The 71,345-nt window shown below is 48.7% G+C and overlaps 1 protein-coding gene across 1 annotated transcript; it reads left to right on the forward strand.

Annotated features, from left to right (window-relative positions):
• The first annotated feature begins 7,487 nt into the window (after positions 1-7,487).
• SPP2 (secreted phosphoprotein 2) lies at positions 7,488-29,988 on the forward strand. The gene is made up of 8 exons (XM_003991272.6): positions 7,488-7,659; positions 7,789-7,913; positions 14,212-14,334; positions 15,503-15,610; positions 19,850-19,904; positions 21,064-21,111; positions 23,295-23,390; positions 29,928-29,988. Exons 1-7 carry the CDS (start codon positions 7,602-7,604, stop codon positions 23,378-23,380), a joined length of 603 nt encoding a protein of 200 aa, XP_003991321.3. The 5' UTR covers positions 7,488-7,601; the 3' UTR covers positions 23,381-23,390; positions 29,928-29,988.
• Positions 29,989-71,345: the final 41,357 nt, after the last annotated feature.

A 71,345-nucleotide genomic window follows, 5' to 3' on the forward strand; every position in this document is an offset into this window, starting at 1 on the left:
AACGTTTATTTATTTTGAGAGACAGACACAGAGCGCAAGCAGGGGAGGGGCAGAGAGAGAGGGAGACGCAGAATCTGAAGCAGGCTCCGGGCTCCGAGCTGTCGGCACAGAGCCCGACGTGGGGCTCGAACCCACGAGCCGTGAGATCATGACCTGAGTCAAAACCAAGAGCTGATGTCAAACATTTGCTCCATCAGTCTGGGTCCTTTTGTGACTATGATGAGGACAGTCCCTTTCTTTTTCAACTGGCGGTGCGCGTGTAGCCATAAGCAAAAGATAAAATCTGGTTGTTTTAAGCTCCTGTGGTTTGGGGGACCATGTTGGTTAGCACACTGTAACCAAAGTTTTCCTAACTGAATTCTTTCCTGAGCAAATGTTTATTTTTCCTGGAAATAGCAATGCGTCATTTTCAAAGGTTTGCTTAATTTTCTCTGTGCCAGTCAGAAATTCAACTCCAAAGTCTACACTAAGGGTATAAATCTCTTCTCAGTATTCTTTGTCAGAGACTCTATTAATTCCATCTTTTCTTTGGGGCTCTCTATTCAGGGGTGGCCTTCTAGCCTCCTGCACAATGGTCTTCCTGGAGACCGCCTTCACCTCTCTCCTGTGGGGCATAAATCCCCTGCTAACTTTTTTTGGCCAATGAGTTGTGAGCAGCAATGTTGTGCGTGACCTTTGGAAAATGTCCTTAAAGAGAGGAGGCTCACGGCACCTGGGTGGCTTAGTTGATTAAGCACCCAGCGCTCTTAGTTTTGGCTCAGGTCATGATCTCACAGTACGTGAGTTCAAGCCCCGAATCGGGCTCTGCCCTGACACTGTGGAGCCTGCCTGGGATTCTCTCACTCTGCCTCTCTTTCTGCCCTTCCTGCGTTTTCTTTTTCTCTCTCAAAATAAATAAATAAGCTTAAAAAAAAAAAAAGAAGAAGAAGAGGCCCATCTTTTTCTTTCCTTCTTCAAGATGCATGGGATAGAATGTGATGGTTGGAGCTCTGGCAGCCTTTTTGGACCATAGTGACAAGATGTCTTGAAGGAATCCAGATCCCTGGTAATTGTGGAGCCTCCAAACAAGCACTGGCCTGCCTATCACACTTTTATTGATGGATGGATGGATGGATGGATGGATTGATTTTAACATTTATTTATTTTTGAGAGACAGAGACAGAGCACGAATGGGGGAGGGGCAGAGAGAGAGGGAGACACAGAATCCAAAGCAGGTTCTGGGCTCCTAGCTGTGAGCACAGAGCCCGATGTGGGGCTCGAAATCACAAATTGTGAGATCATCACCTGAGTGGAAGTCGGATGCTTAACCGACTGAGCCACCCAGACGCCCCACACTTATTTTTTTAAATGTGAAACATAAACATATTTTATTTAATCTGGTTTTGAATTTTTGGTCACATGAAGGTGAAGCCGATTCCGAATAAACCGTCCTTACGCTTAGCTAGCTCTTTTGTCGTGGTGAAGCACATCCTCTTCTCTATCATGGTTTGGTTAGGAAATAGAAGAAGTTGTTAAATCATTACTTCACAACTTTCATCAAAATTCATTCCAAGAGGATTGAATAAGTACAATGTAAAATGGAAAATTGAAACATCTAGGTAAACAATCATGACTTCGACCTGGAGGCTTTCAAAAGATGACCATGGTAGAAACCAAAAACAAGTTTAACAAAAATGTAAACACAAAAATAAAATCTTTCCTAGGACATATCACACTAAAAACAAAATGAGTGAAAACTAATAGGAAGCCGTAATTAGGGGCGCCTGGGGGGCTCAGTCGGTTGAGCGTCCGACTTCAGCTCAGGTCATGATCTCACGGCTCGTGGGTTCGAGCCCCGTGTCGGGCTCTGGGCTGACAGCTCGGAGCCCGGAGCCTGCTTCCGATTCTGTGTCCCCCCCTCTTTCTCTGCCCCACCCCTGCTTGCACTCTGTCTCTCTCTCTCTCTCAAAAGTAAATAAACATTAAAACATTTTAATAGGAAGCCATTATTAAAACTCAGGGCTGCCGGTCAAAAAGGTTCTTTCCTTTACCCAGGGTTTCTCAGCGTTGGCACTCTTGACATATTGGACTGGATAATTCTTTGTTACGGGGGTCTGCACATTGCAGGAAGTTCAGCAGCAGCTCTGGCTTCGAGATGCCCAGTGGCATCCTGTGCCCTAGTTATTGACAACCCAAATATCTCCAGACACTGCCGCACGTCCTTGAGGAGCAGAGTCAGCCGGGGGTTGCGAGCCACTGCTCTGCGCGGGGGTCTCACATTTGAGTGTGCATCAGAACCACCTAGAGCGTCTGTCAAACACAGATGGCTGGGTCTTCTCCCTGGAATTTCTGACATAATTGGCCCCGGGTGGGGTTTGAGAATTTGCATTTCTAGTAAGTTCCCAGGTGGTGCTGAAGCTGCTGGCCTGGGGACCACACCTGGAGAATCTCTGATCTGTAAGCTTTGGCTGGCAAAAACACATCACCCCTAGAATATAACAGTAACAGTAATATTGACATTTCCAGAACGTGGAAAGGCTGTGACCGTAGGCAATTGAGGGACATCTTGACAGTGGAGTTCAGGAGTTTAACATTTTTTTTTAACGTTTATTTTTGAGACAGAGAGACAGAGCATGAACAGGGGAGGGTCAGAGAGAGAGGGAGACACAGAATCTGAAGCAGGCTCCAGGCTCCGAGCTGTCAGCACAGAGCCCGACGCGGGGCTCGAACTCACAGACTATAAGATCACGACCTGAGCCGAAGTTGGATGCTCAACCGACTGAGCCACCCAGGACCCCCCCCCCCAAAAAAATTTTTTTTAACGTATTTATTTTTGAGACAGAGAGAGACAGAGCATGAACAGGGGAGGGTCAGAGAGAGAGAGGGAGACACAGAATCCGAAGCAGGCTCCAGGCTCTGAGCCATCAGCACAGAGCCTGACACGGGGCTTGAACTCACGGACTGTGAGATCATGACCTGGGCCGAAGTCGGATGCTCAACCGACTGAGCCACCCAGGACCCCCCCCAAATTTTTTTTTTTAACGTATTTATTTTTGAGACAGAGAGAGACAGAGCATGAACAGGGGAGGGTCAGAGAGAGAGGGAGACACAGAATCTGAAACAAGCTCCAGGCTCTGAGCCGTCAGCACAGAGCCTGACGCGGGGCTTGAACTCACGGACCGTGAGATCATGACCTGAGCCGAAGTCGTTCACTCAACCAACGGAGCCACCCAGGCGCCCCCAGGAGTTTAGAAACTGTGTCGTTACAAGAGACTGCATGATAGAGGCAAAATTTGTGATTTCTGGTTCAAAGACTTGGTTTACATTTGCTCTAAACTTAGCAATTTTTCTCAAGTAATATTACTGTAGACGTGACCAAAAGAAAAAGAAACACTCCCAAGAGAAATGATGGCGATGTCAGCAATGACCCTTATTAGAGTGTGTTATGGACGACCACCGTCTTTATTCAAACTTTTTCCAATTGCTTGTTAAGCTTCCCGTGATAAACGTTATGTAGACGTCCAGGAGCTATGTAAGAAAAAAGTTCTAAGGCCTTCTTCACTTACTGCCATGTAACTTTTAAGAGCTTAACTAAATAATTTTTGTGGGAAGGGCAGAAAATTGCTGGAATTAATGCTGTATACCTTGCTGAAGACAGGCAAAAAAAAAAAAAAGTAATAATGAAATAAATCATGACGGCCTGAATTTCATTGGCTGGCTTATATATATATATCTTCTAGGTTTACCAGAAATGGTGCATTTTTAGATCATCACTTCTTCTAAAAAAATGTTTATTCATTTTGGGGAGAGCTCAAGTGGGGAAGGGGTGGGGGGGCGGAGGACAGAGGATCTGAAGCGGGCTTTGCACTGAGGGGCTGACAGCCGCGAGCCCGGTGCGGGGCTTGAACTCATGAACCATGAGATCATGACCTGAGCGGAATTCAGATGTTCAACCCACTGAGCCTCCCAGGCGCCCCCGGATCATCCCTTCGTAGCACCAACCAGCCCCTGCTCTCCACTGTTGATTGTAGCCAAGCGAATCCAGCCCTGGAATGATGTCTCTGGTGCCAGCAAACTACAAACAAAACGAATCGCCCTGTGCCGGCAACCTTGTTTCACTGTTACCTCCTTCATCTCCTCTATTCTTTTGCAATTACTTTAATTAGCACTGCTCGCTTAATGGGACCTTGGAGGTTGGAGCCAGGTGGTGCCATTAGTTAAATCTGGAAGACTCTAATGGAATTGAGTTCAAACCAGGTTAAGAGTAAGAGAATTATAGATCTCGCGGCTCGCTGCTTTGTGTGACCTTTGGCGCCTCGGAAGTTCCTGCTGGCTCGAATCGGAAAGAGCTTGGATGAAGGTTCCGAGAGACCACGTGTGCGCCTGTCTGGATGCTGCAGTTCGGCACGGACAGGACAGGCGTGTCCCTGCCTCATGGAGCGTGTAGTCTAGCGATGAAACACGATATCAAACAAGCAAGCAAGACCGCCAGGCTTTGCGATGAGGGCTCGGAAGGGAGGAAGGGGAGAGCTGATGTGGAGGGGTGAGGGGTGCGCGAACTTTAGGGGTGCTCGGGAAAGCTCTCCGGGGAGATGCTACCTAACGCTGCTACCCGAATGATGGGAAGGAGCTGACCTGGGGAAAACACGAGGAAGGAAGGCCCTCACTGTCAGATAGAAGGAATCGGGCACAGAAGGGCTCTGGAATGGAGGTTGTTTTGTGTCCCCAAGGAACTGCGAGGGCCCCTGCATGACCGGGACCCGTCCAGGAAGGCCGGTGGCCCGAGGGGAGGCCAAAAGCTGCTGGGTCCAGTGGTGTCGCATGGGGCAGACAGACATTTAGACCCTGAGATTATCAGGGATTTTTAAAAGTCTTTATTTATTTGTTTATAATTTCTTTATTTACTTACTACTTTTTTTTTTTAACATTTGTTTATTTTTGAGAGACAGAAGGAGACAGAGCATGAGCAGGGGAGGGGCAGAGAGAGAGAGAGAGAGGGAGACACAGAATCCGAAGCAGGCTCCAGGCTCTGAGCCGTCAGCACAGAGCCCGACGCGGGGCTCGAACCGACGAACTGCGAGATGGTGACCTGAGCCGAAGTCGGACGCTTGACCGACTGAGCCACCCGGGCGCCCCCAAAATTTTTATTTTTTTAACTCAAATCCAAGTTTAGTGCCCTAGTGTTTTCAGGAGTCGAGTGTAGCGATTCATCACTTACAGGCAACACCCAGCGCTCATCCCAGCAAGTGCCCTCCCCATTGCCCTCCAGCCATTTAGCCCATCCCCCCAGCCAACATCCCCCCACCCCCCTCAGTGTGTTCACTGGATGTAAGTCTCTTATAGTTTTCCTCCCTCTCTGATGTTTCCTTTCTCCCCTCTGTTCATCTGTTGTGTTTCCCAGATTCCACACGTGAGTGAAATCACTTGCCGTTTGTCTTTCTCTGACTCATTTTGCCTAGTGGGATCCGCTCTAGTTCCATTCAGGTCGTTGCAAACGGCAAGATTTCATTCTTTTTGATGGACCTTTGGGCTCTTTCCATGGCTTGGCTGTTGTTGATAGCGTTGCCGCGAGCACTGGTGTGCATGTGCCCCTATGAATCAGCGTATTTGTGTCTTTTGCACACGAAACTGGCCGTGCGATTGCCGGGCCGTAAGGCAGTTCGAGTTTTCATTTTTCGAGGAACCTCCGCACTGTTCTCCAGAGCGGCTGCACCAGTTGGCATTGCCACCGGCAGTGCAGGAGGGTTCCCGTTTCTCCGTTTCTCCACGGCGTCCTCGCCGACACCTGTTGTCTCCTGAGTTGTGAACAACCCTTGTGGCAATGTGCTGATGAACGGGATGTGTGCAAAGAGCACCCTCGGGCTCGGGGCGGTAGATGTTTGTGCACCGGCCGGTAGGCGAAGTCATGAGATGCACGATTTTGACCCTTTGTGCAGAGGGCAGGCAAAACAGAGGCAATATTTTGATGGATCACGTTGCCTCCTGTGGTAGCGTCCATTTAACGCTTGCCCACCCCACTTCCGCTAGGGCACAGCGGCGGTGGTCAATGGACCCCGTGTCTCCTCCTCCTCCTCCTTCCTGTCGGTAACAACGGGCCTGCCTCTGACCAGCATCCCTCCCCGCACCGCGTCCTTGGTAAACGGCCGCAGTCTCACTGAGTACAGGAGATTCGTCTCTATAACGTGGGTGGGCCTCATCCGATCAGTTGAAGGCACCAATCGACAAAAAATGACCTCCTCGGAGCAGAAAGGAATTGGGCCAGCAGATTGCCTTTGAATTCAACTGCAACTCTCTTTGGGTCTCCAGCCTGCTGGCCCACCTGGCAGATTTTGGACTCTCTAGCCTCCACCGTTAGGTGAGCCAATTCTTTAAAACAAATCTCTCTGTCTCTCTCTTTTTCTGCTTCTGTCTCTCTCTGTCTGTCTGCCTGCCTCTCTAAACACCCTGTTGGTTCTGTTTCTCTGTAGAACTCTGATTAATAACACACTGCAGGGGTGCCTGGGTGGCTCAGTCAGTGAAGCATCTGACTTCTTCAGCTCAGGTCACGGTCTTGAGGTTTCAAAGTTTGAGCCCTGCATCAGGCTCTGTGCTGACAGCTCCGAGTCTGGAGCCTGTTTTGGATTCTGTGTCTCTTTCCCTCTTCCCCTCTCTGCTCCAGTCTCTCTCTCTCTCAAAAATTAGCCTTAAAAATTTTTTAAAAGTAGCTCACTTTATATTTTACTATTTATGCCCGTTTCACAGACGACAAAGTTGAGGTTCAGAGGCATCGAGTGCTGTGCACAAGGGTAGACGCTTGATGCGTGTGGAGCCGAGATTCCGGGCTAGGTCTTCCTGAGCCACAGCACAACGCTGTTTCTCATGCACGAACATGCACGAACATGGCACGAACCATTTACTATAAAGTATCTCTCGCTTTTAAGACGCACCAGCGACGTTGGGCTCTTACGCCACGTGAAGATCATCAGCACGCGCACACCTTTTGGTCTAGGTGGTGTGCACAAAGGTCCGTTAGCAGAGAAGCCCGGTCACCAGGAAGCTTCCTGCTGCACGTGTACTTGCCCGACACGCTTAGCTCCTATATATCAAATTATCTCCTTTACCGCCATCGTTCCCAAAGACGTCTTGCGGTAGCCACACCATTTCCGTCTGCCATCAACCGCAAGATCTTTAGGAACGGGAGGGGGAACCAAAGGGACGACCGTCGAAAGTGCACGGTTTTGCCGAAAATACGATTACACCCCCTCCTTCTACACATGCAACCGAAAGGAAGAGACAGAAGCAGCACATGTGGATGAAATTAAGACAGGGAAAAACAAACAGCACACGCGGGGGCCCCGGACCTCCCGATGTCTTTGGCCGTGGGCTAAAGTCCCCCACTGAGGGCAAAACTTCAAAAGCAGCCTCAACCTGGCCCGTTTCCCTAGGAAAAGCCGGCAGCAAATATTGACCCCAGGATCAATGGTTTCTGTCGAAGCCGCAGCAGGCAGGCCAGAGAGGCAGGGGGAGCAGCGGGCAGGCCGCGAGAGCAGGCCAGGTCACACGTGATCAGGAGCCAGTCGTCCAACGCCGAGAAACGATCTCGCTGCCTCTGAACTAAAAGCACTCGTCCCCGAACCGAGAAGATGGAGACGAAGATGCCAATTCTTCTGGTTCTTGGAGTGAACTTCCTGTCTTGTGCAGGTAAGCAACTCAGCGCCACGGCCCCCTGCCCTCCATGCTGCAGGTGCCGTCCTGGCCCGGGGGCAGGGGCGGGGGCGGGGGGGTTGGGGTTCTTGTCTCACCGTGTCCCCCGCGTCCACTCGCGTGCAGGTTTCCCGGTGTATGACTACGACCCGTCCTCCTTGCGGGAAGCCCTCAGCGCGTCCGTGGCCAAAGTCAACGCCCAGTCCTTGAGTCCGTACCTGTTTCGAGCCTTCAGGGGCTCAATTAAAAGGGTAAGTGCGGGGGAGGGGGGCGCCTGGGTGGCTCAGTGGATTAAGTGGCCGACTTCGGCTCAGGTCATGATCTCGCGGGTTCGTGAGTTCGAGCCCCGCGCCTGGCTCCGTGCCGACAGCTCGAGCCCGGAGATGCTTCCGAGTCTGTGTCTCCCTCTCTCTCCGCCCCTCCCCCCGCTTGCGCTCTGCGTCTCTCTCTCAAAAATAAATAAGCATCAAAAAAACATTAAAACAAAAAAGGGTGAGTGCGCACTCCATCTTCTTGATTCCTTTTTCTACTGCTTTCTGTTCTGTTTTTTTTTTTTTTTCCTTTCGTCTGTTGGGTGCCCTTGAAAATTTTTTCCAGTTTATAAAGATAATAGCTAGTCCTCTTTTCAGACTTTTTAAAAAAATTATTTATTTATTTATTTATTTATTTATTTGTTAATTTTGATGAGAAAGCATTTAATTACCGTTCTTGTCATAAGACCCTCAAAGCCACTTCGGATGCCAGATTCTTCTGTCCCTCCCTCCTCTGGCCTGGCTTCCTCCTTCCAGATGTTGCCCTTTGTGTATCCTGCTTCTGTGTCCCCGTTCCCCCCCCCCCCACCCCCACCCCCGGTTCCTCTTGAGCAGTTCTCTATGAGGAACTGCTCCTTTATTAGAAATGAGGTTTATTTTCGATTTCGGAGGTCCCCCTCCTCGCCCTCAGAGGAAATAAATTCTGGCTTGTTAGCCAAAGAAGTCCCACCTTCCTTTGTCAATTTGCTAATGGTCTGTTCCCTGTTAGCTTCGGGAAATGGGGAAAACATGAACTTTCTTGGGCTTCCGATGACTCAGTCTGTGATCGGCCAAGAAAGAAACACAGAAAGACGTTTCAAAGCCTGGACAGCAAGTCCCCTGCCCCTCCCCCATCCCCAGGGGACTTCATGACCTACTTTTTATGGTCCTGGGCCCTGGGCCCGGTTGGAACAGAAGTGCCCCCAGGGCAGTGGGTGCTAAGGTGGGAGGAGGGGGAGGGTCTGTGGAGTGGCAGGTCGCAAGACTGAGAGCTCCTCGCAGCCAGGCCACAGGGCACCGGGGTGGGGATGCAACCGGGGGTCCAGGCGGCAGCTCTGCCCCCACAGGGGCAGGAGGGCCTTGCTTTCCCTCTGCCTGCCGCTCGCCTCTCCCACCAGGCCTGGGCATCACCCTGGTTCACGCTTAGCTTGCTCCCTCTCCTGCCACGGACAGCACGCAGCTCGTGGCCTTCCTCGCCCTGGTTTGCAAACACAGCACATCCTTCTTGACCTTTGTCCAGAAACTGGCTCAGTTTCTCACGTCCGGATTCCCAGGAAATTAACTGAATTGTCTCAGTTACGTTTTCTAGTTGGGCCCTAGGTCATGAAGATGATGGGCTGTGTGTCAGCTAGGGGCCCAGCCTAGGAGCAGACTGTCAGGGCCTGGGGGGGGGAGGGGGGTGGGTCACTTGGCTCCGACGTCGTGGTTCGGGGACACTGGGAGATAGGTCAGCGCCAAGCTGAAAGGTGAGTTCCTTCTGGAAGAGTAAGGATCAGAATAAAGGACTCCCCTTTGCACACCGGCTGCCTTGGTTTCCATTCTCCGCATTTAATGAAATCTCCTTGTGGCGTCGGGGGCTCGGTGCTTACAGACATAAGCTTTAAGTTTACCTGTAACCCGCTGATACCACAGAAGCAAGTTAGTGGTTTGTCACGTGAGCAAGGGCTCGGGACGGACCCTCTTCCATGGGTCCCGACACCATGGAAATCTGGCCTGTGGCGATGGGCTAGGACGAGGCGCCCCAACCCAGGCAATTGATTCTACGTGACTTGAGCCCACGTTTAAAAAAGACGGGAGAGGAGAAGACAGTGACCTCCGACGTGGACATGGAACCTGCTCAGATGCTTCTGTCAGGGGCACGGGCCGGGGAGCACAGTGGACACGGGCCTTGTGCTGGGGAAAAGAACGGAACTCAGGTCCCATCGGGGACGGAGCAGAGGGTAGGAAAGAAGGAGGTTGGGTTGGACAACGACATAAACAAATGAAGGTCATTTCGGAGGGTGGGGAGCACTGCGGGGGGGGGGCGGAAACAGAACAGGCAGAGGGAGGGGTGGGCGGGCTGGGGCTGGGGCTGGGGCAGCGACAGATGGGGTGGAAGCCTCCGCCGTCATATTTGAGCGAAGCCTCAGTCAGTGACAAGAACCTCCATCCGTGGGGAGACCGTGGGGGAACCTGGAGGACCAAAGGCCTTGAGAGAGAGGTCGGAGAGGCGGGCCGGATTGGGGACGTTCCCGGAGCATGACTTTGAGAAGCTTGAAGCCTGTTTTAAGGACACTGGAACATGCACACACGCTCAGGAAGCTCTTTGCCCTTGGGAAGGTCTCCCCAGCCACCAGGTGGAGTGGGGTGCCAGGGAGGAGGCTGGGCCAGCGACCCCAGGCAGCAGGTGGTGCTGGAGGGCAGCTGAGCCTGGGGTGGGTGCGGGGAGGATGGGGTGGCTGGGTTCTGGGACAGCCGTAAGCAAAGCCACGGAAGGTTTGGGATCCTTTGATGTCGGTGCCCCCTCCCTGTCCGTTTTTACCATTCATCTTCTTTTCTTTTCTTTCTTTCTTTTTGTTGGTCACTGTTTTGCTTTCTAAATTATTCTTAGTTGTACCTGATCTTTACTTTTTGTCCAATTGTAAGGATTAGTTGGAAAAACCTAAATGATCACCGTGTTAGGCTTCTCCAGAGCAGAATCAATAGTGTGCGTGCGTGTGTGTGTGTGTGTGTAGAGAGAGAGAGAAAGAAATGTGGGAGGAGAGAGAGAGAGGGAGAGTGAGTGAGATTTACTTTAAAGAATTGGCTTACACTATGTGGATGGAGGTTTGAGAGATCCGAACTCTGCAGGCGGGGGGGCGGGGCGGGGCCTGGCAGGTGAACGTTGTAGTTCACGTCGGAAGGCAGGATGCTGGCAGATTTCCTTCCTGCTCAAGAAAAAGGCAATTTTGTTCCATCCAGGCCTTCAACTGATTGGGTGAGGCCCACCCACATTAAGGAGGGTGATCTGCTTTACTCAAATTCACCAATTTACTTTTTTCTTTTTACTTTTTAAATGTTTATTTACATTTGAGAAAGAGAGAGAGAGAGACAGAACGAGAAGGGGAGGGGCAGAGAGAGAGGGAGACACAGAATCTGACGCAGGCTCTGGGCTCTGAGCTGTCCACACAGAGCCTGATGCAGGGCTTGAACCCACAAACTGTGAGATCGTGACCTGAGCCGAAGTCGGATGCTTAACCGACTGAACCACCCAGGCGCCCCCCACAAATTCACCAATTTGCATGTTAATTGCATTCAAAACACACCTTCACGGAAATATCCAAATATCCATTTGACCAAAACTCTGGGTATTGTGGCCCAGTCAAGTTGACACATAAATAAACCATTATAATCACCTAAAAGAATTGTTATGGGTTTATATATTGTTGTTTCTGTTTGGAATAAAACATTTTCTGTTTGGAATAAAAAATTTTATTGTTTGGAATAAAAAACCCAAAATATTCTCGTTATACAAAGTCAGAAAATACAACGAGAAAGAAAACACCAAAATTACTATCTATTGTCCATTCCTCTGAGACCACCACTATGAACATGTGGGAGAATGCCTTTTTGGATCTTTCTCATATATTGGAATAAAATATGTTTTCTTTGTTTTTTTACGACACACAGTAGCATAGTGTAACGTCAGTCGTGAAGTACTACAATTTATTTCAGCAAAGATGCTGGATTTTGGATTTCCTCTAGTTGATTCCTTACCGTGGGGCATTTAGGTCGTCCCACCTTTTTCAAACAACACAGAGAGGAAATTTGATGGTTGAAACTGAGTTTACGTGAAAAGGCAAAACCATTAGGCTTTCCTCCTTATTCTGAACAGAGTGCTTAAAAGTGCTTAAAGATGCAAAAAAAAAAAAAATGGTTGCAAACTTATCTCAGAGTTCAATAAAATCATCTGTACTCCAAAATTCCCACATTTTTGTCTTTTCAACCCAGCCTTTGTGTCTCCAGCTGGCTTTCGCTGGGTCGCTTTCAGGGAAACTGCTGAAGTGTGATCGGTGAGAGGGTCCCACCAATGGTGTCCAGCAGAAGAGAGCTCTCTCTGTTTACGAGACTCCGATTTATTAGCCAATATTTTAAAATTACGAATAAATGAGGTAGTAAATATTGTGGAGGCTGAATTTTTAGTCTTACTTCTTTCTAGAAAGCTCTACTTCTATGAGTACGCCTCACCCAGTGTTAAAAGGGACATGAAAGGACGCCTGGGTGGCTCAGTGGGTTAAGCATCTGACGTCGGCTCAGGTCACGATCTTGCGGTCCGTGAGTTCGAGCCCCACGTCGGGCTCTATGCGGACAGCTCGGAGCCTGGAGCCGGCTTCGGATTCTGTGTCTCCCTCTCTCTCTGCCCCTCCCCGCCTCGCTCTCTTCTTTCTCTCTCTCTCTTAAAAATAAATAAACATTTTTAAAAAATTGAAAAAAAAAAAAAAAAGGAGGCACGAAGGCGCCCCATCCCGGGCTTGGGGTTTGCTGCTTATTTCCAAACAAAATGTTCTACGTGTTCCTGTTCTTTCCTACGTGTGAATGGTCTGTGCTCTCAGAGAGACATCTCCCCACCGTCTCCTCACTGGGAAGTCGGTTGAACATGTTGTTGACTCTGATTTGCCATAAGGTCGCTCAAGGACTGAAAGGGACTTGAGTTTTGGAGCCTGGGTGTGTGGTCGGGTACTGGGCTGTGGCAGCTCCCGTCCGGCCTCCCCGCTGCCATCTTGTTCCCACCGCCCCACCCCCCACCTTGTGTTCTCTTTGTAGCGGTCGTGGTGACTCACATCTTAGCTCTTAAATCCTTCTGCGAACTTTCCATTGCAATGAGAATGAAATCTACACACCGTCCCATGGGCGACAGGGCCATCAATTACCGGACACACCCCATCTCGCACACATCATCGTGTAGAGTCCTTCTCTTGTTCATTTTGCTTCGGCCACAACCTCTGTTCTGCCCCAGGACATTGGCCCTGCTTTTTCCCCACACGACGGGCTCTTTCCCATTCTATGAACCTCAGTGGGAAATATTTCTTCCTTGGGAGGATTTCTCTGGCACGTTGTCTCCAGTATTTCCTCCTCTCCATCCCCACCACCATGTTGTTTTTTCCCTCATAACACCGTAACCGTCTAGAACGACCTTGCTTAGTTTCCTTTAACGTGTTTACTGTGTGGCCCTCCAATTGGAATCCAAGCTGCATGGAATCTTCCCTGCTCTGCCTTTGGCGCTGGGCACACAGCGGGCAGTCATTAAGTCACGGGACTTCTGTGTCATCAGAACATTGCAGATTCATCAGGGAGTTTGGAAGTTTCCCCCACTATCTCACCCTTGGTGGAAAGGAGTAGACAATTGTGCAACCTCATTTATGGGTCAGAAGTGATCAAACAGGAAGCAGGACTAGACAATACTGTGCAGCAGAGTTGAACTTACCCCTTAATTTCTTATTTCGGGGATTATTAAGAAGTCATGGAGCGTTCTTTCAGGAAAATGTCCCTTAAAAATATACCCAGTTGATTCTCGCTATTTGCAGGGGTTGCGTTCTATGCAGTCGCCATGCACACTAAATTAGTACCTACTGAACCACTACTCCTTGTCTGACACGCGTGTTTTCTCCATACGACACATCCACGATTTCTGTGTTTGGGAGCCCTGGACAGCACTGTAAGGCTACACCTGGGGGGCCATTTTAAACAGCAAAATCACCCAGGAAAAAAAACACAAAAATGAGAAAAACATGGTCCAAAAAAGAGCAGGAAAAGGGCACTTGTCTACAGCACGACAGCGGAAACAAGAAGGCAGGGCGCTGCCTTGTCTGATCTCCGCTGGGAACGTGGGCACAGGACAACTCAAATCCTCAGTGCACGCGTGTGGCTGACTGCAAAGGAACCCTGAACCTCGGTTCTGGGGTTATAAATAAATTTGAGCAAGTAGGCAAATTGGCAAAAACGGAATCTGCCATGAGGATCAGTTATAAAGGTAAGTCGTCGTAAGCAACGTCGACCTTGGAGTTCCCGCCAAGAACGCCTAAGTTCTGGCTCCGTTTTTTTAAATGAAGTATTATGTGCCTTTGGAGAAACGTTCCTTCTTGTCTCGGACTGAGGGCCGGGAACTGGGAGATTGTGAGTCCAGAAAGCTCTCACCATGGAGGACTCTGTAACTTTTTCTTACTGTGCAGGGAGAAACATTTGGAGCATTGCAAACCCCAGTAGCTCACCCATGGCAAACTGATGCTTTGTTTTCGTGAAGGTCTATGTCCTGGACCAGGATAGCTTGAGCATGGACCTAGAGTTTGGCATTCGGGAGACAACATGCAGGAGAGAATCTGGAGAAGACCCTTCTACCTGTGACTTCCAAAGGGGCTACTACATGGTAAGCGTGGCGGGAAATGCCGTGTCCCAGAAATTAATCTGTGGAAGTGCCTCGCTTCTTCTGTGACCTGGAGCTGTGCCCCGTCACACGGACGCTCTGGCATCCGGCCACACTGGGAGGCACTGACTGTGTCTGTGCTGTGCTCCCTGCGCAGGGGCGCAGTGCGGCTCAGAGGCTGAGAGCTTGAGCTCTGGACTCCATGGTGTTGAGTGATCCTGGCAAATTGTTTAACCCCCACTGCCTCAGTTTCCTGCTCTTTGAACCGGGTGTAATGATGGTTCCAGGCAAACTGAACACAAAGAGGCCAATCCCAAAGGCAAATTCCAGAGGTGTTTCGAGTTCCATTTTAAACTGATCTAAAAACTGTGTCCTTGGTGTGAGTCACACTATTTTGCAGTTGGCTGTTGTGCAGTATGTCACCTGGCTCTGGTTCTACTGAACCACGGTGTATTCCGTTTTGCATCCCCGGTGGCCAGAACGTGGCCCAACACTTGTTCCCACCCACGGGCAGGTGTCTGGGGCGAGCAGGCCACCACCACCGGGCCAACTCTTGCTGTCCAAAATGTTTGCCTAAAGACATATGAGTTTTCAGGGTTTTGTGAGCTTATGAGTTTGTTACTTTATGAGTTTGTTACTTTATGAGTTTGTTACTTTATGAGTTCATTACTTTATGAGTTTGTTACTTTATGAGTTTGTTACTTTATGACAGGGTCTCTTGGCAATGATGTAAATTCTGAAAAGGGAATCCTTTGTTTCGCGACCTGTTTCATGAGACTTTTCTCTGTGACTGTTGGGCGAAGGACTCAAACCCAAGTGTCAACGCGTCCGCTCCTAACAGACTCTTGAGGCCAAAGGAGAGGAGAACGCAGTCCTTGGGTTCTTCCTGCTTCCTTTTGTTCCATTGGGAAACTTCAGGGCAGCTCACTCAGGGCTCACGGGGAGGGGAACACGTGATACCCACATGCCTGACAACACATCTTTAGGTATTTCAGTTGTGTCTGCTTCGCTGCTGGGAGATTTTCGTTTTGGGAACATGAGGTGCCTCTGTGAATTTCCCCTTTCCGTCTGCATCATTCTTTCAGGCGTTACGTTATCACCTGATCTCTGAGATGGGTCCTAACCCTTTCTAGGAGCCGCTGGCCACGGAGCTCACTGTTTTCTTTTCCAGCCGGCAGTTGTTTGCAGAAGCACGGTGCGGATGTCTGCCGAGCAGGTGCGGGACGTGTGGGTTCGCTGCCACTGGTCGTCCAGTTCTGAGTCTAACAGCAGCGAAGAGGTAGGACCAGGGCCTTGGTGTCCCCCGGGACAGCGCCCTGTAGGCTCTGGGTGGGTCTGTGACAAGCAGACCCGTGTGATAGAGTCACTGGAGTATCCCCAGGCAGGGGCAAACACAGCTTTGCTCACTTGGCTGGAGTGTCCCCTCCTTCTCCAGCCTCTCTCTCTTTCTCTCTGTTTCCCAGAGAGTTGGAAACAGAGCTTAAAGCAACAACTGGCAAATCGTTAGAGTTTTAGAACTGACTGTGCAGGCCACTGACGCTGTGGTTTAGTGGAGGGAAAGGGGAGGGGCATTTTTGTTGGACTAGAGTTCATTTGGACTAAACCATTTAGCAGCTCTGCGGTCCAGGTCAGGGTACTTAACTCCATGATCGGGCACCTCTTTACCAGCGAGATGCCGGCAGTAAAGGCCATCTGACAGTGCTGAGAGAATTGAGTAAGTTGGTGGACAAGTAAGATCTGGCCCAGCGTCTAGTCCATGAGAGATGCTTGGTGAATGGCGGGCTGGCCCCTCACCCCCGCAACTGCGCTGAAATTGATTTGGTTCCAAGATCTATTTCCCGGGTGTTAGGACAAGTACGAAGGACTTCCTCTTCCAGACTCCACTGAAGCTTACATAAAGTCTGATGTGTTTTTGAGCTGACACACTCACACATCCATGGCCCGGCTAATCCAGAAACGACAAGGACCAAGCACAGCGTTTCACAAGCATTTTGTGCATGTGGATTTTGTGGCTTATATGGGAACAGCTGGGGAGAGAGTGAGAAGCGAGACAAGCAAGTCCCGGCCCGTGTGGAGTTTGTAGATGAGTAAGGGGGGCTCCGGGCAGCAGGGTTGATCCTGACTACCAGGCAAGCGTTTGGGGGTACATGTTGAGAGGACGGAAGATCGTCCGGGCGCAGGGAGAGCTTCCCTGGGGAACTGACGTTCACATCAAGAATGTCCATCAGGTGTTGAGGGGAGGAGGAAAAGTGATTCCAAGCACAAGGGGACCATCGGGGAGTTCTGTGAAGTGCAAGAGAAGCTGGTGGGTTGGAAGGGACACAAACCATTATGACCGCAATGAGCAAAATACGGGCACAGAGGCACACGGTTGATCTGGAGACAAAGGCAGGATGGACCTCCAGGGTCATGTCTAGGATCCCTGGCCTCATCCTAATGACGACGGGCCTATTGATGGCTGAGAGCAGGTGGGGGCACCAGGGGGCTGACAGGACAGGTGCCAGGGAATGCTAACGGGAGCCGGGAGTTAGTAGTGAGTGTTGAGAAATGGATTCTAGTTCATTCTGTGGCCTTTAACGTGTTGAAATGAATTCAGTAACTGCCCCCCTCCATTTAATCCCTCTTCCACCACTGGTTTGGTAACTCAATTCTGATCGCACGACCCACAGATCTGTTGCAACTTTTTCGTAGCATAGTGGACTGTCGGCTTGTCTTCCCATCTGAGTTTTATAAGAAGACTCTGACATTAAGTTAGGCGAGCCCCTGAAAGAAGCAAGATTTTGAAATAAACCCTCAGGTGGATGTTCTCCAAAGATTAGGAAATCATAAAGAATTAGGGGCAAATTAAAAAAAAAAAAGAACTCCTTATATTCAAGAATTCGTAATTCGAAGGAAGAAAGAAAGCAGATGGAGATTTCAAGCAATTCCTGGAAACTCTGAAGTAGATTTCATATATGAAACAGAAAAAAAAAAAAAGAGAAAACAGCTGCTAACCATTTTCAGTGAAATAAGCAGTGATATTAGAAACAAAAGGTATGGAAGCCAATTGGACGATAAATTTCATATTAAGGACAGAAAAAGAAACATAAAAGAGACGAGACTAGGATGCATTTAGGCATCAAACAAAGAAGTCATTGTTGGAGGTAGGAAATAGAAGAAATAAAACAAAAAAAAATCCCGGAGTAATGAAAATGAAGATCGTTTGAAAAACAAATGTAGGTTATAGAAAAATTTCCGGGGAAAGGAATATAATGTGAAGAAAGGGTTAAGCCATGGAGAATAAGACTGAAAAATCCAAAATATGAAGACTAAGGACTTAGATCAAAGGGAAGATATCTCGCAAGGATATGATGAGAGAAACTGTCAATAGTAGAAGTTTGGAGTTTTCCCTTACGAGATTTTAAGAAGTATGAAAGCTGTAAGGACATATGAGGGGAAAAATGTCTCAATTTGCTAACATTCTGCTGTCCTTAGTCAAATGTATATTTGAATTATAGGTAGTTTCTATGATTTCTGGTTGATTTGGAAAGAGAAATCTAGAGAGGACGGAGGGTTCTATGTGCACACGAGTGCACAGTCAACCACTTAATGGTTTAGTCACCGCCCAGAGTGCGGCGCTCATGCCTGTAGGTTGTTGGGGGAACTTGACTTCAGGCAAATCCTGATGTGGAGTAGGTGGGATGAGATTTGCCTAAGGCTTCAGCCAGGAGACCCAGAAACAGTCCAAAGGGAGAAACTGAGGAAGAATAACCAGAACGGAATTCTGAGCTCAGGGGACGAGAGGCGACTGTGTTCCGTCGCAAATGATAGAACTTGAACTACAAGTCGCCGAAGCCAAAATGGGTAAGTCCCTGGATCACACTCCCAGAAAGGAAGGGGAGGAGTTGACCTCATGGACCCGTTCATTTGGGAGTCTTCAATGCCACCTGGGCCGGCTTCTCCCTCCCTTCCCTCCCCCCTCTCCCCCAAGCCCCACCCCCTTCCCCTCTCTTCCCTGCTTCCCTCTCCTACTGTGGATGAGCCTTCTCCTTTCAGCAAGGCCACAAGCTGCTCCAGATCCAGATGCTCTAACTTAGGAGGAAGAGGGAGCATTTCTCTCTAGCTCCACTGGACATGCCTCTTGGCATGACTCCCTTTGGCCTGCCTTAGGTCATGTGTGCCCCAGGCCTTTTTTTCAAGTTTATTTATTTATTTTGAGAGAGAGAGAGAGCGCACAAGTCGGGAAGGAGCAGAGAGAGAGGGGGGGTGGTGAAGAGAGAGAATCCCAAACAGGCTCTGTGCTCATAACACTTGGTAGTTAATTCCGTGAACCAGAGACATGACATGAACTGAAATCAAAAGTCGGACACTTAACTGACTGAGCCACCCAGGTCCCCTCCCTTTTCTTTTTTTTTTTTTCAATGTTTATTTTTGAGACAGAGAGAGACAGAGCATGAACGGGGGAGGGTCAGAGAGAGAGGGAGACACAGAATCCGAAGCAGGCTCCAGGCTCCGAGCTGTCCGCACAGAGCCCGACGCGGGGCTCAAACTCACGGACCGTGACATCATGACCTGAGCCGAAGTCGGATGCTTAACCGACTGAGCCACCCTGGAGCCCCCTTCCTTTTCTTTTAATAACACCTTTACTGAGTTATAATCCACATAGCATACAACTCACCCTTTTAATGTGTCCAATTAGGTGGCTTTCAGTATATGAACATATACTGAATATAGCCTCCACTATCTAAATCCAGAACATTTGCATCAACTCAAAAAGAAATCTCATCCCCGTTAGCAGCCGTCTCTGTGCTCCCCGTTCCCCCAGCCCCCAACAACCCCTCATCTGCCTTCTGGGTCTGCAGATTTGCCTATTCTGGCCATTTCATACAAATGGAATTATACAACACGTGTCCTTTTGTAACTGGCTTATCTCACTAAGCATCGTGTTCTGGAGGTTCCTACCTGCTGTAGGATGTATTGGTACTTCGTTCCTTTCTAGTATTAAGATTCTATCGTATGGCTATACTACCTTTGATTACCCATTCAATACTCGATCAACACTTGGGTTATTTCCGCTGTAATGAACGATGATGCTACGAGTATTCGTGCGCAAGTCTTTGTGTGGACGTATGTTATTCAGTGGCTTCATGGAATCTATCTGTGCAAGCCTTTCCCTAACTGAACACATGAGGGGAACTTCATACCCAGAAAACCCCCACATCTGATCTAAATGCAGTCTGTTTGCAAGTTCATAGGAAAGGTGCCATATTTCTGGTCCCCCACATTTGGGAGCACGTTCTGAGTCCAGTGGAAACTTTTCAGGCGATTTAAACATCGTGTGATTTGTTCTTCCCCATGTGCTTTCCTAGACACACGTTTGACACCACATAAAGTTATTTAATACAATACATTGCCTTATTTCATTAAAAATGAATTACGTAATACCTAAGAATCTTCCTGATAATATTTGCATTTTTTACAATGTCTTTTTTCCCCCTCTTTCACGTGCTGATCTATCCTGATGCCGAAATTGACTCAGATGGGTTTTGGGGACATATTGGGATCGTCTACATGGAGAAATCTGTACCTACCTGGTAAGTTGAGATCTGTTCTTTTTAATGTGTTTGTTTTTTCTTTTTTTTAAATTTTTTTTTCAACGTTTATTTATTTTTGGGACAGACAGAGACAGAGCATGAATGGGCGAGGGGCAGAGAGAGAGGGAGACACAGAATCGGAAACAGGCTCCAGGCTCTGAGCCATCAGCCCAGAGCCTGACGCGGGGCTCGAACTCGCGGACCGCGAGATTGTGACCTGAGCTGAAGTCAAACGCTTAACCGACTGAGCCACCCAGGCGCCCCTCTTCTGACCATTTTTTTTTTTTAATTTTTTTTCAACGTTTATTTATTTTTGGGACAGAGAGAGACAGAGCATGAACGGGGGAGGGGCAGAGAGAGAGGGAGACACAGAATCGGAAACAGGCTCCAGGCTCCGAGCCATCAGCCCAGAGCCCGACTCGGGGCTCGAACTCACGGACCGCGAGATCGTGACCTGGCTGAAGTCGGACGCTTAACCGACTGCGCCACCCAGGCGCCCCTGTTTTTTCTTGAAACAACTTTACATTGTAGTTCTCTGTTAGTGAGTCATTTAACGCTGGAAACACTATACATGCCTTTGAACAATTATAGTGTTTCCAGAAGATGAGCCTTTTTTGTTGTTGTTGTTCCTTTCTTACCAGTAGACGACCATGATACAACTTTTCATTTAGGTATCTCTTTATATTTATACAGAGATTTTCCATATATGATTCCATCTGAGGTGTCAAACGAACAGCAGATGTGAGTTTACACCTCGAGAGGCTCCCCCAACTTGAACAGGCTTATTTCCTCCTGGGTGTGCAGGCCGAGTTACAGGACCCAGGTGTGCACAGTGTGTGGCTGGAGGGTCTGGACTAAAGCTCATCTAACTGATCGAGGGCGAATTCTGTCATCCTGAAGCCACGTGACGAGAACCAACCATCCCTTTAAGAGTCTCGGTTGGGGGAGGGAGGGCCCTCCTTGCTTTCCTTGGTTAGGGTTCAAAGGGCTAGGGGCCATTTGTATCTCCCTGAGCCTTTTTCCTGCTACAAAACTATTTGGTGATCCTCCACTGTTTCTCGCTTAAAAGGAGGCATATTTGGGGCGTCAATAACGAAAGCACAGAACATTCTGGAAATGGAGAAAGGGGCCTTGCCTGACGACCATTCCTGTATTACAGGTCTCAGTCCCGACAAGTCCAGAAGCGAACGCAGTGAACGGTCGCTCGGTAAGTGGTCCTGCTTTTTTCCCACGCAGCACCAGCAGATTCTTTTTGGATCGAGCCAGACTCTGCTGGCACCATTTCACAGTAGATTCACCCCTGAAATACAAAATATTTCAAGCGCAAACGAAAAGAGCAGCGCTGCACAAGCTTGCTTTGCGAATCACTGAAAAGGTAAAACGCGAGGCTTGGAAACTTACTTAAATGTTAGCAGGAATCGAAATGTCACAGCTGGCTCAGGGCGTCAGCGTCGACCTTCCCTCCTGCCCCACTTTGGGGCGTTTTCTGAAAAAGCGTGCACTCTCTCGAACCACCTCTTTGCCATCCGCTTTCAAAGGTGTTTTGGGGCCCGTGGATGGAGTTAACAAGACCATAGTTGCTCTCTTTTTACGGATCATTTTCCTCGTTTAGTCTTCTTAATAGCTCTGGGAGGCAGGTGTTGTATTACCTGCTTTTATAGACGAGAGAAATGATAATTCGTGGTGTTAACCGCAGACGCAAAATGCAAAATGCATATGCAAAAGTGCTAATCGGTTGACACGGTTTTGTCTTTCACAACCATCCTGGGAGGCCGCACTGTGTTCCTTCCCATTTTGTAGATGGGCAAACGGAGGCTTAGTGAGCTTCTGGAGTTTGTCCAAGGCTACATTGCCAATGTAGGACTTGATACAGCTCTGTCAGACTCTAAAGCTTCTGTTTTTGCCAGTGCTATTTTCTGGACGAGCTGTGAAATTCACTTTATTTTGGATTTCTTCATTAGAAGGAATAAGACATAATAATATTATATTGAGCCCGGTGTTTGATCCTCACTAGGCATACTGCAATTTATCTGAAGTGCCGGGGCTTACAATCCGAGGCTTGATTTCAAACAAAAAGTTTTAGACACCCTCTGCGTTGTCTGGGAGGACGTACAATTATTTGCGCAGTGCGACCATTGCTATGGACGTTTTTTTGAACACTTCTTTTTTGGAATTGCCTTCAGAATCTATGGCCCATTCTTTCAAGCTGCTGTAGTGGTGGAAAATGGGTGTCCTTGGATTTGGTTTTGGAAACAGCCAAAATACATGTGATTAATCAGAGTAATAACCAACTTGGGTACATTAGTTATAGATTGCCGTGTGTCAAATTACCCCCAAATGTAGCAGCTTAAAGCCACAAATGTTTGTTATATCACAATTTCTGAGGCTCAGGAACCCAGAAGCAGCTTAGCCAGCTGGTTCTGACACAGTCTGTAACAAGGCTGCAGGTAAGGTATTATCTGGGGCTGTGATCTCATTTGAAGGCTTGACTGGGTCTGAAGGATCCACTTCCAAGGTCACTCACGTGGTTGTAAAAAGCCTTGACGCTTCATGGGCTCTTGGACTGAGGGCTTTAGTTTCTCCCACTGTGGGCTTTTCCACCGGGCTGTCTGAATGTCCTCAAAACATGACAGCTGGCTTCCCCCAGAGACAATGATGAGAGAGAGACAGAGAGACAGAGAGAGAGACAGGAAGAGAATGAGTAAGCTGCAGAGCACCTGAGACAGAAGACACGGTCTTTTGTTACCTAATTTTGGAAGTTGTATATCACTTACTTCTTTGTGTTTGATTAGTCACACTGACCAACTCTGGTCCAGTGTAGGAGGGGGATACCCAAGTGTGAATTCCAGGAGGCCATCTTGGAGGAGGCTGGCTACTACAGTGGGAAAATGCCATTTGGGACCAAAACTATTTTACGTCTAAATTAATGCAACTGAGCCTTCTTATATGGCTCAGAAGATAATTCCAGAGTTGCATTTTAAAAACGTGTCGGGCCCTGGGAACATCACGGACACGGTTGAACATCCGTCTCCGAGATTTCTTTGAAGACGACAATTTAATTTACTTCACCAAATGTGTGTGACAAGCACTGGGCAGATCTCACGGAGGCCTGAAAGACCAATGTGACAGTGCCTGCCTTTGAGGCTTACAGTAGTGGCCGGGACAGGTCACACGTGGAGAGAAACACACGCGGGTTCGGCTGTGATGTCTCGCAGGGGAGGGGGAGGGACAGCCGGGGAGGGCAGATGGAGCCGTCCTGTCTCGGCATCCCTCGGCAGTGTGGGTTTGTTTATGCCGGTCACGACCCTTCCCACTACTTATTGTCACGGGGCCCATGTCATCTCAGATGTTGGTGTGAATGACAGAGCCTATCCGTCCTTCCGTCTGCAGAGAGCCTGAGAAGGATCTTTCCTCCCGGGAATCGAGGGTACCCGTACAAGGGGCACAGAACAAGGACAAACGCTGGCTTTGAGTAACAGCCTCGAGGTAAGGGGACACGGCTAAAAACATGCGCATTTAGAAAGAGAAGCCGCTTGGAGTGAGCGCCCGGACGGACGCCGCGGCCCCCAGATGTCCTGCTCGGCCGCTCGGCTCCTGTCCTCGCCTTCCCACCCCCTCGTCTCCTCCCGGGCTCTGCCCCTCCGTCGCCTCTTCCATCCCGTGCACCTCGAGCTTTCTCCTGTGGCTCTTGTATTTGTCACCACTGGTGTCATCACGTGTTGAAGAGCGAACAGACAGACAGAACAGCCGCTCCTTTGACGCATCCCCCTTCCAGCAACTGCCCCCCACCCCCGTCCGCTGAGCTTCTCGACTCCACCGTGGCCTTCGGCTGCTGCCCTACCCTTCTCCCCTCTCATTCGCCTTCTGCTCCTCGCACCCTGGATCTTCAGCCCTCGGATCCGTGAAATCAGATCTGCCTGCCGCTCCTCGATCGGTAATTTAAATACTGGTGACGATTTGTATTACCTTCTTAGCCCGCGGTCTCTTCCACTTGCCCGCCCTCATCGATGATCTGCAGTTACTTCCAAGCACACGTCTCTTACCACGCTCTATCCCGAGATCCGGGCCCCCTGGATGCAGTTGCTATGGTTACCTGTGACCTCTCGGGTCCCACCCAGCCTCCTCGTCAGCTCCCTGCCTTAATTGAGGGCATCGCCATCCACCTAATTTTCTCAAGCTCAAAATTTTAGAGCACCATTGACGCTTTACCCTTTCTCTTCTCCCAACATCCACAGGGGTCCAGTCTTACCGAGTTGGGCCACACGTTTCTCTGGTATTGGCCGATCACTTGCTCGCCATCACCACCGACCGGGGCATGCTTTCCTGCCTCCGGTCCTGATCTTATGCTGTCCACCTTGCACGCTGTCCTCAGGCTTCTCTTGAAACACAGAGGGGCCTCTGATCCTTTCCACGTAACCCCCCTAATGCTCGCTTCACTTACGGGATAAAGCAGAGGTGTGCAAAAGACAGGCACTAAGCCGAAAGGAAGAAAAGCCTATTGGCCCCCAGTGCTGTGGGGAGCTGCACACTGAGCCTTGCTTCACCAAAGCAGCCCTGAGTGTCACCGACGCTCACGAGCGTATAGATTCCCAGTTGCTAGGGCATTTGTAGCGAAGTCTTGTTAAAGGCTCCCAAGTAGTAAGGGGATATCAGGAAGTGGACACCTAGAAGGAATCCTCAGATGCGATTACAGACATCGATTCCCTGCACATCCAGTTTTGCACAGAAACACAAGTTAATAACAAAGCTTGAGCTCTCACAGGCTTCAGTTTACACAGCACTGTAACCCTTCAGGATAAAGTCCAAACTCCTCAGCGTGGCCCACAAAGGCCTTGGTGACCTGGCCCCTGCCCACTTCTCCAAGTCGGCCTCACCCCGAAGCTCCAGCAGTACTGACATCCGCCCGGCTCGCCCTGCTGTGACCTCTACAGGGGACAGCCCCCTCGCTGCTCTCCCCTCACTGGTCAGGTCTCAGCTGGGCGTCCAGTCTTCCCATGGGCGGTCTCCTCTGATCCCTTTAGGACGGTCCTCATCACGGGCCTACGCACCCATCCGTCCCCTCTCTGCCGCATCACGTTGCACGGGACCCCCGGGCGCAGGGCGCAGGAAACTTCACTTGCTAACATCCGACTGCCCAGCACGGAGCCTGGCACGCGGCAAGCGTTCAGCAAGTAGTTTTGAGTGGGTGATGGAATCTTCCACGTTAGGTCCCTGAAATAGTTATTTTTTAAAAAATCACTTAAGCCTCGTATAATTAATTTTTAACCGCCGGAGTTTGAAGGAAGTCAACTGGCATTTTACTAAAATAGAAGGAAAATTTACCAGTGAGGCCGTATTGGATGAAAGATGCAAACAGTAGGTTTTCTTTTTAATCCGCGTGCCTCCTAAAAATAAACACCAGCTTCGTATGGAGATCAGGAAACTACTCATTACGAAGAAATGGACTCATCATATTCCTTTTTTTTTTTTTTTTATAAATTTAAATCATTTCCTTTTGCTTTATAGAGCATCCTTGGGGAAAAATACAATGCTCAATGAACTGGCTGTATTTCATCTATTAATAATAGGATTATATTGGGCATATACGCACACATGTATTGCAATACAAATTCTTGATTTGATTTCCATAACAAAATTGATTGCTTAACAAATGTCTCTTTAAAGGCAGTGGAGGGGCGGCTGGGTGGCTCAGTCGGTTAAGCGCCCGACTTCGGCTCAGGTCATGATCTCACAGTTTGTGAGTTCGAGCCCCGTGTTGGACTCTGTGCCGACAGCTCGGAGCCTGGAGCCCGCTTCAGGTTCTGTGGCTCCCTCTCTCTCTGCCCCTCCCCTGCTCATGCTCTGTCTGTCTGTCTGCCTCTCAAAAATAAACATTAAAAAAAAAAAATTAAAGGCCGTGCAGACGAAAGGTTCAATGCGGCCGTCCTCACCTGGACACTGACTTTGAGTTAAGTCCCAGTTATGTCCCTGCCCTCCCATGACCTTTAGATTTCCCCACTGTGCTCTGAATTTCCGGGAATCACAAAATGAGCCTGGGAAGGCCAGCACAGGGTCTGGAACCAGCAGACCTGGCTCCCAGCCTGCTCTGTCACCACGAGCTGTGAGACAATGTTCCACTTAACTTCTTAACTTCTCGGCTCACTTCCTTCAAAGGAAATTATTATTATTAGTTTTGTATTTGTTTTTGTGCCTGTTGGACCGGGAACTCCTTGGGGATGCATGGCCTTGTCATTCTTATTAATTATTTTAGTTCCTACCATAAAGTAAAGGATGATGTCTAGACCATAAGAAAGGTTCAATCAGGTTGGAAGGAAGGAAAACACACACGCATGACCCAAATCAGGACAACTATTTGTAAGCTGTGAGCTCCAGTGGGGAGCTCCTTGAAGGCGGAGGCTTTGGTTCCGGTAGCTTGGAGCCCTCAGACCCTGGTTCAGCTCCTGGAACAAAGCAGGGGCTGAGGAAGTGTTTTTGTAATTCAATAAACACTGTTCTAGGATTCTTTCAGGTTGCTAGAAAGTCATTTTGTACATAGGAGTAGATCGTGAAAGGTGATATTTAGACAAGAGCTTTGGAATTTTTGTCTTATTTGCCCCTCTAATATAGGGGCCATGAAAATCAGGCTCTAACCCTCACATTGGAAGGGATCTTTCTGAGTGTCTAACCCTTGCTTGATCCTTATAGCTAAATAGTCCACACTCCTTAATTATGCAGTGGCCAGATGGTCACAAACCACACCAGACCACAGCAGTGTGAGCGAGGCCTTTTCCTTTACGTTGCCACGTCGATTTGTGCGGACCCCTGGAGTTCTATGTCCAAGAGCAGCAAAGGAGGCCATTGCCAGTGAGGCCTGTTGGGGATAGCTGCATGTTGGAAAGAATTAGTCTCAGGATTATATCAGTTTGCCCAACAAGTACTCAACTCCCAAAGGTGCCTGCGTCTGTGTTTGGACCCTTTATGTGCATTGCCTTTTATAAATCTTGCAACAACTCCTATGAAGCTTTGCCATTAGTGTCTGTGTTTTGTAGATGAGGAAGCGGAGGCATCGGAGAGTCTTGCTCTCAGAGGGGGTGTTGAGATTGAGGTTTTCACTGTTGATGTCTGGGTGTCTCTCTTTTCCCGCCTGTGATACTGTACCTCATGCCAATACCTCCGTGTTTAAGAAAGATCATGAAAGGGCAAAGCCCCGAGGATTATTTATTTAAGATACATGTGTCAGGTGTGGGGTGAAGCTAGGTAGGCAGCCGCCTGGAAGGTAGACTAGTTGACTGGAAGTGTTAACACATACCTATGTGTCATCAGCCAGGTGGGAGGGGTGACCCTACAACACGGGCCCCTAAGTGAGTGGCTGAGCGATTTCCGTATTCGGGTGTGAGACCCGTGGGTGACAACTTCTCATGATCTCCCATGGCTCCCACCTCCTGGGGGAACCAGACTCCATTGGAGATGGAAAAGACCAGCCGGTGCTTGGGAGCTGGCAACCTGGCTATGTGCGGGCTGTGTCTACTTGTACTCTGTCCGCCCTGATGCTCATCCATGGCATGCACGTGACGATTACTCCACCAAGTACAGTCGGTTCTCATTACCATCATAGTTATGATCTGTAGAGTCGATGCCAACACTGATTTAGCAGATACTCAACCATTGCTCCTGTGGGAAGTACAGGGTGAGGCTCCTGTGAGCCTCTGGTCACCTTTCATCAACCAGTCAGTGCGCGACCTTGATGTATGGGTGTTTCTGTTTGAAGACACCTTATTTACCATACTGTTGATCCACGTAGAACTCATGGCCAGCGGCACTGCCACTCGCGCCTGAACCGCGTTTCTCTGACACAAGCGTATCTCCCCGAGGCGCGTCACAGCCCGTGCTTAGCAGCGCTAGACAGCACTTGGGCTCCACGTGTGGGGGCCGCAAAATCACCACCAGGAAGCACAAAAATGCCAAAAATGTGGCACCGAATAAACCGCGAGAAGGACACTGGTTGACAGTCTGAGCCGCAATAAGGGGGCAGAGCGTCGTCTTACATGGCCAACGGCACCCATGTTGGGAGACTCCCTGAGCATCTCCTGGAATGAATGCAAAACCCCCAGGAGTATTGATCTGGGGGTTACAAAGGAATGTTAGCGAGCAGGCGAATTTCTGAGAATTCAGAGGGTCTACAGAGCAATGGTTTCCACCCCTCGCTCCTCCCCATCCCCTGTTTACTCTCTTGGGTTCTCTTCCCACTTGGCTTGAAAGAAGTGGGGTCTGTACTGCTGCCTCCTCTTCCCATTGGCTCCGCCCTGCTCTCTCTCCGCCTCTTGGGGCCTCCAGCCCCCTGGCCTTCCCTGTGCCCACTGGACTTCGTGGCTGCATTCAGTGCCTCTTTCCTGGCTCTCCTTTCAGCCAAGACTTCTCTCTCTTCTGCATGGATCTCTCTTCTTCTTCCTGCACCGCGCATGGTGGTGTTCCCCAGGACTCCGGCCTCAGCTCTTCCTCTATGCACTGTCTTCTCTTTCCTGGGTGATCCCAGGAACCCCCGGCACTTTGATGCCTATCTGTCCGGGGAGCATTCTGCCCTCCATGTCCACACTGCACCTCTACAGTGTTTATAGACTATGTCTTAACCAACAGCGTGCTAGACACCTGCATCTGTGTATCCTGTCACATGCTGGAAGCACAGTTCTTCCCTTCGGGACTGGTCTTTCTCCTGTAACCAACTCGTCTTCCTGGTTATCCAGAATCTGAATAACAGATTAATCTGAATAACATCTTCCTGGTTATCTGAAACAGAATCCTCTCGGACCTCCTCCCTGCCCTCCGCCACCCAGTCACTGCTTTCTGCTGTGTCCCTCTGAAGTTTCCTGGCTCTGTCCCTTCACTGGCCCAGTGTGGACAGTGTCTTCATGATGGCTTCATCTTGTTCCCTCAAGGTCACCTCCACATGTCACCAGAATTGTTAACACTGGTGGGGGCAGGAGTGGAGCGGGACACAAGGAATGGGGCCCTCTGCCCCGTGGTGTGGTCCATGTCTGTGTCCCCCGATCCTCTCTGCCTCCACATTGCACAGAAGAGTCACATGGCTGATTATTTCCATGGGCCCCCAGTCTGGCTCAGACCTCCATTCCCAGGCCCCCGATGCCCTGCTATAGCACCCCACCTGCACTTTGTCCTCAGGGTCTCCTGCACCGGATGAATTCCTGGAATTACATTTATCATACTGTATTCTAGTCCCTTCCGGTTTCTCTACAGTTTGTGATTTCTTCCTTCCTTCCTTCCCCCTTCCTTCCTCCCTCCCCTCCTTCCTTCCTTCCTTTCCCCCTCCTTCTTTCCTTTCTTTCCTCTCTCTTCCTCTCTCCTTCCCTCCCTTCCCTCCTCCCTTCTTTCCTTCCTCCCTTCTTTCCTTCCTCCCTTCCTTCCTTCCTTCCTTCCTTCCTTCCTTCCTTCCTTCTTTCCTTCCTTCCTTCCTCCCTCCCTTCCATTGAGGCTACACCTTATTCATCTTTGTAACCCCCAATACTTAATGGATGCCTACATGCTATTGAACAGATGAATGGATGACTGTAGCTGAGGCCTGTCTCCTGCTTTACTGATTCCCGTGGCTCCCTCGCTTGTACCCTGTCTCTTTCCTGGCTGCAGCTTTGCCTCAGGCCCCCTCTGGCCCCTTCTTTTTTGAGACTTGAGCTTCCTTTCTGGGGCCACCTCCCCTTCCCCCTGCAGGTTTCTCTCACTTCTTTGTCCGAGACGCTGACCATTTTGAATAGTTGTTCCAGTCTCTAGCGCCATCTTGGATTCCCCTTGAATACACTCAGGAGGGCTGGGCCCTGAGCCTCCATAGCAAGGATGTGGAAAGCATGCTACAGAATCTAATCCCTCCCCCCTTCTCTCTTTCAACAGCAAAATGCATTGGAAGGAATAGAAGTTCCAGAGAAGAAAGATACTTTAGGAATTGTGTAATTTTTCTTTTGATCAGTTCCAGTCGTTAATGAATGTCTTACTCTTCTTTTTTCACTGTTCGATTTTTTTTTTTTTTTTTTTGAATAGGCATAACTGTCGGGGCACCTGGGTGGCTCAGTCGGTTGAGCGTCCGACTTCAGCTCAGGTCATGATCTCGCGGTCCATGGGTTTGAACCCCACGTCGGGCTCTGTGCTGACAGCTCGGAGCCCGGAGCCTGCTTCGGATTCTGTGTCTCACTCTCTCTCTGCCCCTCCCCTGCTCATGCTCTGTCTCTCTCTGTCTCTCAAAAATAAAGAAATTTAAAAAAAAAAATAAAAATAAGCATAACTGTCAAGTTTTTAGATAAGAAGCAATGACATGAAGAGATTAGTATTACCTAAGGATTTTAGGAGCTGAGGACTCACAAAGTGGCCACGCTTAGCCTAATTATGTCAAACACATGTTTTAGATCAATATGCAATGATTGTAAATTCCTTACTCTTAAAGAGACAGTCAGTCCCAGGCAGCTTGGCCTTAAGAGTGTCTTTCCTTTTGTGACTTATGTTAATTTTAAAAAATAAAGGACCTGAAAAAAAAATCATCTGGTGATTTAGGGATGAAAAGGCAAAGGCCGTCCCCTCCCCACCACCCAAATGCCCCTGTCGATTCTTTTTCTCCAGACTTCTCAGTCCTGGGCGTCAGTACAGCAAAGCCAGCTTTCTGTCAAACCAGGTATTGCCGGGAAAGAACCCAAGGACAGAGGTCCGTGTTCCCAAGCCACTTAGCGATTGCTGCAGTTGGCGGGGGGGGGGCCTCTCCTGGAGCCAGGCCCTTGTGAGGTGTCCTGGGGGGATTAGAGGAGGTGAGAATCTACAAACCCAAACACAGCACCTCACCAGTGAGATTGAAACCCCGTCAGTTTCCCAGGCTTTCTGTGAAGACGTCACAAGCCCCTGAGAACCATTTCCTGGATGGGAGGTACATTAAGACGTTATCGGTCCTCTGCACCGACCTCGTATGAGGTGAGTTGTTTGCTAGGGAATCACTGGCAGTCTGCCTAAGCATGACGATGTTGCATTCTTGCGAGCCCCCGGGGACACGCACACCCCTCTCCGGGGAGACCACATTTACCTTCCTTGCCCCTTCCCAGCTTGGATTAAAAATTGCCCAGAGTTCCGACATTTGATGTTCTTTTTTATTTTCTCTCCCAAAATGTCTCGGTGTGGCTTGGCTTGTCACCAACATGTCGCACGCCGTGCCCGTCTTCCCACATCCAGGGTGTGTGTACCAGGAAAGCTGTAGGGTCAAGTCTCACCTCTGGGGCTGCCTCAGCCGCAAAGTTTGCTGGTGTTTTCCTCAAGTTTGGGGCAGATTCCCAGGGTATTCTGTTTTGTGTTATCTTCCTTTCCAGACTGTAGCACGCGATTTAATTTTGATCCTAAGATTAATTATATATACATTTCACAATACATGGCCTGATTTCTTCAGCAACTGTCAGGTATTAGTGGCTCACGAGGAGTGGGACAGGGACAAGGCAAGAGCCATTCTATAGAATGTTCTTCACTGCAGATGCCACGTTCCGACCTTTTAAAATGAAGCTCAGCTTGATCCACTCTCAGCTTTCTGGACTATCTCTTTCCTTCTTTTTGTTTTCTTTCCTCAACACCTGTCTTGTCCTTCCCTTGGTTGTGGTATCTTCAGTGCTTCAGCAACCCAAGGAAGGCAAATGAGGACTTCCCACCTTGCTCAACTGTCCTATGTGAAGAGCTCTGTTTATGTGAATGGTAGATTTTTAGAAAGGTATGTGGGACCCACTGTGGATGAGTGTGAGTGGGATAAGGAGAAGTCCAAAGGGGCTTCAGCTGGGGCCGCAGCTATAGTGTGCAGGAGTGGTGCTGGATGGGTGGGCTTTAGGCTCTCAGGACACAAGGAGCCTAGAATATGGTAGGAGCCAGAGCCCCCCGGAGTCTTTCTGGAGGTGATTGGTTAGACTTGTCCAGAGTGGTAGCCCCAAACCCTTGCTATGTTACATGGTTTCTTACGGTTGCCCTAGCTGCTGCCCGAGGCTTGTATGGTCAGGAGCCCAGCCATAGTTGCCATGGTGACAGCTATGGCCACTGGTCCAAGTAGCACATGAAATCTGTAGCTGGGATCAGGTAGTGAACTGCAGGGGGCTACTAGGGTCACATGCAGACAGTTGAGGATTGGTGGTCAAGAGAATTAGACACATCAGAGGGATTATAACCTCTGTCCCACCCTGGGAACTTTGAGAAGCCAAATCCCGGATTTAATTTGTGACAACCTCCATGCCTCCACATTCCCTGGCTAGAACCATTTCTCCAGAAAAGCAGCATGTTTCTACTATATCTTTGAACTGTCATAGTTGCTACAGTCGTGATTCTACCCACCAGCTCCCGCTGCCAAAGAAATGGACTCCCCAGGGCAGGAACCTGTCCTCCTGGAGATGCTAATAGACAGAGGGAGAGAAGGCATCCAAGGCTGCCCATTCTGATGGATTTGCCAGTAGAATTTACATGGAACAGCAAGAGGTCAATGAGAAAAGCCATGGGTCTGAGACCCTCAGATTTCTCAAACTGCCATCCTTGAGCCTGCATATTTGTCCCAAACCCACACTTCTCTCTTCCTTCCCTCTTTTGAGTCCACTCTCTTCTCCACCCTCCATGTTGCAAGGTCTTCTGTGTCAGCCCTGGCAGACCCCCAGGTCTGATTTTTCCCTTGGCCAGCTCAGTCTGCCTCTCTCTCTCCTTGTGTTCCCAAGCCTTTACGTGTGCGATGTGGCATAAGGTTGGCCCCAATGTCTGTGTTGGCTCCCATGCTCTCTTGTCTTGGTAGTAGATTGCTTTAGCCATTGTTCCATTCCGAATTAGGCAAATTATCAAACATTTATTTTCTGTTATATCTTGAGTCAGTGTTCACATGAGCTGAGCTTTCTCCCTGCTGTCCTTTATCTCTTTGTTCTGTTTGGGGCAGGCCTATTTTATCCCAAATGGTACCTACCCATTCCTAAAATATGATCCGAACTTGACTGTGTTACCATAGTTAATGGTCAGTTTTTTACGATCGACAGGTCGCTCACTAATAGGTTCACCCTGAATGGATCCTTGGGCTGGGAGGTCCTCCCTGACTGGGAGGAAATCCCTTTTATAGAAAGATCCCGAAACCAATATCATGGAGCCAGCCATATTGGGAGGATTTGGGTATTTATAACTATATTCTTTTCTTATTGCTGCTGAAACACAAACTGAGTAGCTTAAAATAACACAAATGTATCGTTTTACAGTTCTGAAGGTTAGAAGTTCAAAATGGGTCTCCTGGGGCAAAATCAAGGTATTTTTAGCAAGGCTATGTTCCTTCTGGAGTCTCCAGGGAGGATTCATTTCTCTGCCTTTTTCAGCGTCTACAGGCCAGCCTCATTCCCTAGCTTGTAGCCCCTCCTCTGTCTTCAAAGGACAAAACTCCAACCCTCGCTTCCATCATACGTGGCCTTTTCTGTGACCACCCTGCATCCTTCTTACAAGGAACACGGGGTCGACCCAGATATTTCAGGACGTGTTCATCTCAAGATCTTTAACTTAACCACACCTGCAAAATGCCTGTTACTTTGTGAGGTAACACATTCACAGATTCTGGGAATTAGGATACGGACGCCTCCGGGAGGCCAGTATTCACCCTACCATAATAGCTATCATTTATTGAACACTATAAACCAGGCAGACGCTCTACATGGATTCCATCATGTAATTCTCAAAATAACCCTAATGGGCACCTACCCTCTCTGACCACAATTTGACCAATGATGAAAACATGGCTTAGAGAAAACTTGTACCATCATCAGTAAGAGGCAAGCCCAGGCCTCATAGCCTTATATCTCAGCTCTCTGAATTCTACCCTCCCTCTGAAAGAAAGAAAGAAAGAAAGAAAGACATCAAACCTTCAGAAAGCTAATCAGCGGGTTTGAAGTTCTCTCAGTAGATATGAGGCAAAGAGAAGGGTAGCCAAACTGTCAGCCTGATGGATCACTTTGGCCATCAGATGTCGCCCGTGCAGGCTTCTTACAAAACCACCGCAAGCCCACCCTGCAGACCCACCTACCCCTTGGATGAATGTGCATTAAGCGAATCCAGAAGCGAATGGAATCCAGAAGCGAATTCCATTAAGTGAATCCGGGGAGCATGGTTCTCTGCCTCAGCTATAGGGACTCCATACAGGTGGGGGTGGGGACTGTTTTACCCCCAAACTCCCTGTTAAACACACACACTGTTGCCCTTCTATTTAATTCTTCTTTAGACCGAGGGCCAATTCTGAAATTGGATGAGGCGCTGGGTTCATGCCAAGTTTTCCTTTGCCCATGACCTTGGCATTCTTTCTTTGGGTATCCAAACAGACACTCCCTTGGCCATCACTCAACAGAAAACTGGCATCCTTAAAAGCCAAACACGACCTACCTCAGAAGAAAAAACACAATTAGTGAGCAGATAAGACATCTGAGCTTTATTTGTCTCATAAGTGGGACGTGGTAGAGTAATGGCTTTGCGGGTGAGGTGGAGGAGGGGAAGAAAAAGGAGCTGTTTCCTTAGACTCCCCGGCTGCTCCGGGGCACTCTGAGCCGGAGGGCACTAGGTGGCGGGATTTACTAAGCTGGGCTCTGCGGGGCTGGCGGGGAGGAGGGCGAGGCTTGTTGTGTTCACCGTGTCACGGTAACTAGGTCACAATTAAAGTGGGAAATGTGTGTCGTTCTGTGGGCAGAAGCACAGGGACTGTTGCTGCTTCTTCAAAGGCACAGCTCTGCGTGCTCGCGGCCACCACAGAAGCCTGACTGCAGTTTCCACCCTTCCCTCCTCTCCCCTCTTGGCCGCTCTGTCATGCATTCATTCACTCCCCTGCTCTGTCCCCTCCACGGTCCAAGGTCGGCCGCGACAGCCCCTAGTTTAACTCCTGGCGGCTCAGAGGTTGGTGCGCCCCTGCTTCCCATTCTGCAACGCACATCCGGTTGGGGACATTCCATTCTCAACTCTCAAAAGTAGCTTTGGTGCGGGGCGCCTGGGTGGCGCAGTTGGTTAAGCGTCCGACTTCAGCCAGGTCACGATCTCGCGGTCCGTGAGTTCGAGCCCCGCGTCAGGCTCTGGGCTGATGGCTTGGAGCCTGGAGCCTGTTTCCGATTCTGTGTCTCCCTCTCTCTCTGCCCCTCGCCCGTTCATGCTCTGTCTCTCTCTGTCCCAAAAATAAATAAAAAACGTTGAAAAAACAAATTTAAAAAAGTAGCTTTGGTGGTAAGAGATCTCACATTTTCAAGAAACTGCATTGCATATTATTGCATATTAATATGCACATCCTAGCACATGTCTTGTGATACAGTCAAAACTCTAATCTGGGTTCTGGCCACCTTCTCTCCCATCTCAGAGGCACCTGCAGTGCGGAGGGGGAGGAGGATGGTCTTCTGTTCTCACACTTGCCCTGCAAGCACGGGGGAGGGGAGTGGACAGTTTTGGGGGTGCTGGGTAGCTTTGCCCTGGGGCCCGGCACCTGCTAAGTCTGGTTCTTCCACTCAGGGCTCTTTAGAAATGCCTTGTGCTCCCTTCTGCCCCGGGTTCCTTTGGTCTGGGCCTGGAGTGGACATAGGTCCATTCGGAATGGTCCCTGCGGCTCCTCGCTCAGCCCCGGGGCATCGCACCCTCCTTTTCCAGGTCTTCTTGCCCGTCCACGCAGCCACGCCGGACTGACTCAGGATGACCCCGTGCCAGCCGGCGTGGGTTCAGTAATGTTCCCCCCAAACTCATATCTCCCTCGGAATGTGACTTCATTTGGAAATAGCATCTTTGCGGATGTAATCAGTTGAGATGAGGTCATCCTGGATTCGAACGGGCCCTAAGCCAGTGTGACTGGTGTCCTTAGAAGAAGAGAAAACAGAGACGTCAAGACAGAGGGAGGAAGTCCATCTGATGATGGAGCGGACACTGGAGTTTTGTGCCTATAAGCCAAGGAAAGCCAAGGATTGCCAGAGTAACCAGGAGCTGGGAGGGAGGCCTGGACCAGATTATCCCTCGGAGCCTCCAGAAGGAACCAAGCCTGCTAACACCTTGACTGGGGACTTCTCCGGAACGCCTTCATTCTCTGAAGTCTGCATATGGGGGCAGCGGCGGGCTTTTTGCATATTCGTGTTGGTTTCCCAATCCCATTACAGGCCGTATATATGTACCTGGTTGAGGCAGGATCGAATAAAGCTATAGCCAGCCTTTTTGACTAATTGTAGTAGATTGAATTGTACCTCCCCCCACCGAAAAGACGTGTCTTCCCAGAACCCATGAACATGACCTTATTTGGAAAAAGGGTCTTTGCCGATGGGATTCATTCAAGGATCTCAAGATGAGAGCATCTTGACTTTAGAGTAGGTCCTGAATCCGATGGCACGTGTCCTTACGAAGAGGGGAGGACACAGGGACACAGAGGGGAGAAAGCCATGTGAGGACAGAGGCAGAGATGGGAGTCACGGAGCCCCAAGACAACAGCCACTAGCAGCTTGACGAGGCAGGGAAGGATGGTCCCCTGGAGACTTGCTCAGAAGCGTGGCCCTGCGAACACTTTGGCTGATACCTTGATTTCAAACTTCCAGCCTCCACAAGTGTGAGTGAATCCATCTGTGCTGTTTGAAGCCACTCATTTGCAGTCATTTGTTATGACGGTCCTAGAAACCTAACACACGAATTATATCATAAACATTTTTCCATGGCGCTAAGCATTGTAATTATTTTTAACGACCGCGCACTATTCTCTAGTATGGGACGCCGATCAATCTTCTCTTATAAAATATTTAATATTTTAAAACTGAACTAACTAAAGAGCAAGGAATTACAAACACCCAAATACGCAGTTTGAGTATCTGATGAAGTCTTCAGGAAGGTCTTACCTAGAAGGGAAACTGCTTGGTCAAAACATACACCCTCTGCTCGCACGCGCCTCTCCTGCATGAAGCCGACTGCTCAAAGCCTGTAATTTCTGTAAATATTATTTCACGCCAGTTGGCATAAGACGTGTAATAACTCCGTGACTCATTTGTATGACAATGTTTGCAAGTGCTGTCCTCGTGAGCGTGAAAAATAACCCTCTGAAGACCAGGCAACCTAGTGTTTAGCCGTCTGGGTTTCCTTCCAGTAGGTTTTAGTCATATCCTTCCATCTTGGTGCCAGACACGTATTTCAAATATGTGCCTTTTCTTCGACGGGCCTCAGTTCTAAAAAGCACACCCTTAGCTACAGCCAGTCATGCCTAAGCAGACAGAGCTACAGTTGAGTGGGGGCGGCTCCCTCCTCAGTCTCCAGGGTTGAATAACACGAGCGTACTGGTTGTTGCACGTAATGTGAGCCCGAGAAGTCTGCGGGCATCATTGTTCTGAAGACGTCAGCATAGAAGAAGGGCTGAAAACTGTATTTATCTGGAGTCAAAGGATCTGCGATTCAACTTCTATTTTGCTAACATCGGATTATTTTTACCTTGGGGATGTTTGGGAGTATCGCTTCGCCTTGGTGGCATCTCCAGGCTATGAGAGCAGTGGGCTAAATAAACTCTAAGGTTCCAGATTCTATTCTCCTGCTAACGTCTAAATGGTCCATTGCAAAGGTGTTGGCATGTTCATCTCTGAGTGTTGGAGCAAATGTATCTGAGACATATCAAGCTGTCTTATGTGCTCAGAGGTGATATTTGGAGTCAAGATCTGGCTAAGATAACTCTCTCAAAGATCCCAATTAACAGAAGCAATTGTTCCGGGAGCCCACCTCAGTTTTTCAGTCGAATGAAACATCCTATTATTACAGGAACTACCATCTTGATGCCAAAGGTTATAATTAAAGGCAATAAAATATATCGTGGAATCATTACCAAACTAACAATTGTGTCTCATTTGTAGGTTCGTAAGAGACCGTGGCCTGCTATAAGCTTACAAAATAGGTCTATATAATTCTGACCCGGAATCTGAAAATGACTTTAGGAATTTAGTCCAGAAGGAAGCTGATCAGTACCATTAAATACGAGATTCCTTCTTTGTTTGGCCAATGACTTTTGGAGAACGCTCCTTGCTGATTCGAGGATAGAGACACAGCACGTACGCACATACACACACACGGGCGTGTACACACGCATGAGCGTGCACAAGCACACGTACTGAAAAGGATGCAACAGGCACGGATCAGAGCCTCCACCTCCCTCTTAGCAACTCACACCAGTGCCTTTTCTTTGGGAGGAGGTGACCACACCATGCATCATGAGGAAAGGCCTGGGAGCAGCAAAGCCGTCATAGAGAAAGATGACATTTGCGCGGAGCACCCTTTGGAAGTTGATGAGGGGCCAGTAGACACGGGTGGTGCGTGCAGTATCCCCGGAGGACCCAGGGTCCACTTACTTACATTATTTGGAACTACTGCCTCAATATCATGTTGCTATCTGGTTTCCTTCATTTTTCTAGGTTTTCATTTGTGTGTGTCATTTCATAAAACTTGCTGAGTCCTTGGAGTTGGGGGGGCCTCCGAACACACCTGTGGCAGAGGGGCACCAGTCTCCGGTCCCCCTGGAAGCTGGGGACAGAGTGACTGTGGCCGGCTGCGGGAAAGTCAGGTGCACCCAATGACGGCTCCGGAAATGGGCATGTGAATCCACTGCAGCCAGGGACAAGCAAGGAAGAGTGTGCCAGAGGCTGCTAGAGACGTTTACGTGCGTTATGGGTCTCTCTCTCTTCTGCAGAGGTGAAGCCGGCACAGGACGGAATGCAGGGCTAAGAGGCTCTGAGGCCTGGAGACAGAGCCGGGCGTTCGGTTCAGCCCCAAACCCGTCCCACACCTGCATTTCCAGAGCCCACCCGTTCTTTACCATCCAAGTCATTTTGGGTTGGCTGTTACGGCAGGGGTTGTGTGATATACTACCATGTCCGGTCCCTCTCATTTTATAGAAGAAACCAGAACCTCTTAGGCCACGGCTACAGGGCTTGCCCAAGATCATCAACGACTCACACAAACACCAGCAACCCGGGCCCGGTATCCCGAGGACCAGACCGCGGCCTGTATGAGCTTGAGCAGATTTTGCACACACTTTTTCAAATGTTCCGCTTGGGTGGATCCATGGACTTCTCTGGTGAAGGCCTTTAATGATCAGAGAAACTAGATAAAGCCAACGGAGCTGTGTTTGTCTGAGAGACACGGTTATCTTGATGACCCAGTTTACTGAGATTCGTCCTGATCCTTGCTCACGCACCAAGGCGCTTGCCTGATGAATAACATTTTAGAGTTTTGATACCGATGGGTAGGCTAATGAAGATTCCTATCCTCTAATTAGTTCTTGCCTTCTGGTTTGAATGTTTCTGTGTGTCGCTGTTGCAAATGCTCAGAAAGGACCTCTGGGCCCCGAGGACTTCTCGCACGTATACTTGTTGGAGTCTTTGCCTTCTAGGGAAGAAGACAGCACCCCCTCCCATGTGCCTGGGCTTTTTCAGAGAAGTGTGGACCCTCTCTTCTGTGTCTCTCGGCTCCTCATGGCTTATCTCTCCCTTACTCCTGATTCCACCGCCAACCCCATTAACACACCTGTTGTTGTCGTTGTTCTAGACATTACGGTATAGGACAGAGGTACAGGACCACGGATCAGACAACGTGGTTTTAACACCCGGAAATGGCCCCGGGCAGGTCATTTCCGTGACACCCTAAAACACTTTGTGTTCCCAGGCCTCTCCTGGCTCATCTGAAAAGGAAGACAACACCCTCCAAACGCATTTCTTGCCCATGCCGCCGTGCAAACCCCAGTCTTGTCATGCTGATCCATTAGTTCACTGACACATGTTGGGTGTTCAGTACGTAAAAGGCACGTTGCCAGGAAGGAACTATAAAAATAGATTGTGGAGCATTATCTGAGTGTATCTCGTTACCATTAAAGCCTCATCTGGAAACTGCATCAAACATTTTATTTCTTCCTAAACTACATTCATCGTCCACGTCCGTAAACTTCCCAGCTGTCCTCTTACGTCCGTGGTAAAAACAAAATGCTGTCCTTTTCATGCCCTCCACTGAGCAATCGTCGTGCCGACTGGAAACATTCTAAATGTCATCTGGCTGGGGCATTTATTCCACGTCGTGCATCATTGGGCTTTTAGAGTGTTGGCTAAACATTACAAGTGATTAACGTCCCACAAGTCTCACTTTTTGTTTTGTAGTTAATCAGTCACACGTGGATCAGAAATAACAAAGATTGCGGTCAGATTAGGCTTGTTTAATTCAGAAATGGCATCATGTATGGGGCGCCTGGGTGGCTCAATCGGCCCAGCGTCTGACTCTTGGTTTCAGCTCAGGTCGTGATCTTGTGGTTCATGAGTTTGAGCCCTGTGTAGGACTCCACGCTCACAATGCTGTCACTGCTTGGGATTCACTCTCTCCCTCCCTCTCTCTAAAATAAATAAATAAACATTTAAAAAAGGAAGAAGTTTGAGAAGCATTTCCAAATGCTATTGTATTGCTTGTCTGTTTTTGTGCAACAAATCGCCTCAATGTTGCAGCTTAAAACAATACACTATATTATCTCACGGTTCCCGTGGGTCAGGAAATGGAGCATGGCTTAGCGGGGCCTTCTGCTTCCAACACTTAGATGTCAGCCAGGGCTGGGAACTCATCTGAAGGCTCGACTGGGACGGGGTCCATCATGAACTGATGGTGGGTGCCTGGTCCCAGCTGAAGGGCAACATGGGAGACCCAGCCTCCTTGTTCTTTAGCCTATGAAAGCTTCCTGCTTTCTGGCCCACTTTGCAGCTCTGGGCGTGGAGTGTTAAACAAAGTTTGTTTGCATCACCTAAACTGTCTTTGGTAATCATTCTTTAACATATACTGCTGTGAACTGAAGTCTTTGAAGACACAGAGAGGGCATGCCGCATTTCGAAGGGTAGCAGAATGTGCTATGTTTCTTTGACACAAGGATTATTTTGAGCTGATTATTTTGAGAAACAGCAGACCCAGGAAAAGCTCCGAATGTGGAATTGAAATTACCCTTTTCAAAGGGAAATCAACATACATAAAGGAAATCTCCATTTGTGCGGGTGTCTCTTTCTCTGAACCAGGAAGAGGCGGATGGCTCTAAATCACAAGAAACTTTCAGTGGAGAAGTCACCACTCCACCCTGCACAACAACCTCACCCTCGTTTCCCATGGCTTTCCTAGCAACCTCTCTTGACTGGCTTCTCCTTCCCCAACCCATATCTTCTTTTCTTTTGTCTTTAGCTAAAGATCGCATCTAAACCAGTGGTTTGGGCCACCTGGGGAGTTACGCATTTTCCCCTGGGTATCCCCTGTGTGTAGATGAGGTCTACATTTTGATCAGCTTCAGCTTGCTTTTCTCTTGTTCATCTGTCTTCTACTTAGGGGTCTCAACTAAGAACTCAGAAGGGTAGAGGGAAAATGATGTTTCCTCCCCTGCAATTTCCTAAGTTTAGATGGTGGGACTTCCCCTCCCTTGCTGTTTTGGGGAACTTTCCAAGGGACGTTTGGGGAAGCGCTAATCTAGAGTTATATTTTACTAAGTAAAATTTAAAGCCACGACATTTGCTTGTTCTGGCTCTTGGGTTCAGGGAGGATGTGTTCCTGGCATTGCAACTTGAAATTCAAGATTCATTTTCCACGAAACGATGCAGCTAGATGTAGCTGAAATAGTATGATTAGAGCTGTAATTTGGGTGTATGTGGGTAAAACAAGCTTTTGTGGACGCGCCTGGAAACCAAACCACCAGGGATAAAGCTGTCACTAGAGAAGCATCCACTCGGGGGTTGCAAGCAGATTAGAAACATACATGTGCAATTCCTCCCAGGCTTCAGCGGGGAGCTGACTTTGCTGGAATTCTCAAAGCAAAGCTTTTTATCAAGCTTAAAATATGCCCTCGTTTTTTGAATGACTGAACCTAACATGAATGGTTTTTACTTGTTGCCAGCTTACATGCCTTGAAATTCTGAGACATTCTTTCATATTGAATTTTTCTTAAGAATCTAAAAAAAAAAAAAAAATCCTGAGTAAATGTCTTACAATTATAATCAACTTTAATTACTTGTTGCTATGGAGTTTTGTTTGGTTACAAATTCTTCATCTGATGTTCCTGATTCAACTCAAGTTTCAGCAGCTGAAGAGATACTCTGTTTCTGACAGGGGACAATACATACATTTTTCGACAGTTTTGGTCTTTACTCCAGCAATGTCTACCCAAGGAGGGCCAAGAAAAAAAAGCGTTGGGGAGGAAAATTTTTTCCTTCTACCCTTGGTTTTTTGACTGGTCTAATAAATCATATTAGCGTAAGAGAGATTAACAGGAGAAAAACACATTTAATTATGTAATTAAAGAGGAGACCAGAAAACCAGCTAGACAATGGAGGCTTATCTGTCATCTTGAGCTAAGGGAAGGGATATAGCCTGGGGGCTCCAAGGGGGAGGAGGGTGGGTCACAGGAAACTGAGGAGATCAAGTGTCTGGTAATCAGATGTTTGTCCTGCCCTGCAGATAGGTCATTAGGATAAAAAAAAAAAAAGTGATCTCTTGGTAATAGCTCTCTTTCTAGGCTAGGTCCCCTGTCCAAGTTCTTTTAGATAATTTACAGGAGAGATGATGTTTTCTTTTTTCAGAATGGAAATTTTGTCGTAGCAGCTTGAGGAGGAGAGAAAAGCCATTTGTCAAAAGATTCATTTTAAAACTCAAGCTGTTAGTTGGGAGGTGGGCTCCCTTCAGGAGTTCTATGCTAACTTGTTTTTCCCAAAGGAAACGAAAGTTTCAGCATTCGTCAAAATGATTCTGATGATCTTACTCCATCATTTGGTGGAAGCAAGTAAAAATCAGTGCTAGACCAGGCCAGGCGAATTTAACAGAATCTTTCCAAAACGGAAGATACGGTATTAAACGCGAGGAAAACTGAACTCCAGCAGCGCCCAGGGCTCGTTTCGAACACTTAATGCATACCACTCGCGAGAGCTGAACGTTTGCCATTAGAAGTTCCTCACGTGGCTGTCCTCTCCTGCCCTTTCAGAAGGGAAACTCGAGGTGAAAGTCGAACAATTTAGAGGTGAAATGGCAGCATTTTGGAAGCTTGATTTGAGACGGTGGCTTTATGACGTGTTTGCTCAGCTCTGCTGACCTGTTTCCCAGAATTGCTTTTCTTGTATGTTTCTGGTCTGTGGGCCACGAAGGACATTTGGAGACGCTGAGGGCACAGGGACACAGTAGGCATCCCGCAGGTCTTGCAAATGCCTGAGCAGTAGACTCACCTGTCACCGTGCTGGTGTGAATGAGCATCTGGGCCCGGCAACCGGCCCACCCTCCCTGCGATTTCCCTTCGGTTGGCTCAACTCTCGGGCCGGGTGTGTGTGTTCGGCTCCATGAAGAACGGCCTGGCTTTTGCCAGGGGTCCTGCCTTGTCAAGGTTGGAGGTGGCAGGAATGGCTCGAGTCTGCCAACTATAGCCTTCTGCTGTTCTCTGAGGAATAGCCATCTGTCCATCCTTGTGGGGGTCTCTTGAATCTCTTCCATTTTACATCGATTTTCTCTTCTGACTCCTGCCCTGTGGACTTCAAGCTCCAGCATCAGAAGTGAAGATAATGGCTTTACAGATATATGAAAACAAATATAGACATGAAGATATAAAGACGTGTAGTGGTTCCGCATCTCTGAACTTTAATCAGTACATGTGCCTGTCCACACATATAAATAAACGTAATATTGACAGAAATCAATTAAATAAGCTGTTAACAATTACCGAACTAGAGAGCAGGTGCATGATTATCTGTTTTATTATTCTTTCGACTTTTTGTGTGTCTGAACTTTTCTATACATATGATTTGGGGAAAGAAAGGATGAGTCATTGGCTATGGAGTAATGTCATAACAAATGATACTTTATTTTTTTTTATTTTATTTTTAAAAAAAAATTTTTTTTTTCAACGTTTATTTATTTTTGGGACAGAGAGAGACAGAGCATGAACGGGGGAGGGGCAGAGAGAAAGGGAGACACAGAATCGGAAACAGGCTCCAGGCTCCGAGCCATCAGCCCAGAGCCTGACGCGGGGCTTGAACTCACGGACCGCGAGATCGTGACCTGGCTGAAGTCGGACGCTTAACCGACTGCGCCACCCAGGCACCCCTCAAATGATACTTTTTAAGTGAACTTAAGTAATACACTCATTCAGTGAGTAATAAACCAGTATTCAGTTGAGCCAGGCACTGTCCTAGGTGCTGAAGATTTTATGGCAAACAAGACCATCAGAATTCCTGCCCTCATGGAGCTTACATTCTAGTATTTTCTTACACACCTACAATTCATTGGCAGTCTTACGTTTTGGCCCCTCATGGCCACTCTTGATATGAATGAATAATGCAAGTGGCAGTAACCAATCACAGATTTCCTCTGCTCTCTGAAGACCAGCCATTGCCTGACCTTCCTTCCCAGTGCCAGTAAGATGCCAGTGATCATTATGGTCCTTCAGTTGTGCATAAACAGTAGAACTGACCGAAACAAAGGAACCATGGGGGGTTCCAAGCTCCCTTTTCCCTTTTCCCTCAGGGGCCAGCCTCTAACGTTGCATATCTGGGCAGTGCTTTGGTGGGAGATGATGGGTTGAGAGTGGGGGAGGTGTAATGCTGGCTCATGGATACCCAGATAGGGAGGTGAGAGAGTGATGCACAGAGAGATGCTGAAGTCCTGCACAGGCCACAGTTTGGGATCCACTTCTTTTGTGAAGACCCAGTGTTCTCGTTGTGATAACATGTCTTGTGATTAAGGATTTTAAATGTCTTAGATGACAGTATTTGGGGATTGCTCTTTTTCCTCTTTGGCAAACCCCAAACAGGAAAAGCAAACCTGTGTAGTTCGGAAGGGAAGGAGTAGGTGAAAGACTAAAATCTGAATATAATTAAAAAAAAATTTCTATAAGTTCAAAACCAGAGGAAAAAGTTGCCAGTTGTGTTATCATTGTCTGCCAGTGAATTGTTTCTAGTTCAGCACCATCGTCTCCCCTGTCTATTCTATTCTGGGGAAAGGATGTGATTAAGACAGTAGTTCATTAATAGAGAGTGCTTAGAGAAAGAAAGGCAAAGAAATGAGGTCTTTTGTGTGATATTGCAACCATGAAAATTTAGAGAAAAAGATGAAGGCTCGCTTTGGATCTCCTTCCTTGAGATCCACTCCTTCCCCAACCCCTCCGTGTTTGTACCCTGAGCCCTGCAGGTGATACTTCCCAGGCTCCGTTATTGTGATAGAATAATGGCCTTCCAAAGATATTCATGTCCTAATCCCCAGAACCTGTGAATATGTTTCTTTACATGGCAAAGGGGACTTTGCTGATGTGATTAAAGTGGATATCTTGAGATGGAAAGATTATCCAGGTGGCCCCATGTAATCAGTAGAGTCAGAGGAGTGGTGACAATAGAAGCAGAGAGTGGAAAGAGAGAGAAATTTGAAGATGCTTTGCTGCCAGCTTTGATGATGGAAGAAGGGGCTCTGAGCCAAGAAATGCAAGGAATTCATTCTAGAGCTGGGAAAAGCTAGGAAACAGGTTCTCCTATAGAGTCTCCAGAAGGAACCAGTCATGTCAACACTTGGACGGTAGCCCAGTGAGACTGGTTCTGGACTTCTCACCTTCAGAATTGTAAGATAATAAATTTGTGTCATTGTGTATTGAAACTTTATACTGGTTTGTTACTGATTTGTTACAGCAGCAACAAGACACTAATACAATTATCATCTGGTTTCCAAATAGGTTTGGCCAAAGGGAGGCATTGTTGAGAGATTGGAGGCTGAGGGAAAAGAAAAGCCAAAGCATTTCTTCTCTTCTTTCTCTGCTTTGGAGATATCACTAACAGGGGTCATGTCTCCTTGGATCCAGTTTAGACCAGACATACCCAGCCTCTAACACACGGCACCACCTCTGGGATTTGGTGGCACCACTTTCTCCCTTGGTTCCTCCACCTGGCGATGGCATCGGGTCCCGCTCTTGCTACCTTCTGGGCTGCCTCACTCACTCCTGTTGGGATTTTTAACAAACAGTCTCAAGTGATGTGCATGACCAACTATAGATAGTGAAGAATATATACTTCAACGGGTTTGTTAAGATCCCTTTCCAGTTGTATGGCCCACCTTGTGTTGGTCGTGCTACCACTACCATTGTTTTATCAAGACCATTGTTTTGTCATTGGACATGCCATTGTTTTATCAAAACCAGTTTTGATTTGCTGTAGAAATGTCTTTATAACCGGGGCGCCTGGATTCTACTTATCTCTTTCTTAATGAGACAAAAGCAACTACAACACGGCTTTGAGTAAAATGCTCATCTAACATATCGTCTATCAGATTGGCTGTTGTTTTTATTACATTAGCAAGTCTATCACTGTGTAATACTTTCTAATCTTAGATAATGATGACCTTGCCCATGACATGTTACCTGTTATTATTCTGTAGTAGCCACCCTCTATGATGGCTACAAATGATTCTCATCTCCTGGTATTTATACCCCAGATACTACCCCGCACATTGGATCAGCACTGGTTCTGTGCACCCAGAAGAATACAGCGCCGTGGAGCATTGATGGTATAGTGGTGAGCATAGCTGCCTTCCAGCACAATATAGCAGAAGTGACAGTTGAGACAGTCACTTGAGACAGAAGTGACAGTGTGTGACTTGAAGGCTGAGTCATAAAAGATATTTTAATTTCTACTTTGAACTGATTTTTTAAAATGTTTATTTGGAGAGAGAGAAAGAGAGAGGGTGGGAAGGAGAGACAGCAGAGTGGGGGAGGGACAGAGAGAGAGAGAGAGAGAGAGAGAGAGAGAGAAAATCCCTAAGCAGGCTCTACGCTGTGAGCAGAGCCTGGCGTGGGGCTCAATGCCGTGAATTGTGAGATCATGACCTGAGCTGAAACCAAGAGTCAGAATCTTAACTGACTGAACCACCCATGCGCCCCTGAACTGATTTTTTAAATCTATTTTTTCTATCTTTTTTGTTGTTTTAATGTTTATTTATTTTTGAGAGAGAGAAAGAGAGAGTGGGGGAGAAACAGAGAGAGAGAGGGAGACACAGACTCTGAAGCAGGCTCCAGGCTCTGAGCTGTCAGCACAGAGCCCGATGCGGGGCTCGAACTCAAAAACCATGAGATCATGACCTGAGCTGAAGTCGGACGCTTAACTGACTGAGCCCCCGCAGGTGCCCCTAGTTATTCACTATCCAGTTTCCATACAATGGCCTCTCAACTTTTAAAATTTAACCTCTCAGAAAGAAGGAAAGAGACACGATTATAACCACAGGAGCAAGTTGGGAGTTCTTTTTTACATTCCTAACTTTAGCTCACAGTAACCGAAGTATAAAATTCTCAAGGGGAAATTAAGTTAATAAGCCATCCCCTTTTTCCAGGTTTAGCAGCCAGGTTTTGTACACCGGCCACGAGTCCTTCAGGCTTCATGAATTTGGTTACAGTTTCCACTCGGTAGGAATCTGGGTCTGGTGTCTGAACCTCTAACCTCCATTCTCCCTTGAGCTGTGCAAGTATATTCGTAGGCAACTTAGAATTGAAAATGAGCCCCCTGCCCCCACTGTAGTGATTGGCTAGGTCAGCACAAGGTCTAATAGTGCTGACAACCCAGAAACTTTGTTTTGAAGACTGTATCCCAAACAGCAAAGAGTACTTAGACCCCAACAAAGACTTCAGGCATACTGCGTTTCTGGGATCGGACTTTGCAATCCGTAAAATCTGTAAACTTTGCACTCACGTGTGGTTTTTTATTTATGCCTCATATAGGGACCCTTTTCATTGAAACATAATTCTGATTGCATTTTTCAGTTAATGAAACTAACTTTAAAATTTAACACCAGAGGGAAGAGGGGTCGTGGGGGGGGGGGGAGAGCGAGGGGCAAATGGGTGAAGAGGAGTGGCAGATATGGACTTCGTATACACAATTATATATCTATGTAATATGCAACGATTTCATACAGTCTCATCATCTGCTAACTGTATTAACGCAATCCTCATTCTTACCCACATCTCCCTCGCTTCCCAAATATTTCATCCTTCTAAAGAGAAGGATTTTACGACCTCAAAATCCCCAGAAATGAATTTTGGCATAACTCCTTTATTCTCTCCAACCTCCTTTGAAGCCTTTATCATTTCTTTCAAATCACAAATACGGTATTTCTGTTCCTGTTTTAAAAAAAAGAAAAAAAATCTCTCATTTCTCTTTGAAGCATGTTTTTACAAGCCTGTAACACTCATCATTTGGTAGAGACGTAACAGTCTAAGTTTATACCAATGTTCACAAGCCGCTTGACTTACTGGCCACTTGTATCACTGAGGAATTGTTTAATAAACTCTCCATATTTCAACTATTTAAACATTTCCTCAATCCCTACCATAACGGCAAACAACCCAACATGTTTGGAACCGGTAGGTAGCTGCCAGTGTGATATATTTTTACTTTACTTTGTTGATATTTTTAGTTTGCCGATCTTTTTTTTTCCGTAAATGCATAAATCTTGCTGTATAAAAATGGACAATTGTGATACAGATGGCTCTTTTCCCATGCAATATCGATTCTACTACCTTTCTTTAGAAAATGCAGAGAAATAACCCTGATTTTAGCCACTTGGGACAAAGATTACATTTCCCACCGCTCCTCGAAGGTGGATGTAGCTATGTAAGTACATCTGATGAATGCGGTGTTAGCAGAAGCGTTGGGTAGGACTTCTAAGAAGTTCCTTGAAGTCAACTGGCTGCACTGGGAGGTAGGCCCCCTCTTTGCTGCTTCTTCTCCTTTTTCTCTATAACCTGGAATTCAGACTGATGGAGCTCTAGCTGTCATCCATCTTGGACCATGAAGCAAACATAAAAATGGAGACCAGGCCTTTGGAGGGTAGAGCAGAAGAGAGAAGGGTCTTTGATAATCACAGAGCTGCTATATCAACCCTGGACTGCTGATCTCTGGCCTTCTTTGCTTTTTTTAAACATTTTTAAAAGTTTTTTTAATTTATTTTGAGAGACAGAGGGTACAAGTGGGGGAGAGACAGAGGCAGACGGAGAGAGGGAGAATCCCAAGCAGGCTCTGCCATGTCAGCACGGAGCCCTATGCGGGGCTCAAAATCACAAACCCTGAGGTCATGACCTGAGCAGAAACCGAGAGGCGGATGCTTAACTGACTGGGCCACCCAGGTGCTCCTCTCTGGTCTTTTTTTTTTTTTTTTTTAAAGAGAGAGAATCTTCTATTTTGTTTAAGCCACTTTATTTACATATTCTGTTGCATAGAACGTAAACTAATACTAATACAACAATGTTAATATTTTGAAAATTATTCAATTTCTCACAAAATCTCAAATTATGTTGATGGAAAGGAAATATATATATACATATATATTCATATATGTGTATATATGTATATACACATATATGTATATGAATATACATTCATATATATTCATGTATGTATATGAATATATATTCATATATACATATATATGTACATATACACATGTACATATATACGTATATATGTATATATGTATATATATGAATGTGTGTATATGTATATATATATCAAACATCAATATATAGCACTTAAACATATATGGTGATTAGCATATCCTTCAGGAGGTTTGTCAAAATTCCTTCTTAGGAGAGTGGCCCTGCCTCTTATGGGTAATGTCCTCACAGACCATGCCACTATTTCGTCAAAATCAATGTCTCAGGGCATCTGGATGGCTCAGCCAGTTGAGCCTCCAACTTCAGCTCAGGCTATGATCTTCCAGTTTGTGAGTTCAAGCCCCGCATCAGGATCTCTGCTGTCAGTGCAGAGCCCGCTTCAGACCCTCTCTCTCTCTCTCTCTCTCTGCCTCTCCCCTGATCATGCTCTCTATCAAAAAAATAAAAATGGGGCACCTGGGTGGCTCAGTCGGTCGGGCGACCAACTTCGGCTCAGGTCATGATCTCACAGTCTGTGAGTTCGAGCCCCGCGTCGGGCTCTGTGCTGACAGCTCAGAGCCTGGAGCCTGCTTTGGATTCAGCGTCTCCCTCTCTCTCTGCCCCTCCCCTGCTTGTGCTCTGTCTGTCTGTCTCTCTCTCTCTCTCAAAAATAAACGTTAAAAAAATGCAAATAAACATTTTAAAAAAAGGTTTTATTTTTTTGTAGAAATACTTTTATAGTTCATTTGTGTTGATTGTAGTCACCTCTTTATTAATAAAAACAATAACAACAGCAACATTTATTACAATGCCATGGAAAATATGAACTCATAGCTTGGCTGTTATTCTTTCATTGTACTTGAAAACATATTACTATGTATTATCTTATAATCCTAATTATTATCTTATAACATTAGATAATGGTGACCTCACCCGTACATTTCAGTCTTTATTATTCTGTGATAGCCAGCTTCCAAGATGGCCGTCAATGATTCTCGTCTCCTATCTGAACACCCTTGTATCTCTCCATCTATATTGAATCCGAGCTGGCCCTGTGCACCTAGTAGCATATGATGGAAGCCACAACGTGTGATTTTTGAGGCTAGGTCATGAAAGGGATTTCGGTTTCCATTTTGGTCTCTCAGATCATTTACTCTGGGGGAAGCTATAACCATGTTGTAAAGGCAGCCCTCATGTTGAGGTTCACATAGAGAGGGAATAACTTGTCATACCAACCTGCTGGCCACATGAGGGGCGGTCTTGGAATCGGGTTCTTCAGCCTCAGGCAAGCCTTAGGAGGAATGCAGCCAACCTTTTAACTCAACTTGTTGAGAAACTCAGAGCCGGAACCCCCTGACCAAGCTGCTTTTGAATTTGTGACCCACAGAATACATGACAGATAAAATATAATTATGGTTGTTTCAACTCACTATGTCTTATGATGATTTGTTATATAGCAATAGGAAATAATAGGTATGTTAACGATATATTTCAGAGTTATGGATATTTTATAGATATCACACTGAGTTCATCATGTGAGGTCTTTCTTCTCCTTTATCCTTTGGTCAATTTCTAATAATTTACAAAAGACTCCCCCCCTGCCTTTGTTCCCCAGAAAAACAAAAACTCAATAGTGGCAAACATAGGTTTCCAGGAAATGGGTATTTTCTTTAAAAAAAATTTTTTTTAAATGTTTATTTTTGAGAGAGAGAGAGAGAGAGAGAGCAGGGGAGGGGAAGAGACAGAGGGAGACACAGAATCCAAAGCAGGCTCCAGGCTCTGAGCTGTCAGCACAGAGCCTGACGCGGGGCTCGAACCCACGAACCATGAGATCATGACTTGAGCCGAAGTCAGACACTTAGCTGACCGAGCCACCCAGGAGCTCCAAGAAATAGGTATTTTCAACTGTAAGTTTCAGGTATATTTTAATTTATTTTTCTCAACTTGTTTTGAGTGAGCAGGTAGCAATTTATTAGCTATAGTTTCATGTAAAAATTCTTAATTTAGGGGGTGCCTGGGTGGCTCAGTCAGTTGAGTGTCCTGCTCTTGATTTCAGCTCAGGTTATGATCTCAGAGTCATGGGATGGAACACCACATCAGGCTCTGTGCTGTGCATGGAGTCTGCTTAAGATTCCCTCCCACTGCCCCTCTCCCCTGCTCACACTCTGTCTCTAAAATAAGCACAAATAAATAAAAATGAAAAAAATTAATTAAAAAATTAAAAATAAAAAAGAATACTTCCTAAATTTTAAAAGAATACCTACTTTAAAATTATTATTATTCCTGTTATATTTCAGGTATTTCTTTCCAAACTTGTTGTAAATTTCTAGAGTTGTGGGGTGCTTAGTGACTTAGTTGATTAAGCATCTGACTCTTGATTTCAACTCAGGTCATGATCTCATGGGTTGTAGGTTCGAGCCCCACATTGGGCTCTGGGCCGACAGTGCAGAGCCTGCTTGGGATTTGCTCACCCTTTCTTTCTCTCCGCTCCTCCCCACTTGTGTGCTCTCTCTCTCTCTCTCAAAATAAATAAATAAATAACTTTAAAAAAAATTTCTAGAGTCAACCCCCCAGATAGAAACTCCTTGTATTATAAATAAAGTTTTTGCATAACCGAATATCTCATTGGCATACCAGTTGGCATGAGTCACATGTGAAAGTAATACATCCTTAGTAACTATATTCAAACTTCTGAAAATATGCAATTCAAGGTTCTCTGACATTTTACAATTGGAAACTTTTTTATATGTATATTCTGAAAGGAGACTTCATTGTTACCCATGACCCAAATACTCTGTGTCCATGTGTTCCGATGTCTAGGTTGGGGGTCTATGTTCTGGATTTGATCCCCATAAAGCAGATATACAAGTGCCGAACCTTCGCCTTGTTCCAAAATATGGATTCCCAGTATCCATTTGTTGTTTTCAGAATGCCTTGGGCAAAAGGCACTGCTTTTTGCAATTGACCCTGGACCCACCCTGGTCTTGTCATTGCTGGTGACATGAGGAGAGAATTACATCCAAGTCTGAAGTCAACATTAAGCGGCATGGCGAGGTGGTATACGTAGGTGGGTAGAGGGGGGTAAGTGATGTCTCCCTCTTACCCTGGACAGGAAGAAGCTCCAAGGTCTGTGAGCCTTGGACTATCTAGGGCAAGGACTTTCAAAGGCCGAGAAACTTTCATAAGCTCAAGTTCACTGTGCAGATGGAAGGAAGACCTATATGGAAGACCAAAGAGAAGCTTTATCCTCTGAATACACTTTCCCAGGAAGCATCTGGGATTCTGAGTTAGGAAGAAGAAGGCACAGAGACTGTTGGTGAATCTTTCTCACTGTGGGAACTTCCTCAGTGGAGGGCCTCTGCAGTCATAGGGGGCAGAGCTGTACTTGCTCAGCCAGCCCCTGAAGAGAGGCACCTTGTTCTGCATGAGGGAAGTGCCTCCAGGCAGCAGGAGGAGGCTTACCCTGCACTGCCTGGGTGCTGAGAGCTGCTGTTTGCATGGACGGACGGACAGAGACCAGCTGGCCTTGGACTTACTCGTACTGGAAACTTGATCCTGATTCTCCAGCTATGACCCTTTGGAACAATTTGCCCAAACTCATGATCTCTCAGCCTTCTCATCTGCAAGATCAGGTTGAAAAATCCACCCCCGGCCCCCCCCACCCCCCTCCAAGAATTGATGTGTGGACTAAATGGAGTGCAAGCCATACTGCACTCGGTGCCTGGCCAGTGCTCGGTATCTGTGAGCAAGTCTTCCTCCCACCCAAACAACCACAGGTGATGAGCTCTTGGGGAGTTGGCGGGGTTCGGCACTGACTGCCAAGAAAGGATTCCCGAAGACATCTTTGGTGCAGAAAGGTGGTTTGATTGAAGCACGGGGACAGGACCCTGGGCAGAAAGAACTGCACTGGGGTTGTAATGGGTGACTCATTATATACCCTCAGGTTGGGAGGGGGTTAGGGACAGCGTAAGTCTCTAAGGAATTTTGAAGCAAGGTTTCCAGGCCCTTGAGGGGCTGGCTGCTGTTAGAAAAACTGTTGAGTAAAACCTCAGTCATGAGACCCTTCAGATGTATATCAGGGGGCCATAGGCTTGGAGTATGATTGCCTGCATGTATCTTGGGGAGTTGAGATAAAGGAATTTTTATATGTTAAAGCAGACTTACAGGATCCTGGGGGGTCAGGATAACGTGAAGCCAAGATTCCCTTTTACCCTTAACAAAGTGTCATCATCGAGGCAGCCGAGCTCCTAGAGGGAGGTCACTCTGTCTGTTTCAAGGACTCGTCACCGGGCTGTAGGCAGTACGGGCATCTAATTTTTCATTTGCCTTTGTTTCCCACATCACCACGGCAAGCACTTAAACCCCCTTACATCTCGATGAGGGTGATATGAGGGCTCCAGGAAACGGAGTCTACAGGTTTCTGGAGATTAGGCTCTGGATAAGATTGCCTTTTTCTTGCAGTTTACTAAGTTGTCTGTAAACTGAAGGAGACTCCTGTCCTTCATGACTGCAATCTCTATCAGTCAACCATTTGCTTTCTTTCCTTTCCCCTGTTCTTGGGCAGCCAGGAGTGTCCGAGGAATAGCACACATATCCCACTTGGGGTGGGGGGGGCGGTGTGCTGTTAGCCTGTACTTTGCCCTCAGCCCGCCTTACGCTCCCTCATCGCAGGTAGGGGCTCAGGTCATGGCAGAGAGGCAGCTGTAGTGGTCGGTTCTGGTTGCTGTAACAAAGACCACAGACTGGGGGCCTGAAGCAACAGACATTTATTTCTCACAGTTCTGGAGGCTGGAAGTCCACGATCAAGGTGCCTGCAGATCCGGTGTCTGGTGAGGACCTGGTTTCTGGTCTGCAGATGGCCTTCTATTGTGTCCTCCGCGGCCGAGAGCAGAGATAAGGTGATCGCCACTCTCTTCCTCTTTTTGCAAGAGTGCTGCTTCCATTCCTGAGGGCTCCACCCTCATGACCTAATCGCCTCCCCAAGGCCCCACCTCCAAATACCATCACCTTGGGGATTTAGGCTTCACTGTATGCTTTGGGGGGGACACGCACATTCAGTCCACAGCACAGCTGGAATATTAATCCTCTCCTCTGCCCTTTCCCCAACTTCCAGCCCACCCCAGCCTGCACCACAGCTGAGAGAAAGACTCAGAGGAACCTCAGAAGAAAGAAAGGCAGGCACAAAGCCACAGGAGTCCAGTTTCTTGGGGAACCAGTTTCCCCACTCCCAAGGACTAGAGAGGGAAACGGGGGGGAGGAGAAGACTGCTGGAAGGAAGTCACTGGGTAAACAGAAGAAGAAGGGGTGAAGGAAGAAGGACCTACAGGCTGTCCTGAGGGCAGAGCAGAAGGGACATAATGACCACTTAGCATCCTTGAGTTTGGACCCCACTGACACATCATGTGGGGACACTTGCAGTCTGACTGGCATGGCTACTTGTGATCCTGCCTCTGCGTAGAGGGTGGACCTGGGCACCTGGGTCCCGGGAGTGGAGGTGAAGCAGAGCATCCCCCTCTGACCAGGTGACGGTGAGATGTCCTCAGGATGGCCCTGAGGCCAAGACAATGGTGGACACCTCCCCCTCGTCCCCTCACCATCCTTCCTTTGCTGACACATGCGACAGACACGGATGCTGATGGGTCACTCACAGACCCTTGAATAACGTGGCTGGTATTTTGGGGACCCTAGATGTTGGCAGATTTCTATTCTTTAAAAGTGATATAAAAACACAAACACACTACCTTCCCTTGGCACTATCAGTTTAGGGAAGAATGGGCACTCTAACATAAAGCAAAACTTCAGAAGGGCAGTATTAAAGCAAAGGAGAATTCTTTAGGTTGAAGACACTCAGTTTTCTTCAAAATTAACAGTGACCGTGACTATCTTCTCCACTTGGGGCGGGTGGCCTGGAGGGGGACCCCCTTTGAGCAGAGGCCCTTCTGGAGCCTCCTTTCCCGGGGAGCACCGACGTGAGAGCCCAGCAGGCTGGGCTGGTTCCTGCACATTGGTGCATGGTGTCTGGGGGGACATCAGCAGAGCTGAGTGGCTTCCTTGGGTCACCGCTTCCTCCTGGGTCGCACGGAGTATAAATGCCTACTTGACAGACTTGCTCTGAGGATAAAGTAGGTGACTATCCACAAAGCCCTTAGCTCAGCGTCCAGAACTAAGACAGGGGTTAGAAATGGTGGCTGTCGTTGTTTTTCATTATTTTAACTTTAGAACTTCCAGCAGCTGCTGCGTTTATCCAGGAATGACTGTTTTCTCCTAATTCAACGATATCGCTTCAATTGACTTTAGGCACAATCAGTAATATCCATGACGTACTCGTGCACGCCCAAGGGGGGCCCTCATTCTCTACTGTGCTTCTGAGTGATCCTGAACCTGTTTTGCAGTTGCTTCGGTTGAACATGACCCCACCAGCCTGGCCAATCTTTTACCTCCCAATGCTTGATTTTAAGAAATCAGTGCTCAGCAGGCACGGCCTGATTACACAGTCCAGTGGGGAGATGAGCCTGCCCTCTTCCCCTGTGTTTTAAAGGAGGTTCATCTGGCCCGGACCTTCTGGAGTGACCTGGGGTGATCCTGACGTCCCTGTAACTTCCTCCCTCTCCTCCTCCCCACACACCCCGCCTCTTTCCCACAGATAATGAGGAGACGATTGTGTAAGAGACAGGTTGGCCCACAAACTGTGTGTTTGGACAGAGCCACCAAGAAGGCTGACATTGAATGTGGTATGTCCTGCCTCTGTCCCACTCACATTCTCTCTTTATCTCTCTCTTCAAAATAAATAAACAAGCATTAAAAATAAATAAATAAAAGTGGAAAAGTGTCCACGTCAAGCTTGTTTTGAATATTGAAAAGATGAGGGTCCGAATTAGTTTCTGTAACGTCCATATGAAACGCTGAAGGCATACGTACCCCGTAATGAATTACAGAAACAATCCGCAGCGCCAATATAAGGAGGTAAAAGACACAGATATACATCCCCAGCAGTACAAATCCACGATTTACAAGTCATGAAACAAAAGATCAAAATTCACGGCTCTGATTGCAGATACTCCCTGGAGACCACTCCCTGTGATGTTCCGTAATGTGAATATCGCCAGGATATCACAGAATCATATAAATGATCTCTGGAGAATCTCTGGAGGGAAAGGCGAGATAAGAAACCCGGTAGTTGAAAAACGGGAAAATGAATGAGCCCGTAGCTGGAGACACCTCATCTCTGTGTAGTGAGGGAGCACCGGTTGCGACTGCCCGTCCTTCATCACAGGGAATGAGTCCTGGTGTGGTTTGGTGGGTTGTATCGGGCCACTAAAAACCACCCCCCCCCCCAATAAACAGCAGGAGTCTGGGAAAAGCTTGAAGCAGAAAAGGAGAAAAGGAAACATCCAAAGCACCCCTCTGAGCCCTATTCTGACTTTATTTCTTTCGTTTCCTGACCGCAGTCTGCAGATTTCCAGAGCCCAATCTGATGAAGCCAAAGAGCTTCAAAGAGATAAATTGAGCTAAAGGGATTTTATATTTTTATTTGCAAGCCTGGAGTTTTATTAAATACCTCTGATCCATTAAGCAGATGTTTGCCAAGGATCCGGATTCCTCTTGGGCGAGGAATAGACAGCCTTTTTTGATTCACTTAGGAGGAGGAAGGAAAACTGACAATAATGGATTTTGCAAGGCTTTCACTGATAGTACACGACTTAGATCATTACGTAACACAATGGTGGTAAGTATCGGAATGAACGTTTCCATGCTTGGAAGGGCCATCGTTTTGAAAATGAGAGTACTCACTAAGGGGGAGTCTTTATGTTTTCCAGTTGCTCCCATCAATGATTATAAAAGTATCGCTTTATGGGAATGTCACATCTCTGCTTGATGACAGGCAGAGCCAGCCCTTCCTGGTGTCTTCTTGCCCAATTACATTTTCTTGGGGTCTGTGGTAGGAGGACAGGCGTGCTGCTGTCCTTTGAGCCTTGGGTGGGTATCCACTATCTGCCATTCCCCATCCCGAGGTGGGGTCCCTGGCCTGGAGAAGGCTCTCCACGCTGCCAATCACGTTCTGCTGGCCCTGCCACTCTCCGCTGGCCTCCGCCCTAAGCTGTGACCCACTCTCCCCGGGGGTTCCCTCTTCATTTTGTCAACTTGCTTTGTTTGTACAGTATATAGAGTCATGCCTCGTGCCAAATAACCCGACTGGCTTCTGATTGGGAGTTGTGCTCCCTTTTCACGACTCTGGGGGTTTCTGAGCATGCTCTGTGCTCTGCAAGGCCCCAGAGCCAGGGTTCCAGGGTGTGAATCAGGGGAGGAAGGTTGGGAACCAAGTGAAGGGAACCTGTCTGAACACCCAGAGCTGTCTGCCAGGTGGCTCCAGAGCAGAGGGGCATGGTGGCTCCCGGACGGGGTCAAGGTTGTCCTGAGGCAGAGGTGGCGGAGGGTGAGTGCAGGGGTGTCATGGGTCCTGGAGGCTCTGTGGAGAGCTGTGAGATCCAGGAGAGCAAAGGCGGAATTTGCAAATCACACAATGGGGAATCAAAATGGCAGCTCCTGAGCAGCCCGTGGGGCCACGGGCCACATGCTGATGGTCGTATTAAGAGTGACAGAAAATGTCTTTGTCCTCATCAGTGAAAGTCATCTCCAGGTAGCAATAAATTGATTCCTGAATATCGTGAGCAGCATAAATAAATAAATCAATGGCCCAGAAATGAAATTCTAATGGACTTGGTGGGAAGTAATTTGCGAAAAAAAATCTTTCCTCTGCTCGGGATGCAAACGGCAACTCGGGGAGAGGTCGTCAGGTATCTCTTTTCTAATTACTAATGCTAATTACTTGCATCATCATTTGCATACCATTATGAGGCAGGAGCTACAGAGGGCCGTGGCTGTTGGGTTTTTTTTTTTTTTTTTTTGTCTCCTGTTCATTGAGGAATGTGGAAACTTCCACCTAGGCTGAGCATTTTGTCAATAGACAGGCTGGCTGGGGAAGGATGTGCCCCTCTCCATGTTCTCTGGGAGCTTCCAGCAATCAGATCTAAACATAAATACAAGGTAATATTTATCTACACCTATACCTGTCCCTACACCTATACCTAAACCTATACCCACACTTAAACCTATACATGTACCTAGACCTATACCATCTATGTATATCTGTGTCTATCTATCCACCTCTAGGCCCATGGCCAGTGTGTGAAGCTGGGACACCAAACGGCCTGGTGGCAAAGGAGTCCAGGCCGTGGAGTTAGATCCCATCCCAAGCAGACGAGCACGGCTGCAGGGCTACAGGAAGACAATTGTGATTACTTCTACTGCATGACGAGCGTTGACTCTTGTCCTGCTCCGTCAAGCACTTTATTTTTCCTAAGTTGCTGGTGACGTGCAGGGTGTGGTTCTTCGACCAGTGCTGTGGCTCCCAGGCCGGGCTTCCCCTACCCTACTCACCATTAGGGAGCATCCCAGAAAGTAGCGGCCTCTGCATATCCCCCCTCTTGCCTTCCTGCCGACCGCAGAGGGTTATAGTCTGCGAGGGGGAGTCTGGGGGGTGTTCATGGGTCAGGGGTGGGGTGGCAGGCTGCTGTGCCCCTGACCTGCTTGATGGCTTCCTGGCTTTTGGCTTTTGTGTGTTTTCCTGATTAAGACAAAAAAAAAAAAAAGACAGCAGGAAATTGTAGAAAATCAATTATATATTTATATTATATATATATATATATTTTTTTTTTTTTCCAGTGCAGAAGATGGAGTGTATATTACTCAATCTCCCTACATAGTCTACACCATGGCAGAAAATTTACCTCGAAGGAGTGCCTGGGTGGCTCAATCGGTTAAGCGTCCAACTTCAGCTCAGATCGTGATCTCACAGTTCGTGAGTTCGGGTCCCACATCGGGCTGTCTGCTGTCAGCGTGGAGCCCACTTTGGATCCTCTGACTCCCCTCTCTCTACCCCTCCCCTGCTCTTGTGCACTCTCTTTCTCTCACAAATAAATACACATTAAAAAAAAACAAAAGAAATTTCACCTCGAAATTGGCCCCTGGCTTTTCCTCTCCATATTTGCCTATCTTGATGATTTTTATTTTTTTTTTTTAATTTTTTTTTTCAACATTTATTTATTTTTGGGACAGAGAGAGACAGAGCATGAACGGGGGAGGGACAGAGAGAGAGGGAGACACAGAATCGGAAACAGGCTCCAGGCTCTGAGCCATCAGCCCAGAGCCCGACGTGGGGCTCGAACCCACGGACCGCGAGATCGTGACCTGGCTGAAGTCGGACGCTTAACCGACTGCGCCACCCAGGCGCCCCTATCTTGATGATTTTTAAAATGAGAAGTGGGATGAAAACACAGCTAGTCAACCTTTGTTATTCTGACCCTGAGGTTTAAGTGTTATTTCTTGAAAGGAAAACAAGATGGGAAATTTCCTCCTGGTGCGCTATAGAGCAGTTATGATTAGATTATAAACGATATGGAGCGATTATCTGAGATGTGAAATATGGGGTTTTATTCACAAATGGGAGAACCAAGATGCCTTTGCAGCTTGCTAAACTATGATGTGTTGTGTGCTAAGGTGCTTGAAATTATATGTATGAAGTCTTGCACAGAGTTCCAAAGTGAACTTTGCTGCACGTAATAACATGTTGTTCAACGAACATGGTACGTTCCACTCCACAGTAGTTTTCTGCGTCGTCTTCTTACAGGTATAATCACAGCCCTTTGCCCTTCTGCAATATACTAACGCATATGTACGTGTCAATCTTCGCATGAATCACAAATCTCGCCCATTACTCAGTGCTGCCCTATATTAGTGTTCTGTTGGTACCTATCAAATCATCACAGGCTTAATGGCTTAAAGCAACACACTTCTATCACTTCATGGTTGCCAAGGGCCAGGAGTCTGGATGTGGCGTAGCTCGGTTAGCTTCTCGGGGTCTCACGAAGCTACAATCTATGTGTTGGTCAGGCCGCATTCCCATCTGGAGGCTCAAATGGGGAAGAGTCTTCCTCCAAGCTCCCTCTTGCTGTTGGCAAGACTGACCTGGGGACAGTGGGATGGGGGCTCCTATTTTCTTGCTGGCCATCAGCAGGGAACTGCTCTTGGCTTCCAGATGCTTCCCATGGTCCTCTCCCCACCCCCCACCCCGCCCACCCCCGGCTCTCCCCAGAGCCAGCTCACAGCGCAGCTGTCTGCGTCTCCCTGTGGCACTCAAGGGGAGGGGATTAGTCAGGGCATCAATGCAGGGGTGGGGATGATGGGGCCACCTTAGGACTCTGTCTACTACGGGCCAGTTCTTTGTGACTCCAGCCTAGTGCTTTATGAGTATCTACGAGGGTAATAAACTTGTTCTGACGGACAGGGAGGAAGGGCCTTTTTATTCCCAACTTAGATTTAGAGGATGTGAGAAATTTCACTGCTTATTTGCTTGATTGTTCCGGTATTTTCGGAGTATAGAATCTGCTAGATACTCTTTGCCTACTGGGCACTCATCCTTCAGCATGCTGACTCATACAGCCTGTTCCCCTTACCTCCAGGTGGGACAGTTTTATGGAGACACCCCTCCCTTCCATTGTGTTGATGAATCCAAGGCTAGATTTTATCTGAGGCCACATTCTCGCCTGGCTCCTTCCCTCCCTCTCCTGCTTTCTGCCTCCCTTACAGATGTCGCCTAAAGAGCACCTTCTCAACACATCGACTGTACCTGAGGCTCTGACTCAGGCTTTGCTTCTAGGGAATTTGACCTGAGATACCTGTCATGTTTCCAAAGAGACGTCCAGTGGTCTAGCACAGCCATTACCTGCCTGGGTTTTGACACCAGACGAGCTGAAGTTTGTTTTTTGGGCTCTGCGGCTCACTAGCTGTGTATACTTGATTCATAACCTCCGTAAGTCTGTTCTCCTACCAGTAAAATGGACATGATAAGGGTAAAGGAGTAGCGAGGATATGCAGAAAATGCGCATCACAGGGTAAGTGTCTGAGATATTTATTATTATGGTTACGATTTCCCAAAATGTGGGTCTATAGACATACTTTTCAAGGAAATATGCTTATTCAAATGTCAAGCTCCACACATATGCTTTTCTTCACATCTAAACTAATTATGCAAGTTCTTCAGGCAGCAGCTTTGATTTGTTTTTTGAGATTTGTGGCAAGGGGATCCCATCGGAAGTTGCCTCTTTCAGGCGCGGCCCCTGGACCCAAGGCCCCTGTGACGAGGCTCACTGCACTTCCCAGGCAGCCCCCAGCCAGAGGTCTGAGCCCACCTTCCCTTTGGGGACCTGGAGCCAGGTCTTTGAATTCTTTAGTAACTGGCTCTGGCTGGTCTTTGAAGCAAATCAATCCAGGCGTTCTGGATTTCTTCCAGTTCTGTGGCTCACTCATCGCCCTGAGCAGTGAATTAAAGCTCCGATCACGGTTGCCTCCTTCATTAGAAGGTGTTCGTGTGTGTGGAGGGCAGCAGGCAGGCTCACAGGGGAGAAGGAATGTAAATACTTACCTAGTAGATTTTATTTTATCCCTGTTCCATTATGAATGGCCTTATAATCCATGGTGAAGAATTTGAATTTTACTCTGGGCAGTAGGGAGTCATTAAAATGTTTTAAGCAGAGAAGTGGCGGGGTCAGATTTGCATTTTAGAAATCTTTAGCTCTGTGGAGAATGGATGGTAGGCAGGACGATTACCAGGCTGCTGCAGTTGCCCAGAAGAAAGGTGGCGGGCCCCGAATTAGCGCAGTGCTAGTAGGGATGTGTACAGAGAGGCGGAGAAAATGCTACAGATAGCTGGAGAGCAGAGCCAAGGGATTCCGTGATTGACTGCATGTAGGGGGAAGAGAAGGATCAAGAATGGGGCCAAGGTACTGTGTTCGGCAGCTGAATGGATGGCGAGTCATTCGCTGAGATGGGGACACGATGGAAGCAGCAGCTTTGGGAGCGAGAATGTGAGTTAAGGCTGACCCTTGTGAATGGACATAGGACGTCTGGGTCAAGATGTCTGGGGGGAAGGTGCCGTGAGGAGGGAAGAAGAAGAGCCTCGGTGTAGCGGTGACGGGAGAGAGTGGGGGTGTAGGAGAGCTATCGGTCTCCACGAAAGGACTGTGGGGGAGCCCTGCCCCCTGGGTGCAGCCGGACTTCTGTGAGGGCAAGAAGGAGAAGGAACCCTTGGCGAAGTGTTCCGTGGCGTAGGCTGGTGCACTGACCCTGAAAATCATTTATTTGGGGGACAGAGGGAGCGCGAAAGGTTGAGTGATGGGAGAAGAGCGGACGATACGGGAAGGTGATCGTGGTGGAATGGGGTGACCGTGGCTGCTGCCAGCTCGAGGGGCAGCCAGCAGAGGGGTGCAAACCACAAGGGTTTTGTTAGTTGCAAGAATCCTAGGCTAATTAGGCAGCCGTGGACATAAGGGTCCTTGTCTAGGTGAGAAGCTCAGGCTTGAGTTTTTCTGGCTCCCACTTTTCTATTTCTCAGACCCTCTGACCAGCAGACGTAGGCTGAGATGCACCTGCTCTGCCCCTGAGAGAGCTTCATGCCAAAGCCAGGCTGTGGGCCCCACTTACAGACTACCCGGGTACGTGTCCAAGGCGTGGTTTGTTTTCTTCATCTTCTCCAAGACGTTTTGTGAACATCTCTGCCACGTCTTGGCCGGTATTTCCACCATCTTTCTCACTGTCGGTTTCCAGTCCCCACTTTTTTTTTTTTTTTTCTATTTATGCCCTATTAAGGTGTGAATGACTTCGGATTCAGGAACTCTTAACCCAAAGGTCTCAAGGCGAGGACTTGTGAAGACAGAAAAGAAATTCATGGGGGAACTGGCACACCTCTCCCTGCCCCAAAGGCAGGGCAGGGACAGAAGGTAGGAAATGAAAAAGGGAATAGAATTTCTTAGGAGGAGAATCCAGATGTCCATCAGCTGAAATGGCGTAACAAGTCAGGTGGAGATAGAAACCAGTAGGGGAGACTCAAACAGGCAAAGGGCATCCTGAATTGAGAACACAAGGGGGCCGAAGGGAGCAGAGGGGCTTGGACTGGAGGTGACATTAGACCAATAACAGCATCAGCTCTTGCGTCACAACTAACGTCATCACCATTGTTTCTTAATTCACTTTTTAAAACTTTTATTATTATTATTAGAGTTGGATTAGTATTAGTATGAGTATTTACTGTATGCTGGGCACTTGGAATATTCAAGATACGACCACCATTCAGGTACGGCCCAACTCCTGGGTACCATTCCCTCTTTGCAAAGCAGAAGTATGTTAAAATCCATTTATATGGTGTTTAACTGGGGTAAAAAAAATGTGCAGAGTTCTCCACATTCAGGCAACCAAAGCTGTTCTCAGAAGTACTTTGTGGCAGGTGGAATTCTTTGCCCTCCCTTAAGCAAAATACTTCTGTTTTGACTCCTGAAAATAATGCCTTTAATGACACCGTCTCTCACAAGAAACACCCCTTTGGGATCAGAGACAGCCCCCAACCCTCTGCAGACAGTGAGGAGTATTAGCAGAGAACCTTCTCCAGAAAACAGCGCCTCGTGAGGGGTGCGGAACAAGAGACACAGAAAACGGCGGCAGCTGCAGAGGGCAGATTGTGGGTGGGGGGCCTGGGGGTGAGCACGGCCGTGTGCTTGCTGGCTGTGCATGGCCCCCCGGGCCTCTTCCTCCTCTCGCTCCCCTTCTGAGGCTGCCATCACTCCTGGGGGGCTGGGCCCTGGAAAGGCGTCAGTCCCTTGACTCTGCTTTGCCCAAAGCCCTCTCACAATTTCAAACAAGAATGTTGGTCAGTTTCCATTTCTGCGGCTTCTTCCTTTTCTTCCTGATTGTCCCTGTTTCCAAAAGTGTCCTTCAACATCTCTTCTGTGATCAGAGCCTCTGTCGTGGCTCCCACGGGTCCCTCGTGGACCCTGGATTTCTGGAAACTTTGGAAGACCCTGGAGGTTGCCGTCACTTCTGTGCTTTTCTGCAGAGAGCTGGTCACCCTCCCAAGACCAAGGGCTGGTTCTTCATCCGGCTGAGCACAGCGTTCAAGGAAGCTTTGGACGCACCTGCTCACAGGCTACGACCTCCTCATCTCTTGGCCAGACCACATAGACATCCTCTGGCCCCTCTTGGCATCGTTTCTCCTCATCATCTCACTTGCTGAGAGAGAGAGAGAGCATGAGCAGGGGAGGGGCAGAAAGAGGGGGAGACAGAGCACCCCAAGCAGGCTCTGCACTGTCAACCCAGAGCCCAACATGGGGCTTGATCTCACCAACCGCGAGATCATGGCCTGAGCCAAAATCAAGAGTCAGACGCTTGACCGCCTGAGCCCCCCAGGCGCCCCCATCAAACATCTTTAGGTGGCTTTGGTCGTCCTGGTTGCCAGTGAGGTGGAAGAGCTACTCAGAACGTAACGGGGCATGAGAAGGGAGGACGTAGGACACACAGGATCCCGTGGCTTTGGGGACACAGGCAAGACAAGGCTCCTGCCCAAGACGTGAGGTGATCTGTAGTTATGGCTCAAGAAAACAAATGGCACCAGGAGGTTGGAGAGAAGCCAGAGCCACTGCACTTGGCAGACCAAAGCAGGGAGCGGTCTGAGGGGGCGGAGGGGAGCCCAGGTGGGCAGTACTGAGAAGCGAGACCTTGCATGAGGAGGAGTTTGGGGGCAGCATGTGAGTTCTGGGAGCGGCAAAAGCGAGATGGAAGCGAAGCAATTTCCAGAAGAAGAATCCAGAACTGACACCAAAGCTGGAAGCCTCCCTTTGCCCAGGTATGTGTCTGACGTCTGTCACTCGAGTGTCTCTGAAAGGCTTCCCTAAGCCGTGTGCCCTGCCACTTCTCATGGCATTATCCATCGTCGGGAACTGCCTCGCTTGCTGGTTTTCTGTTTCTGCCCCATCAGCTGAAACCCTGGATCGGAGATCTTGTCTCCTTCCCGGGCCTGACGACATCTGGCATGAAGAAGCCCCGCGGTAAGACTGAAGCCTGTGAAGAGGGGAGGGTGAGCAGGGTGAGGGGGAGGGAGGGATGTGTGGGGCCTGGCGCGGGGGTAGAAAGGTCAAGTGACTTAAGTCGCGTGGCAGAGAGGTTGTTCCGAAGCAGACCATCAGTGGGTTGCAATGGCTGTGGTCACCATCTCGGAAGAGGGGATGTGAGTCTAGATCGAGGGGCTGGTGGTCAACACAGAGGGGTGGATGGCAGTGGGCACATTAGAGGAGGAGGGAGAGAGAAGGTGGTGCCCAAGGTTTCTGCCCTGGAGACAGAGGGTGGGTGTCCTGTCATCTGAGGATGGCATTAGGGGCTGACCTGTGTCCCTTCCAGAATTCATATGCTAAAATGCTAACCCACGGTACACCAGAATGCGACCGTATTTGCACATAGGTCCTTTGAAGAGGTTATTAACTTAAATTGCGGTCACTGGGGTGTCCCCTCGTCCAATATGACCACTGTCTTTATAAGAAGAGGAGATTAGGACATAGAAACACACAGACTGAGGGATCGCCATGTGAAGACACAGCAGAAAGATGGCATCTACGAGCCCAGGAGAGAGGCCTCAGAACGAATCAACCTGCGGACACCTTGAACTTGGGCTTCCAGCCTCCAGAAGCGTGAGAAAATAACTTTCTGTTCTTTAGGCCCCCCAGGCTGTGGTCCTTTGCTATGGCCGCCCAAGTGTGCCAGTATACAGACACTGGAGGAGGGACGCATAAGGAGGCCAACAGCTTGATTTTGGTCCCCACCAGGGCAAGCAGCTAGTAGAGTGTTCCTACGGGGCTCTGTCCACCCAGGAGGAAATGCCATCATACCGTGAGGAGCCAGGCCGTGGCCGGAAGGGCTGACTCGGAGCCACAGAGAGACTCTGGACATGGCTCCATGCAGAATGAAGCTCGTGTGCAACGACCACCCACAGGGCTGAGGCTGGGGGTGGAGGTGGGGGGACAGGAAAACGGGCAAAGGCCAAAGCCCTCGATAAATGGACACGCTAGGTATAGGGGCAACTTGGAAGGTGGTTCTGGGGCGCCTCTCCAGCCCACTGCTTTACCACCCGTGACCTCGGACAAGCTACGCAACTTCTCTGTCCCCAAGTCTAAAATGAGATGATAATGCTAAAATGGTGCCCTCCTGGGATGACCTTGGAATGCTGACACGTAGGGGGCACTTAGATCGGTGCCTGGCCCCAAGTAAGCAGATTTTTTAACACATCTCTTCCGCACATTGTTGGTGTCCTCCTGGGCACACATACTGTGTATCTATCTATCTATCTATCTATCTATCTTCTTTGGGGGGTACAGAAGGATCACAATCAAGCAATAACCCTGAAAACGTGAGGTCTCCCATGTTGCCCCCAGTTGCTTCGTAATTTGTGCTTTGTTTTACCCAACTCGGTTTTTACAACAACAGCTTTACTGAAGTAAAACGTACCCTTCTAAAGCATACAGTCCAATAGCCTTGTCAATGCATATAACTGTGCAACTATCCTCACAGTTGGATTTAAGAACCGCCCGGTCCAGGTGGCCGTCAGTCCCTCCCCCCCCGTCCCCACGCAGGCAACCACCGGCCTGCTCTCCGCTGACACAGTTCTGCCTTTTCTCGAGACTTCACAGAAATGAGATCGCGCAGTATGCAGTCTTTGGCGTCTGGCTACTTCCCCTTGAGCGCGATGTTTGGGGAGCTCGTCCATGGTATTGGCTGCGCTGTCGGTTCGCTCCTCTGCGTTGTCACGTAATTTCCCGTTGCACGGACGAGCGCCATTTTGTTCTCTACTCATCCGCTGGAAGACTTCTGGGCTGTCTCTGCTTGTTGGCTGGCAGGACTAATGCCGCTGTGAACACTCAACGTTCACGTCTTTGTGTGGACACGTTCTCACTTCCCTCGGATGTGTGTGTAGGAGAAGAATGGCCGGGCCACAGGCTAAGGGCGGGCTTAGCTTCTTAAGAGACCGACCAACTCTTTTCAGAAGTGGCTCTGTCCACCCAAGTAGACTTTAATTCCTTTCAAACACACACTGCGCTGCGGCTGTTCTTTTACACCCAGCCCCCACCACCGTCACCCTCCTCCTCCCTCGAGACCGTGGAGTGGGCCAGCGGGAACTCATGGAACTGCCCGCTGGCCGGATGAACGAACCCCTTCGAAACATGTCGCTCGTTGCCTGGCGGAACAAGCGTGGTCCTGTCAGAGGTGTCGGCTCCGCGCGCGTGTGTCATGACTGATTGAGTGCCAGGTGCATTCGGTCTGAAGAGGGGCTGAATGACTGACAGCAACTCTCCAGATCCAATCGATCCTTCCCGTGAGTGGGCTGGTGACCGCCGGGACGCCAGCGTGGCCGGGAGGCCCAATGGGCAAGCTTTCACCTCCCGTGCTCCCTACGATAGGAGACTCTACTGATTTTTTGAAGTCGTGTCTATCAGCTTGGAAACAGCGAGGTCAGAGATGCAGAGGATGGGGTCCCCCCATGAGGCGTGAGCTCAGAAGGCTAAAGGGACTCTGTTCTGGGATCCCCCCCTTCTGGATAGGGCCGCTGGGGTCCATGGGGAAGTAGGACTCGGAAGCCGTGTCCCCAGGCCTTTGACAGCGTTGTGCCTTCGGAGTCGTCTTCTCTCGGTCTACGCGAGCATGGACATCCCCTTCTCTGCCCCATGGCTGGTGAGGAGGTCACCATGGCTGGTGCGGAGGTCAAGTGATACGGCTTGTGAAGGCCCGGTGCAAACTGTAAAGGGGCTCACGGAGGAAGAGGCCGCAGCCGTGCCGAGCACATCTGTGGCACCTCACCCAGCCCTCTCGGAGGATCGGCACCCCCCGAACAGACGTGCAGATAACCAGCCTCTTCCCTGGGAATTCTCATCCCAGGGTGGGTGGGGGCGGCAGGGAGGGTTGGGGCCTAGAAATCTGCATTTTAGCAAGTTCCCCCTGATGACCCTTCTCTTTGAGGGGTTTGAGGAAACGATGGTCTCATCCAGTGGTTCTGAGCTGAGGCTATACCTGGCTCCGAAATCAAGAGAAGGATCCCATGTGTGATGTTTGACCACTGACAGCTTTCAGACCCTAACCATCCTGCTCCCCTGCTGCCCCCCATGTGGAAGCGCTGATAGGGATGCTGAGGGCCCCTTCTTTGGCCCGTGGGAGGTTCAAACCCTGGCCCGTACGCAGAAGCCCCCAACCTGGTGCGCTCGTAACCACGAAGAAAACCAAAACCACCACTGACCACAAGCGTCACCTTCTCTCAAGTGCCTGGGCTAGCTGATCTCCCCAGCAGTCCCACTGCATGAGGGATGTCCCTTTTCATGTCCCCCTGGGGCCCCATCTCAATGTCCTAACCAATTTGGGACGGGGGTCGATCCTGCCCTCCATGAGGCAACCACAGGGCAGGAGCTAGAAAGCTCCGCGGAGGGCCCGGGAGAGTCGTGTGTGACCTCCTGTTAGGCAGCCTGGCCACGGCTCTCAAGGGCTCCCGGGTGGCTGCGATGTGCCGCGGGGACAAGGGACACGGGGCGAGTCCCCCCCCTTCCCGTCGAGGTGACAGCAGCTGTCTCCTTGCCTCCGCCCTCCAGGGCAAGGCTGCGTGTTTTGTTACAGTTCTAGTCCCACGTCGTAGTGGAGGGACCATGGCCGATGCTCTGCAAGCGGGGGGAAACCGTCGAGTCGAAGCTGGCGAACAGCGATTCCCTGCCAGCCATTTGGACGCCCCTGCTCTCCCACCCCACCCTACTTTCTCCTGCCATTCACGCGTGGAACTCTGGGGTCAAGCAGCATGTTAGAAATTTAAGGAACAAGACTCCAGCTGAGGGATAAGGTTCTAGCATTTCGAGTTGTCCAAAAATGCAGTAGGGAGTCCCCGTACGGGGACACTTTAAGCAAAGGCCAGGTTTAGGATTCTTTAGAAGGGATTCTCTGAAGCCGGTGGGTCCTCAGGATGAACAGTCTCCGTGCAATCCTCACACATTCCTCGTATCTATGGCCCTTTGTCCCCGGGAGGCTCACTTACCCTTCCCCGGGCAGGATGGCAGCCAGGCACCTGCCGGGCCTGGGACCTGCAGACCTGGTCTGGGCTGGTGGCCCCGAGAGGCTGTCATGGTCATCCTGTCCGTGGGCAGGAGACCAGAGAGACTCGGCGGGGCCAAGGACGTCGTCTGGGGATCACACTGTTGGTTCTTTAAAAAAAAATTTTTTTTTAATGTTTTATTTATTTTTGAGACAGAGAGAGACAGAGCATGAACGGGGGAGGGTCAGAGAGAGGGAGACACAGAATCCGAAGCAGGCTCCAGGCTCTGAGCTGTCAGCACAGAGCCCGACACGGGGCTCGAACTCATGGACCGCGAGATCATGACCTGGGCCGAAGTCGGACGCTTAACCGACTGAACCACCCAGGCGCCCCAACACACTGTTGGTTCTTAATCCGAGTGGATGACGAAGCAGGCTCCATGCGTTCCCCTGGCCCCTCGCTGAGGACCAGCGAGCCAGGCCAGGGAGCAGGGCTGGTCCAGGTGCTGTGTAACCAGGAACGGAGCAGCAGGCCTCTGTAGCTGCTGAGGGTGTTTGAAGCCCCTTTAGGTGCTGTGTGCTCCAGGCCTCCCACGCAGGGCTGCCCTGCCACCACCCAGCTGGCTCTTTATTTCTTTAAGTTTATTTATTTATCTGGGGCGGGGAGGGGCAGAGAGGGAGAGAGAGAATCCCAAGCAGGCTCCACACCGTCAGCTTAGAGCCCGATGCGGGGCTCGAACCCACGCCGTGAGATCATGAGCTGAGCCAAAATCGGGCGCTTAACTGACTGAGCCACCCAGGTGTCCGCAGCCCAACTAGGGTGCCTGGGTGGCTCCGTCGGTTAAACATCCGACTATGGCTCAGGTCCGTGATCTCACGGTTCGTGGGTTCGAGCCCCGCGTCGGGCTCTGTGCTGACAGCTCGGAGCCTGGAGCCTGCTTCGGAATCTGTGTCTCTGCTCCTCTCCTGTTCCTGCTCTGTCTCTCCCAGTCTCTTAAAAAATAAATAAATGGTAAAAAAAAAAAAAAATAGTAGCAACAATTATTAATCTCCTACCATTGTCCAAGCGCGGTTTTGAGCACTTTCTGTATTTAACCCTCGTACTAGCACTGTGGAGAAGGCACCATCATCACTCATTTTGTAGGTGCAGAAACGGCCGAGGAGAGATTCAAGAACTTGCCCCAGCAGCAAATCACGCGGCTGGTTGGATGAGAGAACTGGGAGTCAGACCCAGGGCTCCTGGCCCAGAGTCTTTTTATTGCTTTGTGTTGCCTTTGAAATGACCGGTATGGGCAGATCTATTCAACTCCGTTCATGTATGGACCCGAGGGCTCTTCCCATGGCTTTGAAGTTATAGCGTCAGAATGGTCCTGCCTGGGGGGAAGGGGGGGAGCCAGGCCTGGGAAGAGCTGCTGACGTGCTTGACCAGCGGGACGCACGCAGCTCCTTCCCAGGCTCTGGCACCGGTTGGTCGGAACACTTTCTAGAAGATTCCTGTGTGAGTCCGCCCAGTAAGGAGAGGGCTGGGCGCCATTACTGAGCAGCCTTGAGAGGGGCAAGATGTGTCTTTTGTGGAGAGCGCGGAGGCAGAAAACAGAATTGTTGTCAAGAAGGACTCGGTTTGCTGCAGCCCCACCTCTCACATCTTTTTTTTAAGGCCAGGATCAAGCTTCCTCGGCCCTCCCAGGGATGAATCAACACACTCCCTGGAGCTGGAAAATTTCTATGACAGTCGACAAAAGCTGTCAAATTGCCATGCCTTTGTTCTTTGAGGACTTAGCACTACCTCCACCCCCCCCCCCCCACCCCAAACGCCTGGGGTTATGTTTGCAACTCGTGATTCACTTCCCTGAAATGAGTTCTTTTTTTCTATAATGATGTCAAGTTTGGGACACTACTTGGATCTCGGTGGGAACGGTGAATGGGAACCAGAAAGAATCCCACAGCCCAGTGCCATTAGGTCAAGCTTTGAAAAAGCCCTTTCACTCAGGTAAACCTTCACCAGGTGACGCGATAAATGCCAACAGCCCCCCGGGGGCCAGCTCAGTGACAGCCACCCACCACCCAGGGGCACTGGGCCACCGCCTGGGACTTGCTGGGCTCAGTCCGGACGCCGGTCCCAAAAGCCCTTGGCT

Source organism: Felis catus, chromosome C1, assembly GCF_018350175.1.
Source record: "Felis catus isolate Fca126 chromosome C1, F.catus_Fca126_mat1.0, whole genome shotgun sequence".
Lineage (NCBI taxonomy): Eukaryota > Metazoa > Chordata > Mammalia > Carnivora > Felidae > Felis > Felis catus.

Coding starts and splice junctions, on each gene's coding strand:
- SPP2 (XM_003991272.6), top strand. CDS start 7,602: ATGGAGACGAAGATGCCAATTCTTCTGGTTCTTGGAGTGAACTTCCTG. Junction 7,660..7,788: donor GAACTTCCTGTCTTGTGCAG/GTAAGCAACTCA, acceptor ACTCGCGTGCAG/GTTTCCCGGTGTATGACTAC. Junction 21,112..23,294: donor ACGCAGTGAACGGTCGCTCG/GTAAGTGGTCCT, acceptor TTCCGTCTGCAG/AGAGCCTGAGAAGGATCTTT.